The following is a 71,621-nucleotide window of genomic DNA, read 5'->3' as shown; positions in this document are numbered from 1 at the left end:
GATATTATGAGAGCCTGTACCAGTAAAATAGCCGTTTGGATGGAAGGGGCGTATCTTGGCGATATTGTAAAGCTGAGACCGGCAGGCATTGTGACGGATTGGATGTGTGGGGTGAATGAGAGAGCTGAGTCAAGGATGACACCAAGGTTGCGGGCTTGAGAGACGGGAAGGATGGTTGTGCCATCCACAGTGACAGGGAAATCAGAAGGAGGACAGGGCTTGGGAGGGAAGATAAGGAGCTCAGTTTTGGACATGTTGAGTTTTAAGTGGTGGCAGACATCCAGGTGGAGACGTCCTGGAGGCAGGAGAGATAAGAGCCTGAAGAGAGGGGAGAGAACAGGGGAGGAGATGAAGATGTGGGTATCATCTGCATAGAGATGATAGTTGCAGCCGTGGGAGCGAATGAGTTCACCAAGGGAGTGAGTGTAGATGGAGAACAAAAGAGGGCCAAGAACTGACCCTTGAGGAACCCCAACATTTAGAGGATGGAAGGGGGAGGAGGAGCCTGCGAAGGAGACGAGAATGAACGGCCAGAAAGATAAGAGGAGAACAGGAGAGGACGGAGTCTGTGAAGCCAAGGTGAGATAAGGTGTGGAGGAGAAGGGGATGGTCGACAGTGTCAAAGGTTGGGGGAGACATGGGCATGTTTGAAGGCATAGGGGAAGAAGCCATTGGAGAGTGAGCGGTTAAAGATAGAAGTTAAGGAAGGGGGGAGGGAAGGGGTGATGGTTTTTATAAGGTGAGTGGAATGGGGTCCGAGGCACAGGTGGAGGGAGTGGCACTTGCGAGGAGGGAGGAGATCTCTTCGGAGGATACTACAGGGAAGGATGGGAAAGTAGGGAGAAGGTTGGGATGAGGGGGATGCAGAAGGGGAGGGGTGACTTCGGGGAGCTCAGTCCTGATTGTGTTAATTTTCCCCTAGCCTAACCTTTTCCCTAGCCTATTTCCCCAGGCCAAACACTTCCCTGACCTAAACCTTTCCCCAGACCTAAGTTTCCCCCCTGGCCTAAGCATTTACCCGGCTGAACCTTTTCCACTACCCTAACCTTCTCCACTAGCTCAATGTTTCCCCTTACCTAACCTTTCCCCTAGCCTAATCTTTCCCGTAGCCTAACCTTTTCCCCTAGCCTAAGCTTTTCTCCTAAAGCTAATCTTTCCCCTACCCTACCGTTTCCCCGAGCTTAACCTTTTCTCCTGGCCTAACCTTTTCCCCTGGCCTAACCTTTTCCCTAGCCTAACCTTTTCCCCTGGCCTAACATTTTATCGTAGCCAACCTTTCCCTAGCCTAACCTTTCCCCTAGCCTAACGTTTTTTCCTAGCACAACCTTTTCCCTAGGCCTATCATTTTCCCTGGCCTAACCTTTTCCCCTGGCCTAAAGTTTTCCCCTGGCCTTACCTTTCCCTTTAGACTAACCGTTTCCTCTAGCCTTACATTTTACCTGCCCTAACCTTCTCCCAGGCCTAACTTTTCCCTAGCCTAAACCTTTCCCCTTGACTATTGTTTTCCCCTAGCCTAATCATTCTCCTAGCCTAACCTTTTCCCTTAGCCTTACCTTTTCCCCTGGTCTAACCTTTTCCCCCAGGCTACACATTTCCCCTAGCCTTAACTTTTCTCCTGGCCTAAGCTTTTCCCCAGCCTAACCTTTCCCCCTGACCTAACGTTTTCCCCTGGCCTAACCCTTACCCCTGGCCTAACCTTTTCCACTAGTCTAACCATTTCTCCTAGTCTAACCTTTTCCTCTACCCTAATCTTCTCCACTTACCTAATGTTTTCCCCAGCCTAATCTTTCCTCTAGCCTATCCTTTTCCCCTAGCCCAATCTTTTTCCCTAGCCTAACCTTTTTTCCCCAGCTTAACCCTTTCCCCTAACCTAACCTTTTTCTCCAGGAGTAACCTTTCCCCTAGCCTAACCTTTCTCCACCCTAACCTTTTCTCTTAGCCTAATCTTTTCCGCTATCCTAAGCTTTTCCCTGGCCTAACCTTTTCTCTGACCTAACCAGGTCTGCTGGCCTAATCTTTTCGCTTAGCCTAACCTTTTCCCCTAGCCTAAACTTTTCTCCTAGCCTAGCCTTTTCACCTAGCCTAAACTTTACACCCACCCTAAGCTTTTTCCGTAGCCTAACCTTTCCCCTGGCTTAACCTTTCCCCTGGCCTTAACTTTTCCCCTAGTATAACACTTTCCCCTGGCTTAATCGTTTCTCCTGCCCTAACCTTTTCCCCTATCCTAACCTTCTCCCCTAGCCTAATGTTTCCCCCTTACCTAACCTTCCCCTAGCCTAAGGTTTTCCTCTAGCCTAACCTTTTTCCTAACCTTTTTCCCTAGCCTAACCTTTTTCCCTAGCCTAACCTTTTCCCCTAGGCTAACGTTTCCTATAACCTAACTTTTCCCCCTACCCTAAACTTTTCCCCTGGCCAAACCTTTCCTTTTCCCATAGCCTAAACCTTTCCCCTAGCCTAACCTTCTCCCTAGCCTAACCTTTTCCCCTGCCTAAACTCTTTCCCCCAGCATAAACCCTTTCCCCCTGCCTACCTCTTCCCCTAGCCTAATCTTTTCCCCCTAACCTACATTTACCCCCAAGGCTAACCTTTCCCCTAGCCTAACCTGTTGCCCTGGCCAAACCTTTCCCCTTGGCCCTAAGCTTTCCCCTGGCCTACCTTTTTCTCCCTCCTAACCTTTTCCCCTACCGTTACCTTCTGCCCTGGGCTTGATGTTTTCCCTTGCCAAACTGGTTGCCTAGCCTAATCTTTCCCCTAGCCTAACCTCCTTCCCCAGGGCCAAACCTTTTCCCGGCCTAACCTTTTCCCCCTGGCCTCCCGCTTTTCCCCCAAACGCTACCTAATACACCCTAGCCTAAACCTTTAGAGCCTAACCTTTCCCCTGCCCAAACCTTTTCCCATACAATAACCTTTACCCACGGTTTAATCTTTTCCCCTTGCTTAACCTTTCACCTAGCCTTAACCTTTTCCTTATTCTAAACTTTTCTCCTAGGCAACCCTTCTGCTAGCCTGTTGCTTTTCCCCTGACCTAACTATTTCCCCACCCTAAATCTTTAAACGTTGCCTAAACTTTTTCCCGCAGCCTAACCTTTTCTCCTTCCCTAACTTTTCCCCTAACCTAACCAGTTTCCATAGCCTAACGTTTTCCCCTGACCTAACCTTTTTACCTTGCCTAAACCTTTTCCCCTGGCCTAACCTTTTCCAGTAGCCTCAAACTTTTCCCCTAACTCAACCTTTTCCCCTACCCTAACCTTTCCCCTGGCCAAACCTTTACCCCTTACCCTAACTTTCCCCTGGCCAAACCTTTTCCCATACAATAACCTGTACCCCAGTTTAACCTTTTCCCCTTTGCCCTAATTTTTTTCCTATATCCTAAACATTTCGCCCTACGCCAAACCTTTCCCCTCCCATAACCTTTAAATGTTGCCTACCTTTTCCCCTAGGCTAAACCCTTTCCCCTAGCCTAACCTTTCCCCTGGCCTAACCTTTTCCCCTGGTCTAACCTTTTCCGCTATCTTACACTTTTCCGCTGGCCTAACCTTTTCCCTGACCTAAGCTTTTCTGCTGGCCTAACCTTTTCCCTTAGCCTAAATATTTCCCCTAGCCTTATCTTTTTCACCTTCCCTAAAATTTATACCCACCCTAACTTTTTCTGTAGCCTAACCTTTCCCCTGGTCTAAACCTTTTCCCCTAGCATAACTTTTTCCCTGGCTTAATCTTTTCTCCTGGCTAACCTTTTTCCATAGCTTAACCTTTTCCCCTAGTCTAGCCTTTTCGCCTAGCCTAACGTTTTCCCCTAGATGTAACTTTTCCCTATTCTAACCTTTTCCCTGGCCTAGCTTTTTGCCTAGCCTAACATTTTCCCCTACCCTAATCATTCCCCTAGCCTAACTTTTTCGCCGGCCTAACTGTTTCCCTAGCTTAAGCCTTATCTTCTAACCTAATATTTATGCCTAGCCTAACCTTTTCCAATAGCCTAAACCTTTATCCTAACCTAACCATTTACGATTTACTTTTCCCCTACTCTAACCCATTTCCCCTAGCCTAACCTTCTCTCTGGCCTAACCTTCTCCCTGGCCTAACCTTCTCCCTGGCCTAACCTTTCCCTGGCCTAACCTCTTGACCATGCCTAACCTTTTCCTCTAGCCTAACCTTTTACCTTAACCTAACCATTTACCATAGCCTAACCTTTCCCCTAGCCTACCCTATTCCCCTAAAGTAACCTTTTCCCCTGGCCTAAACCTTTCTCTTGGTCTAACTTTTTCCCATATCCTAAACTTTTCCCCTAGCCTACCCTTCTCGCCCAGTCTAACCTATTCCTCTAGCCTTAACGTTTCCCCTATTCTAATCTTTTCCTGTAGGGTAAGCTTTTCCCGGCCTTAACATTTTCCCTGGCCTAACCTTTTGCCGTATCCTAACCTTTTCCCCTGGCCTATCACGTTTTTCCCCTAACCTGATTCAGCTTAAGCTTTTCCCCTGGCCTATCCTTTTCCCTACGCCTAAGTTTTCCCCTCTAGGCCTAAACTTTTCCCCTAGCCTAACCTGTTCCCTTTCCTAACCTTTTCCCCTAGCCTAACCTTTACCCCTGGCCTAACCTTTACCACTGGCCTAACCTTTACCCCTGGCCTAATCTTTACCCCTGGCCTAACCTTTTCCCCTCATTCTAACCTTTTCCCCTGGCCTAACCTTTTTCCATACCCTAACCTTTCCCCTAGCATGGCCTTTTTGGCCTAGCCTACCCATTTCCTCTAACCTTAACTATCCCCTATTCTAAACTTTTCCCCTAGCCTAACCTTTCCTCTGGCTCAAACCTTTTCCTAGCCTAAGCTTTTCCCCTGGCCTATGCTTTTCCCCAGCCTAAACTTTTCCTCTAGCGTAACCTTTTCCCTTGGCCTATCCTTTTGCCTGACCTAACCTTTTCCACTATCCTAATCTTTCTCCAGGCCTCAGCCTTTTCCACTATCCTAATCTTTTCCCCTAGCCTAACCATTTCCCCTAGCCTAACCTTCTCTCTGGCCTAACCTTTTCACCTTGCCTAAACGTTTCCCTTAGCCTAATGTTTTCCCCCAGCCTAACCCTTTCCACTGGCCTAATTTTTAACCCTAACCTAGCATTTACAACCTAGCCTAACTTCCCCCTAGCCTAAGCTTTCCCCCCAGCCTAAACGGTTGCCCTATCCGGATCTTTTCCCATTGCCTAGGTTTTCCCCTTTCCTAATATTCCCCTGGCCTAACCTTTCCCAAAGCCTAACCTTTTCCCTAGCCTAAACTTTTTCTCTAGCCTTGCCTTTTTTTCCTAGACCAAACGTTACACTACCCTAGACCTTTCCCCTGGCCTTAATGTTTGCCCCTAGCATAACCCTTTTCCCCTGACTTAATCTTTCCCCCTGGCCTAGACTTTTTACCACAGCTTAAACCTTTTCTCCCTACCCCTAGCTTTTCTCCTAGTCTAACCGTTTTCCCCTAGCCTTAACTTTTCCCCTATTCTAACCTTTTCCTCCTAGCCTAACCTTTCCTCTAGCCTAACTTGTCCCTTAGCCTAACCTTTTCCTCTGGCCTACCTTTTTTCTGGTATGACATTTTCCCCTGGCCTAACCCTTTCTCCTACCCTAAGCTTTCCCCTAACCTTACCTTTTCCCCTGGTCTAGTCTTTTCCCCTAGCCTAAACCATTTCCCTGGGCCTAACCTTGTACCCCAGCCTAACCTTTCCCCCGGCTTCTAACCCTTACCCCGGCCTACCGTTTCCCTAGTCTAAACCATTTCCCCTAGCCTAACCTTTTCATCTGCCCTGACCTTCTCCCCTAGCCTAATGTTTTCCCCTAGTCTAATGTTTCCCCTAGCCTAATCTTTCATCTAGCCTATCCTTTTTCCCTAGCCTAACCTTTTTCCCTAGCCTAAGCTTTTCCCCTAGCCTAATCCTTTCCCCCAGCTTAACCCTTTCCCCTAACCTAGCCTTTTCTCCATAGCTAACGTTTTCCCGTGACCTAACCTTTCCCCTAGCCTAACCTTTTCCCTAGCCTAACCTTTTATTCAAGCCTAACCTTCTCTGCTATCCTAACCTTTCCTGCTGGCCTAATCTTTTCCCTGACCTAAACCTTTTCCACTGGCCTAAAACGTTTTCCCTTAGCCTACCTTTTTCCCTTAGCCTAAACTTTTCCCTAGACTAGCCTTTTCACCTAGCCTAAGACTTTATACCCATCCTAACCTTTTTCCAGCAGCCTAACCTTTCCCCTGGCCTAAACCTTTCCGCCTAGCATAACCTTTTCCCCTGGCTTGAATCTTATTTCCTGGCTTCTCCTTTCCCCATAGCTTAACCTTTTCTCTCCTAGCCTAGCCTTTTCACCTAACCTAACATTTTCACCTGGCATAACCTTCTCCGCTATCATAAACTTTAACCCTGAACAAAGTTTTTCCCCCAGCCTAATCTTTCCCCTAGCCTAATCTTTTTTCCTAGAGTAACCTTTCCCCCTGTCCTAACCATTCCTCTGGCCTAAGCTTTCTATCTACCTGACCTTTTCCCCTTGCCTAACCCTTTCCACTGGCCTAAGCTTTTCTCCTAGCCTAACCTTGGTACCTAACCTAACCTTTTCCCATAGCCTAACCTTTCCTTTCACCAAACCTTTCCTCTAGTCCAACCTTTTCCCCCCAGGCAAACCTTTCCCATCTAACCTTTTCCTCTAGTATAACCATTTCTGCCCCTTAAACCTTTCCTCTGACCTAATCTTTCACCATTGCCTAATTATTTCCCCTAGCCCAACCTTTTCCCCAGGCCTAACCTTTTCCCTAGCCAAACTTTTCCCCTAGCCAAACCTTTCCCTCAACCTAAACTTTTCCCATAGCCTAACCTTTTCCCCTTGCCTAACCTTTTCCCCTAGCTTAATCTTTTTCGTTACCTAACATTTCCCCCTAGCCTAACCTTATCTCATAGCCTAACCTTTCACCTCGCCTAACCTTTTCCCTAGCTCAAACCTTTCCCTGGGCCTAACCTTTTCCCCTGGCCTAACTGTTTTCCCCTAGCCTAACCCTTTCCCAAAAACCTTACCTTTTCCCTTAGCCAGACGCTTTCCACTAGAATAATCATTTCCCCTGGCCTAACCTTTTTCCCTGGCCCAACGTTTTCCCCTGGCCTAATCTTTCCCCTAGCCTAACCGTTTTCCCATAGTCTAACCTTTTTCCTTAGCCAAACCTTTTCCACTACCGTAACCTTGTCCCCTGGCCTAATGTTTTCCCTTTACCGACCTTTCACTAGCCTATTATTTCCCCTAACCTCACCTTTTCCCCTTGCCTAACCTTTCCCCCGGTCTAACTTTCTCCCCTAGCCTAGCCATTTACCATAGACTAACCTTTTCCCCAGCAAAACCTTTTCCCTGACCTAACCATTTCCCCCAGCCTAACCTTTTCCCATGCAGTAATCTTTACCCCGATTTAAACTATTCCCTAGCCAACCTTTCCCCTACCATAACCTTCTCCTAACTTTCTCCCTACCTAACCTTTCCCCTTGCCTAACCTTTTCCCTGGTCTAATCTTTTCCTCTGGGCCGTACACCTTTTCCTATAGTCTAACCTTTTCCCCTACCCTACCATTTCCCCAGGCCAAACCTTTTCCCCTAGCCTAACCTTTTCCCTAAGCCCAACCTTTTCCCCAGGCCAAACATTCCCCTGACCTAACCCTTTTCCCCTGGCCTAAGCTTTTACCGCGGCTAACCTTTTCCCCTATGCTAACCTTCTCCCCTAGCCTAATGTTTTCCCCTTACCTAACCTTTCCCCTAGCCTAATCTTGCCATAGCCTAACCTTTCCTCTAGCCTAACCTTTTTCCCTGGTCTAACCTTTTCCTCTAGCCTAACCTTCTCACAGGCCCAGCCTTCTCCCTACCCTAATCTTTTCCCTGGCCTAACCTTTTCCCATCCAATGACCTTTTACCCGGTTTAAATTTTAACTGTAGCCAAACCTTTTCCGCCTACTGCACACCAACTCCCCTAGTCTGTTTTCCCCTTGCCCCAACCTTTCCCCTAGCCTAACGTTTTCCCCTAACCTAATCTTCTCCGCCTAACCTAACTTCTCACCTAGCCTAAGTTTCCCTAGTCTAGATCTTTCCCCTAGCCTAATCTTTTCCCATAACCTAACATTTACCCCAAGCTTAACCTTTTCCCCTAGCCCAGCCCTTCTGCTAGCCTAAGGCTTTGCCCTAACTAACCTTTTCCCCATCCTAATCTTTAAACGTTGCCTAAACCTCTCCTGTAGCCAAACATTTGCCCATGCCTAACCTTTCCCCCCTAGGTAACTTTCCCCTAACCTAACCCTATCGCCATAGCCTAACCTTTTCTCTGGGCTAACCATTTTCCCTGGCCTAACATTTCCCCTGGCCTAATCTTTTCCCCTTGCCTAACCTTTTCCACTGGCCTTACCTTTGCCGTAGCCTCAGCTTTTCCCCTAACCTAATCTTTACACCTAGCCTAACCTTCCCTATAGCCTAACTTTTTCTCCTACCCTAACCTTTCCCCTGGCCAAACCTTTTCCCATACCTAACCTTTACCCTGGTTTAAAATTTTCCTCTTGCCTAACCTTTTCCCATGTCCTAAACTTTTCACCTAGCCAAACCATTTTCCCCACCATAACCTTCTTCCCTAGCCTAATGTTTCCTCTTACCTAACCTTTCCCCTAGCCTAATCTTTCCCCTAGCCTAACCTTTTCCCCTGGTCTAACCTTTCCCTACCCTAACCTTCTCCCCTAGCCTAACCTTTTACCCTAGCCTAACCATTTGACATAGCCTAACCTTTCCCCAGGCCAAACCTTTTCCCCTGAGCTAACTTTTTCCCCTAGCCTCAGCTTTTCCCCAGACCTAACCTTTACACGTAGCCTAACCTTTCTTAGAGCATAACCTTTTCCCCTAGTCTAACCTATTCCCCTGGTCAAACCTTTTCCCATAGAGAAGCAGCGTGGCTCAGTGGAAAGAGCACGGGCTTTGGAGTCAGAGATCATGGGTTCGAATCCCGGCTCTGCCACTTGTCAGCTGTGTGGCTGTGGGCAAGTCACTTAACTTCTCTGTGCCTCAGTTACCTCATCTGTAAAATGGGGATGAAGACTGTGAGCCCCACGTGGGACAACCTGATTCCCCTGTGTCTACCCCAGCGCTTAGAACAGTGCTCGGCACATAGTAAGCGCTTAACAAATACCAACATTATTATTATTATTACAATAACCTTTACCCCGGTTTAAACTTTTCCCCTTGCCTAACCTTTTCCCATAGCCTAACCTTTACCCCTAGCCTTAACTTTTCCCCTATTCTAACCTTTTTCCCTAGTCCAACCTTTTCCGCTAGCCTAATGCTTTCCCCTAACCTAACCTTTTCCCCTAATCTATTCGTTAAACATTTCCTAAACTTTTCCCATAGCCTAACCTTTGCCCATGCCTAATCTTTCCCCTAGCCTAACCTTTTCCCCTAGCCTGAACTTTTCCCCTAGCCAAACCTTTTGCCCTACCATAACTTTCTCCCCTAGCTTAATGTTTACTGCTTGCCTAACCTTTCCCCTGGACCAATTATTCCCCTAGCCTAACCTTTTCCCCTTGCCTAACCTTTTCCCCTGGTCTAACCTTTTCCCCTAGCCAAACCTTTGCCCCAGGCCAAACCTTTTCCCTGACCTAACCTTTTCCCCTGCCCTAAGCTTTTACCAGGCCTAACCTTTTCCCCTACCCTAACCTTTTCCCCTAGCCTAACGTTTTTCTCTAGCCTATCCTTTTCCCCTGGTCTAACCTTTGCCCCTAACCTAAACTTTTCCCCTAGCTTAACCTTTTCCAGTAGCCTATCCTTCTCCCTGGCCTAACCTTCTCCCTGGCTTAACCTTTTCCCCTACCCTTATGTTTTCCCCTAGCTTAACCTTTTCACCTAGCCTAACCTATCCCCTATCCTCATCTTTCGCCAAGCCTAACCATTCCCCATAGCCCAACCTTTTCTCCTAGCCTAATTTATTCCCCAGGCCAAACCCTTCCCTGACCTAACCTTTTCCCATGGCCTAAGCTTTTACTCAGCCTAAGCTTTTCCCCTACCCTAACCTTCTCCCCTAGCCCAGTGTTTCCCCCTTACCCAACCTTACCCCTAGCCTAATTTTTCCGGGAGCCTAACCTTTTCCCCTAGCCTAACCAATTCCCCTATCTTAACCTTTTTCTCCACCCTAACCTTCTCCCCTAGACTAATGTTTCCCCCTAGCCTAACATTTCTCCTAGCCTAATCTTTCATCTAGCCTATCCTTTTCCCCTAGCCTAACCTTTTTCCCTACCCTAACCTTTTCCCCCAGCTTAACCCTTTCCCCTAACCTAACCTTTTCTCCAAGGGTAACCTTTTCGTGACCTAACCTTTCCCCTAGCCTAACCTTTCTTCTAGCCTAACCTTTTCCACTTTCTGTTGGCCTAACTTTTTCCCTGACCTAACCTTTTCCGCTGGCCTAACCTTTTCGCTTAGCCTAACCTTTTCCCCTAGCCTAATATTTTCCCCTAGCATAGCCTTTTCCCCTAGCCTAGCCTTTTTCCCTGCCTAACCTTTTTCCATAGCCTAACCTTTCCCCTCACCTAACCTTTCCCCTGGGCTTACCTTTTCCCCTAGTATAACCTTTTCCCCTGGCTTAATCATTTCTCCTGGCCTAACCTTTTCCCATAGCTAAACCTTTACCCCAACCTAGCCTTTTCGCCTTGCATAACGTTTTCTCCTAGCCTTAACTATATCCCTATTCTAACCTTTTCCCCTAGCCTAACCTTTCCCTTGGCCTAACATTTTCCCCTAGCCTAACCATTTCCCCTAGACTAAGCTTTTCCCCTAGCCTAAACCTGTCCCCTGATCTAACCTTTTCCCATACCCTAACCTTTTCCACCTGCCTAGCCTAACCTTTTCCTCTAGCCTTAACTTTTCACCTAGCGTAACCTATCCCCTCGCCTAAGCTTTTCCCCTGGCCTTACCTTTCACTGGCCTAACGTTTCCCCCTGCCTTACCTTTTACCTCACCCTAACCTTTTCCCCTAGCAGGGCCTTTTCGCCTAGCCTGCCCATTTCCCCAACCTTAACTTTTCCCCTATTCTAATCTTTTCTCATAGCCTAACATTTCTGCTAGCCTAACCTTTCCTCTGGCCTAAACCTTTATCCTAGTCTAAGCTTTTCCCCGGTCTTACCTTTTTCCTGGCCTAACCTTTTCCCCTGGCCTATGCGTTTCCCCAGCCTAACCTTTTCCACTAGCCTAAACTTTTCCTCTAGCATAACCTTTTCCCTTGGCCTATCATTTTCCCTGACCTAACCTTTTCCCCTCTCCTAACCTAACCTTTTCCCCTCTCCTAACCTTTTCTCCTTTTCCACTATCCTAAACCTTTCCACTAGCCTACCCTTTTCCCATAGTCTAACCTTCTCCTTGGCCTAACCTTTTCACCTTAGCTAAACTTTTCCCCTAGCCTAACTGTGTCCCCCAGCCTAACCCTTTCCACTGGCCTAAGCTTTTCCCTAACCTAACCTTTATACCTAACCTAACCTCTTCCCCTAACCTAACCTTTCCCCCTAGGCTAAACTTTCCCCCCAGCCTGGCCTTTTCCCATAACCTAAGTTTTCCCCAACCTAACCTTTCCCCTTGGCCTAACATTTTTCCCCAGCCTAACCTTTTCCCGTATCCTAAACATTTCCCCTGGCCTAACCTTTTCCCCTGACCTAACATTTACCCTGACATAACTTTTTTCCCTGGCCTAATCTGTCCCCTAGCCTAATCTTTTCCCCTAGCATAACCTTTTCTCTGGCCTAAGCTTTCCATCCACCTGACCTTTTGCCCTAGCTTAACCCTTTCCACTGGCCTAAACTTTTCCCCTAACCTAACCTTTACACCTAGTCTAACCTTCTCCCATAGCCTAACCTTTCCCTTTGCCAAACCTTTCCTCTAGCCGAAACTTTTCCCCTGGAAAGAGCCTGGGCTTGGGAGTCAGAGGTCATGGGTTCGAATCCCGGCCCTGCCACTTGTCAGCTGTGTGACTGTGAGCAAGTCACTTCACGTCTCTGTGCCCCAGTTACCTCATCTGTAAAATGGGGATGAAGACTGTGAGCCTCACGTGGGACAACCTGATTACCCTGTATCTACCCCAGTGCTTAGAACAGTGCTCTGCACATAGTAAGCGCTTAACAAATACCAACATATTATAAACTTTTCTGCTCCTTGAACTTTTACTCTGATATAAACTTTTCCCATAGCATTTTCGCCGAGCCTAACCTCTTCCCCTAGACTTAACCTTTACCCTAGGCTTAACCTTTCCCCAAGCCTAACCTTTTCCCCTAGCCTAACCATTTCCAATACCCTAACCTTTTCCCCCGGTCTGATCTTTTACCCTAAACTAACCTTTCCCCCTAGACTAACCTTTTCCCCTACACTAACCTTTTCCCACTGGCCTAATGTTTTCCCCTGGACTAACCTTTTCTGCTAGCCTAACCTTATACCTTACCCTAACCTTTCCCCTAGCCTAACCTTTTCCCCCTAGCATGACCCTTTCCACTAGCCTACATTTTTCACATGCTTAACCTTTTCCCCTGGCCTAACCTTTTCCACTGGCTTAACCTTATCCCCATCCTAACCTTTTCCCCTAGCATAACCTTTTCCCCAAGCCTTAACATTTCCTCTATTCTAACCTTTCCCCCGGCCAAACCTTTTCCCTGGCCTAACCTTTCCCCTTGGCCTAAACTTTTCCCTAGCCTAACCTTTTCCCCAGCCTAAACATTTCCCCTTGCCTATCGTTTTCCCATAGCCTAACCTTTCCCCTTGCCTAATCATTCCCCTAGCTTTACCTTTTCCCCCAGTTTAATCATTTCCCTGGGCCTAAACCTTTTCCCTGGCCTAACCTTTCCCCCTGGCCTAAACCTTTCCCCGGGCCTAATCCTTACCACTGGCCTAACCTTTTCCCCTAGTCTTACCATTTCCCCTAGCCTAACCTTTTCCTCTTCCCTAACCTTCTCTCCTAGCCTAATGTTTTCCTTTAGCCTAATGTTTCCCCTAGCCTAATCTTTCATCTAGCTTATCCTTTTCCCCTAGCCTAACCTTTTCTCCTAGCCTAACCTTTTCCACTATTCTAAACTTTTCTGCTGGCTTAACCTTTTCCCTTAGCCTAACCTTTCCCCCTAAGCTAAACATTTCCCCTAGCCTAGACTTTTCACCTAGCTTAAACTTTATACCCACCCTAACCTTTTCCCCATAGCCTAACCTTTCCCCTGGCCTAACCTTTTCCCCAATATAACCTTTTCGCCTGGCTTCATCTTTCCTCCTGGCCTAACCTTTTCTCATAGCTTAACCTCTTCCCCTAGCCTAGCATTTTCTCCTAGACTAACCTTTTCCCCTAGCCAACCCCTTTCCACTGGCCTAAGCTTTTCCCCTAACCTAACCTTTACACCTAGCCTAACCCTTTCCCATAGCCTAACGTTTCCCTTTGCCAAAACTTTCCTCTACCCCAACCATTTCCCCTAGCTGAACCTTTTCCCCTGGCCTAATGTTTTCCCCTAGCATAACCTTTTCCCGCCCCTTGAACTTTTACTCTGATATAACCTTTTCCCGTAGCCTAATCTTTTCCCCTAGCCTAAACTATTCCCCTAAACTAACCTTTTCCCCTGGCCTAAACCTTTCCCCTGGTCTAACCTTTTTCCATACCCTAACCCTATCCCCCAGCCTAGCCTTTTCCTCTAGCCTTAACTTTTCCCCTATTCTAACCTTTCCCCCTAGAGTAACCTTTCCCCTCTCCTAAGCTTTTTCACTGGCCTTCCTTTTTCCCTAGCCTAACCTTTTCCCCTATTCTAAACTTTTCCCCTGGCCTAACCTTTTCCCCTATTCTAACCTTTACCCCTGGCCTAACCTTTTCCCTGACCTATCCGTTTCCACTTGCTTAAGCTTTTCCCTTGCCTAAACCTTTTCCCTTAGCCTAACCTTTTCCCCTGGCCTAACCTTTTCCCCTGGCCTAACCTTTTTCCCTGGCCTAACCTTTTCCCCTGGCCTGACCTTTCCCTGGCCTAACCATTTCCCTGACCTAACCTTTTCCCCTAATCTAACCTTTTCCCTTGGCCTAACCTTTCCCTGGCCTAACCTTTTCCCCTAGCCTAACCCTTTCCCACAAGTTAAGCTTTTCCTCTAACCTAACATTTATGCCTAGCCTAACCTTTTCCCGTAGCCTAAGCTTTTTCCGGGGCTAACCATCTCCCCTCGCATAACCATCTCTCCTCGCCTAACCATTTCCCCTCGCCTAACCATTTCCTCTCGCCTAACCTTTTCCCCTAGCCTAACATTTTCCCCGGGCCTAACCTTTTCCCATGGAATGGCCTTTTCCCCATGCCTAACCATTTCCTCTCGCCTAACCATCTCCCCTCGCCTAACCATTTCCCCTCGCCTAACCATTTCCCCTCACCTAGCCATTTCCCCTTGCCTAACCTTTTCCCCAAGCCTAACATTTTCCCCGGGCCTAACCTTTTCCCATAGCATGGCCTTTTCCCCAGCCTAATCTTTTCCTCTGGCCTAACATTTACCCCTGGCCTAGCCTTTTCTCCTGGCCTAAGTGTTTCCCCAGGCTAACCTTTACCCATAGCCTAAACTTTTTGCCAACCTAACCTTCTCCCTGGCCTAAACTTTTGGCCTTGCCTAACCTTTTCCCCTGACCTAACCTTTTCCCCTGACCTAACCTTTTCCCCTGGCCTAACCTTTTCCCTGACCTAACCTTTTCCCCTAGCCTATCTCTTTCCACTGGCCTAAGATATTCCCCTAACCTAAACTTTACACCTAGCCTAACCCTTTCCCACACCATAACCTTTTCTCCAAGCATGGCCTTTTCGCCTAGCCTACCCATTTCCCCTAACTTTAACTTTTCCCCTATTCTAATCTTTTCCCCTAGCCTAACCCTTCCTCTGGCCTAAACCTTTATCCTAGTTTAAGCTTTTTCCTGGGCCTTACCTTTTTCCTGGCCTTACCTTTTCCCCTGGCCTAATCTTTTACCATGGCCTAACCCCCTTTTCCCTTTGCCTGACCTTTTTCCCTAGCTTAACCTTTTCACCTAACCTAATCATTTCCCCTAGCCTAATCTTTTCCTCTGGCCTAAACCTTTCCCCTGGCCTAACCTTTTTCCAGGCCTAACCTTTTCCCTGACCTAACTTTTTCCCCTAATCTAACCTTTTCCCCTAATCTAACCTTTCCCTGGCCTAACCTTTTCACCTAGTCTACCATTTTCCTCGAGCCTTAACCTTTTCCCTATTCTAACCTTTTCCGCTAATCTTACCTTTCCTCTAGCCTAACTTATCCCCTAGCCTAACCTTTTCCTCTCACCTTACTTTTTCCTGGTATAACATTTTCCCCTGGCCTAACCCTTTCCCCTAGCCTATCCCTTTCCCCTGGCCTAACTTTTCCCTTGGTTTAAACTTTTCCCCTGGCCTAACCTTTTCCCCTGGCCTAACCTTTTTCCCTGGCTTAACCTCTTCCCCTGGCCTAACTTTTCCCCTGGCCTAACCTTTTCCTCTGGCCTAACCTTTTCCTCTGGCCTAACCTTTTCCCCTGGCCTAACCTTTTCCCCTGGCCTAACTTTTCCCCGGCCTAACCTTTTCCTCTGGCCTAACCTTTTCCCCTGGCCTAACGTTTTCCACTATCCTAATCTTTTTCCCTAGCGTAACCTTTTCCCCTGGCCTAAGCTTTCCATCCGCCTAAACTTTTCCCCTAGCCTTACCCTTTCCAGTGGCCTAAGCTTTTCCCCTAACCTAACCTTTACACCTAGCCTTTTCCTCTAGCCTTAACTTTTCCCCTATTCTAACCTTTCCCCCTAAAGTAACCTTTCCCCTCTCCTAAGCTTTTTCACTGGCCTTCCTTTTTCCCTGGCCTAACCTTTTCCCCTATTCTAAACTTTTCCCTGGCCTAACCTTTTCCCCTATTCTAACCTTTACCCCTGGCCTAACCTTTTCCCTGACCTATCCGTTTCCACTTGCTTAAGCTTTTCCCTTGCCTAAACCTTTTCCCTTAGCCTAACCTTTTCCCCTCGCCTAACCTTTTCCCCTGGCTTAACCTTTTACCCTGGCCTAACCTTTTCCCAGACCCTAACCTTTTCTCCAAGCATGGCCTTTTCGCCTAGCCTACCCATTTCCCCTAACCTTAACCATTTCCCTATTCTAATTTTTTCCCCTAGCCTAACCTTTCCTCTGGCCTAAACCTTTATCCTAGTTGAAGCTTTTCCCAGGGCCTTACCTTTTTCCTGGCCTTACCTTTTCCCCTGGCCTAAACTTTTGCCCTGGCCTAACCTTTGCCCTTTGTCTGACCTTTTTCCCTAGCTTAACCTTTTCACTTAACCTAATCGTTTCCCCTAGCCTAATCTTTTCCTCTGGCCTAAACTTTTCCCCTGGCCTAACCTTCTCCCCTAGCCTAAACTTTTCCCCTAGCCTAAGCGTTTCCCCGGACTAACCTTTTCCCCAGCCTAAACTTTTCCGCCAACCTAACCTTCTCCCTGGCCTAACCTTTTGGCCTTGCCTAACCTTTTCCCTTAGCCTAACCTTTCCCCTGGCCTAACCTTTTCCTCTGGCCTAAACTTTCTCTGGCCTAACCTTTTCCCTGACCTAACCTTTTCCCCTAATCTAACCTTTTCCCCTGGCCTAACCTTTCCCTGGCCTAACCTTTTCCCCAACCTAACCCTTTCCCGCAAGTTAAGCTTTTCCTCTAACCTAACATTTATGCCTAGCCTAACCTTTTCCCGTAGCCTAAGCTTTTTCCTGGGCTAACCATCTCCCCTCGTCTAACCATGTCCCCTTGCCTAACCTTTTCCCCAAGCCTAACATTTTCCCCGGCCCTAACCTTTTCCCATAGCATAGCCTTTTCCCCCAGCCTAATCCTTTTCCTCTGGCCTAACATTTTCCCCTGGCCTAGCCTTTTCTCCTGGCCTAAGTGTTTCCCCGGGCTAACCTTTACCCATAGCCTAAACCTTTTGCCAACCTAACCTTCTCCCTGGCCTAAACCTTTGGCCTTGCCTAACCCTTTCCCCTGGCCTAACCTTTTCCCCTGGCCTAACCTTTTCCCTGACCTAACCTTTTCCCCTAGCCTATCTCTTTCCACTGGCCTAAGATTTTCCCCTAACCTAAACTTTACACCTAGCCTAACCCTTTCCCATACCATAACCTTTTCTCCAAGCATGGCCTTTTTGCCTAGCCTACCTATTTCCCCTAACTTTAACTTTTCCCCTATTCTAATCTTTTCCCTAACCTGGCCTAATCTTTTCCTCTGGCCTAACCTTTTCCCCTTGCCTAACCTTTTCCCCTAGCCTAATCTTTTTCCCTAGCGTAACCTTTTCCCCTGGCCTAAGCTTTCCATCCGCCTAAACCTTTCCCCTAGCCTTACCCTGTCCAGTGGCCTAAGCTTTTCCCCTAACCTAACCATTACACCTTGCCTAACATTTTCACATAATCTAACTTTTCTCCTCGCCAAACCTTTCCTCTAGCCCAACCTCTTCCCCTAGCCTAACCTTTTCCCCAGCATAACGTTTTTCCCTAGCATAACCTTTTCCGCCCCTTAAAAATTTTCCTTTGACCTAACCTTTTCCCATGGCCTAATATTTTCCCCTAGCCTAGACTTTTCCTCAAGCCTAACCTTTTTCCCTAGCCTTAACCTTTCTCCTATTCCAACTTTTTCCCCTAACCCAACCTTTTCCCTAGCCTAACTGTTCCCCTAGCCCAACCTTTCCCCTAGCCTAACCTTTCCCTTAACCTAACCTTTTCCCATAGCCTACCCTTTTCCCCTAGCTTAACTTTTTCATGACCTAACATTTTCCCCTAGCCTAAACCTTTCCCCTAGCCTAACTTTTTCTCATAGTCTAACGTTTCCCCCTAGCTTAACCTTTCCCCCTAGCCTAAACTTTTCCCTGGCCTGACATTTTACCTGATATAACCTTTTCCCCTCACCTAACCTTTTCTCGTGGCCTGTTTCCTCGGGCTAACGTTCTCCCCTAGCCTAAACTTTTCCACCAACCTAACCTTATCCCCTAGCCTAACTTTCACCCTGGCCTAACCTTTTGGCCTTGCCTATCCTTTTCCCCTAGCCTAATCTTTTCCCCAGCCTAAACTTTTACCATAGCATCACCTTTTCCTCTGACCTAACCGTCCTCTGGCCTAACCTTTTCCCGTAGCCTAACCTTTTCTTCTGGCATAAGCTTTTCCCTTAGCCTAAGCTTTTCCCTTAGCCTAACCTTTTCCCCTAGCCTGTCCTTTTCCCCCAGCCTAGTCCTTTCCCCTAAGTTAAGCTTTTCCTCTAACCTAACATTTATGCCTAGCCTAACCTTTTCCCCTAGCCTAACCTTTTCGCCTGGCCTAAACTTTTCCCCTGACCAACCTTTTCCAATAGCTATCCTTTTCACCTAGCCTAGCCTTTTCTCTTACCCCAACCTTTTCCCCTGGCCTAACCTTTTTTCCTGGCCTAATCTTTTCCCCTGGCCTAAGCTTTTCTCCAGCCTACGCTTTTCCCCAGCCTAACCTTTTCCCCAGCCTAACCCTTTCCCCTAGCTTAAGCTTTTCCTCTAACTTACCATTTATGCCTAGCCTAACCTTTTCCTGTAGCCAAAACTTTTCCCCTAGCCTAACCATTTCCCCTGACCTAATCTTTGCCACTGGCCTAACATTTCCCCTGGCCTAAGCTTTTCCCCGGCCTACTGCTTCCCGTAGCCTAAACTTTTCTCCTAGCCTAAGCTTTTCCCCTGACCTAACCTTTTCCCCGGCCTAATCTTTTACCCTGTCCTAAGCTTTTCTCTTGCCTTACTTTTTCCCGTAGCCTAACCTTTTCCCCTGACCTAACCTTTTCCCCGGCCTAATCTTTTCTCCTGTCCTAAGCTTTTCCCTTGCCTAACCTTTTCCCCTAGAGAAACATTTCCCCTCGCCTAACCTTTTCCCCTCGCTGGACCGTCTCCCTGGCCTAACCTTCCCCCTGGTCTAACCCTTTAGCCTTGCCTAACCTTTTCCCCTTGCCCAACCTTCTTTTCTAGCCTAACCGTTTACCCATGCCTAACCATTTACCATAGCCTTTCCTCCAGGTCAAACCTTTTCCCTGACCTAACCTTTTCCCCTGGCCTAACCTTCTCCTCTAGCCTAACCTTCTCCTCTAGCCTAACCTTCTCCTCTAGCCTAACCTTTTCCCCTAGCCTAACCTTTGCCCCTAGCTTAACCGTTTCCCCTGGCCTAACCTTTTCCCTTGGCCTAACATTTTCCCCTAGCCTATCCTATTCCCCTGGCTTAACCTTTTCCCATACCCTAACCTTTTCCCCCAGCCTATCCTTTTCGCCTAGCCTAACCTTTTCCTCTAGCCTTAATTTTTCCCTTATTCTAATCTTTTCCCCTGCATAACCTTTCCCCTAGCCTAACCTTTCCCCTCGCCTAGGTTTTTCACCAGCCTTTTTCCACTATCCTACCCTTTTCCTCTAGCGTAACCTTTTCCCTCAGCCTAACCTTTTCCCCTTTCCTAACCTTTTCTGCTGGCCTAACCTTTTCCACTAACATAAACTTTTCCACTAGCCTAACATTTTCCCCTAGCTTAATCGTCTCCCTCACCTAAACCTCTCCCTGGCCTAATCTTTTTGCCTATCCTAACCTTTTCCCTTGACCTAACCTTTTCCACTGGCCTAACAATTTCCCCTGGCCTAAGCCTTTTCTCGGCCATAACTTTTCCCCTAGCCTAACCTTTCCCCCCCAGCCTTACCCTTTCCACTTGCCTAAGCTTTTCCCCTAAAGTAACCTTTTCCCCTCTCCTAACCTTTTTCCCTGACTTATCTTTTCCCCCTAGCCTAACCTTTTCCCTGGCCTAACCTTTTCCCTGGCCTAACCTTTTCCCCTAGCCTAACCTTTTCCCCTTGCCCAACCTTTTCCTCTAGCCTAACCTTTTCCCCTAGCCTAATGTTTTCCCCTAGCCTAACCCTTTCCCCTTCCCTAAGCTTTCCTTTAACCTTATCTTTACACCTTTCATTCAATAGTATTTATTGAGCGCTTACTATGTGCAGAGCACTGTACTAAGCGCTTGGAATGAACAGGTCGGCAACAGATAGAGACAGTCCCTGCCGTTTGACGGGCTTACAGTCTAATCGGGGGAGACAGACAGACAAGAACAATGGCAATAAATAGAGTCAAGGGGAAGAACATCTCGTAAAAACAATGGCAATTAAATAGAATCAAGGCGATGTACATTTCATTAACAAAATTAATAGGGTAATGAAATTATATACAGTTGAACAGACGAGTACAGTGCTGAGGGGATGGGAAGGGAGAGGGGGAGGAGCAGACGGAGATGGGGGGAAAGAGGGTTAAGCTGCGGAGAGGTGAAGGGGGGTGGTAGAAGGAGTAGAGGGAGAAGGGGAGCTCAGTCTGGGAAGGCCTCTTGGAGGTGGTGAGTTTTAAGTAGGGTTTTGAAGAGGGGAAGAGAATTAGTTTGGCGGAGGTGAGGAGGGAGGGCGTCCAGGATAAGAGGAGAACCAGGAGAGGACGGAGTCCATGAAGCCAAGGTGAGATAAGGTATGGAGGAGGAGGGGAACCTTTTCTCCTGGCCTAACCTTTTCCCTCATATAACTCAGTGCATAACTGAGTGCAGCATAGCTCAGTGGAAAGAGCCCGGGCTTGGGAGTCAGAAGTCATGGGTTTGAATCCCGGCTCTGCCACTTGTCAGCTGTGTGACTGTGGGCAAGTCACTTAACGTCTCTGTGCCTCAGTTACCTCATCTGTAAAATGGGGATGAAGACTGTGAGCCTCACGTGGGACAAACTGATTACCCTGTATCTACCCCACCACTTAGAACAGTGCTCTGCTCATAGTAAGCGCTTAACAAATACCAACATTATTATTATTATAACATTTTTCCCTGGCCTAACATTTTCCCTTAGCCTAACGTTTTCCCTTAGCCTATCCTTTTCCCATATCCTCACTTTTTCTCCTAACCTATTTCCCATAGCCTAATCTTTTCCCCTAGCGTACCCTTTTCCACTGGCCTAACCTTTTCTCCTGGCCTAACCTTTTCCCCTGGCCTAACCTATTCCCTTGGCCTGACCTTTCACACTGGCCTGACCTTTTGCACTGGCCTAACCTTTTCCCGTAGTCCAAGTTTTTCCTCTAACCTAAACTTTACACCTAGCCTCACCTTTTCCCATAACCTAACCTTTCCCCTGGCCTAACCTTTTCCTTAGCCTAACCTTTTCTCTTAGCCTAAACTGTTCCCCTGGCCCAACCTTTTCCCTGACGTAAACTTTTCCCCTGCCCTAACCTTTTCCCTGGAGTATCCTTTTCCCCTAGTCTAACCTTTTCTAAAATCTCAGGTTTTCCCCTAGCCTAACCTTGTCCCTGGCTTAACGTTGTCACCTGGCCTAACCTTTTCCTCTAGTGTAACCTTTTCCCCTACGCTAACCATTTCCCCTAGCCTAACCTTTCCCTTGCCTAATCTTTTCCCTGGCCTAACCTTTTCCCCTAGCTTATCCATTTCCCATAGTCTAACCTTTTCCCTGGCCTAACCTTTTCCCCTAGCCTAACCATTTCCGCTAGCCTAACCGTTTCCCCTAACCTAAGCTTTTCGCTTTGCCTAAACTTTTCCCCTAGCTTAAACTTTCCCCCTGACCTAAGCTTTACACCTAGCCTAACCTTTTCCCCTAGCCTAAATCCTCACCTTTTCCCCTAGCGTAACCATTTCCCCTGGCCTAAACATTTTGCCTAGCCTAACCTTTTCCCCTGGCCTAAATATTTCTCCTAGCCTAACCTTATCCCCATGGCCTAACCTTTTCCCCATGCTTAACCTTTTCCCTTATCATAAACTTTTCCTCTAGCCTAAACCATTTAACATAGCTTAACCTTTTCCCCTGGCCTAAACTTTTCCCTGGCCTAACCATTTTCCCTAACCTAAACCTTTCCTTTTGTTTAACCTTTTTGCCTATCCTAACCTTTTCCCTTGGCCTAACCTTTTCCCCTAGCCTAACCTTTTGCCTTAGGCTACCTTTTCCCCTAGCCTAACCCCTTCCCTTACCCTAAGCTTTCCCCCTAACCTAACCTTTACACCTAACCTAAACCTTTCCCCTAGCCTAACCATTTCCCCTAGCCTAACCATTTCCCATAGCCTAACCTTTACCACTAACCTAACGTTTACCCCTAGCCTAACCTTTTCCCCTGGCCTAACGTTTACCCCTAGACTAACCTTTTCCCTTGGCCTAACCCTTTCCTCTGGCCTAACCTTTTCCCCTGCCCTAATCTTTTCTCTTGTCCTAAACTTTGTGCTGGCCTTTTTCCCCTATCCCAAATTTTTCCATGCCTTAAATTTTTCCCCTGGCCTAACCTTTTCCCATATCCTAACCTTTTACCCTAGCCTAACCTTTTCGCCTAGCTTAACCTTTTCCCTTAGCCTTAACCTTTCTCCTATTCTAACCTTTTCCCCTAGCCTAACACTTTACCCTAATTTAACCTTTTTCCCTAGCCCAAACCTTCCCCTAGCCTAACCATTTCCCATAGCCTAGGCTTTTCCCATAGCCTAACCTTTTCCCCTAGCCTAATGTTTTCCCCTAACTTAGCCTTTTCGCCTAGCCGAACCTACTCCCTGGCCTAACCTTTTCCCCTTGCCTAACCCTTACTCCTGGCCTAACCTTTTCCCTGACCTAACCTTTTCCCTTGCCCTAATCTTTTCAGCCGGCCTAAGCTTTTTCCCTGGCCTAACCATTTCCCCTACCCTAAAGGTTTCTCCAGCCTAACCTTTTCCCCTAACCTAACCTTTTCCCCTAACCTAACCTTTTCCCCTAGCCTAACCTTTTCCCTGGCCTAACCCTCTCCCTGGCCTAAACCTGTCCTCAGGCCTAATCTTTTCCCTTAGCCTGATGTTTTCCCACAGCCTTACCCTATTCTTTAGCCTATGCTTTTCCCCTAACCTAACCTTTACACCTATCCTAACCTTTTCCCATAACCTAACGTTTCCCCTCACCTAACATTTCCTCTAGCCTATCCTTTTCCCCTAGCCTAACCTTTTCCCCTGGCCAGACCTTTCCCCCTAGCCTAACCTTTTCCCCTAGTTTAACCTTTACCCTGTTCTAACCTTTTCTCCTAGCCTAACCTTTTTCCCTAATCTAATGTTTTCCCCTAGCCTAATCTTTCCTCTGGCCTAACCTTTTCCCATGGCCTCTCCTTTTTCCCTGGCCTAACTGTTTCCCCTAGCCTAACCTTTTCCCCTAGCCTAACCTTTTCCCCAACCTAACCTGTTCCCCTGGCCTTACCTTTTCTCCTGGCCTAACCTTTTGTCATTGCCTAACCTTTTACCCTAGCCTCTAACCCTTTACCCTAATTTAACATTTTCCCCTAACCCAAACTTTACACCTTGCCTAACCTTTTCCTGTATCCTAACCTTTCCCCTAGCCTTAACTTTTTCCCCTGGACTAACCTTTTCCCCTAGCCAAATATTTTTTGCTGGGCTACACTTTTCCCCAGCTTAACCTTTTCCCTTGGCCTAATCTTTTCCCTGACCTAACCATTTCCCCTGGATCCACCTTTTCCCCAGGCCTAACCTTTTTCCCTAGCCTAAATGTTTCCTCTAGCCTAACCTTTTCCCTTAGCATAACCTATTCCCCGGCTTAAACGTTTCACATGGCCTAATCTTTTCCCCTAGCCTAATATTTTCCCCAAGCCTTACCTTTTCCCCTAGCCTAAACTTTTCCCAAAGTCTTACCTTTTCCCTGTTCTAATCTTTTCTCCTAGCCTAACTATTTACCATCACCTAAACCTTTCCCTGACCTAACATTTTCCCCTACCCTAACCATTTCCCATAGCCTAACCTTTTCCCATGGCCTATCCTTTTCCCCTGGCCTAACCGTTTCCCCCAGCCTAACCCTTTCCCCTAGACTTACCCTTTCCACTAGCCTAAGCTTTTCCCCTCAATTAACCTTTACAGCTAGCCTAGCCTTTCCCCTCGCCTAACCTTTTCCCCTCACGGAAACTTTTCCCCTCACCTAACCTTTGCCTCTCGCTTAGGCTTTGCCCCTGGCTTAACATTTTCCCTGACCTAACCTTTTCTCCTGGCCTAACATTTTCCTCTGGCCTAACCTTTTTCCCTGGCCTAAGCTTTTCCATTAGCCTTACCATTTCCCATAGCCTAAACTTTTCCTGTGGCTTAAACTTTCCCCCGACCTAACCTTTTCCCCTTACCTAACCCTTTCCCCTATACTAACCCTTTCCACTAGCCTAAGTTTTCCCCTAACCCTAACCTTTACACCTAGCCTAACCTTTCCCCTCACCTAACGTTTGCCTCTCACTTAAACCTTGCCTCTCACTTAAACTTTGCCCCTAGCTTAACCTTTTCCCCTAGCCTAACCTTTTCCCCTAGCCTAACCTTTTCCCCTAGCCTAACCTTTTTCCTTGGCCTAACCTTTTCCTCCAGCCTAACCTTTTCCCCTGGCATAAACCTTTGCCCTGAACTAACCTTTTCCCATGGCCTAAGCTTTTCCTGTAGCCTAACCCTTTCTCCTGGCCTAACCGTTTCCCCTCACCTAAGGCTTTCCCCTAACCTAACATTTGCATCTAGCCTAACCTTTTCCCTTAGCCTAACCTTTTCCCTCCCCGATCTTTTCCTCTAGCCTAACCTTTTCCCCTAGACTAACCTTTGCCCCTAGCCTTAACTTTTCCCCTATTCTCACCTTTTCCCCTACCCAACCTTTCCCCTCGCTTAACCTTTCCCCTAACCTGTTTCCCATAGCCTAGGCTTTTCCCCTAGCCTAACCTTCTCCCCAGCCTAACCTTTTCCCCTAGCTTAATGTTTTCCCCTAACTTAAACGTTGCCTAGCCTAATCTTTCCCTTGGCCTAAACTTTTCCCCAAACTGAATGTTTATACCTTGTCTAACCTTTTCCCATAGCCTGATCTTTCCCCTCGCCTAACCATTTCCCCTAGCCTCACCTTTTGCCCTCGCCTAACCTTTTCCCCTAGCTTAACCTTTTCTCCTGGCCTAAAGTTTCTCCTTAGCCTAATCTTTCCCTAGCCTAATCTTTCCCCTGGCCTAACCTTTTCCCCTATCCTAACCTTTTCCCCGGCCTAACCTTTTCCCTGAGCCTAACCTTTTCCCTTGGCCTAAACTTTTCCCCTGGCCTAACCTTTTCCCAGGGCCTAGCCTTTTCCCCTAGGCTAGCCTATACTCCTAGCCTAACCCTTTCCCCTAGCCTAATGTTTATCCCTAGCCTAACCTTTCCCTTGCCTAATCTTTCTTCTGGCCTAACCTTTCCCCCTATCTTATCCATTTCCCATAGCCTAAACTTTTCCCTGGCCTAACCTTTTTCCCTGGCCTAAACATCTCCCCTAGACTAACCTTTTCCCCTAGCCTAACCTTTTCCCCTAGCATAACTTTTTACTGGGCTTAAACTTTTCCCTTGGCCTATCCTTTTCCCTTAGCTTTAGCCTTTCCCCAATTCTAAACGTTTCCCCTAGCCTAACCTCTGCGCGAGCCTAACCTTTCCCCTAACGTAAACATTTCCCATAGCCGAACCTTCTCTCTAACATAAACATTGCCAATATCCTAACCTTTTCCCCTAGCCTAACCTATTCCCCTCGCCTTACCTTTTCACATGGACTATACTTTTCCCCTGGCCTAACCTTTTACCCTAGTCTTAACTTTTCCCCTATTCTCACCTTTCCCCCTAGCCCAAACTTTCCCCTAGCCTAATCTTTCCCCTAACATAACCATTTCCCCTAGCCTAGGCTTTTCCCCTAGCCTAACCTTTTCCCCTAGCCTAATGTTTTTCCCTAGCCTAATCTTTGCATAGCCTAATCTTTCCCCAGCCTAACCATTTCCCCTGGATTATGCTTTTCCCCAAACAATGTTTATACCTCACCTAAACTTTTCCCCTAGCCTCACCTTTTCCCATAGTCTCACCTTTTCCCCTAGCCTCACTTTTTCCCCTAGCCTCTCCTTTTCTCCTAGCTTAACATTTTCCCTGGCCTAACCTTTTCCCCTAGCCTAATTCTTTCCCCTAGCCTAATGTTTGTCCCTAGCCTAACCTTTCCCTTGCCTAATCTTTCCCTGGCCTAAACCTTTCCCCTAGCTTATCCATTTCTCATAGCCTAACCTTTTCCCCTGCCTAAACATTTCTCCTAGACTAACCTTTTTCCCTAGCATAACTATTTACCCGGCTTAAACCTTTCCCCTGGCCTATCCTTTTCCCCTACGCTTAACCTTTCCCCTATTCCAACCTTATCCCCTAGCCCAACCCCTCCATGAGCCTAACCTTTCCCCTAACGTAACCATTACATATAGCCAAACCTTTTCCCTAATGTAACCATTGCCCATAGCCTAACCTCTTCCCCTACCCTAACCGTTTTCCCTGCCTACCCTTTTTCCATAGGCTGTTCTTTTCTCCTAGCCTAACCTTTCCCCTCTTCTAAACTTTTCCCCTAGCCTAACCTATTCCCCTAGCCTAACCTATTCCCATGGCCTATACTTTTCCCCTGACTTTACCTTTTCCCCTAGCCTAACCCTTTACCCTAGCCAAACCTTTCCCCTAACCTAAACTTTTCACCTTGCCTAACTTTACCCTTTGCCTAACCTTTCCCCCTCACCTAACCTTTTCCCGTAGCCTAACGTTTCTCCCTAGCCTAATCTTTCCCTAGCCTAATCCTTCCCCTAGCTGAAACTTTTCCCCTGGCCTAAGCTTTTCCCCTAAGCTAACCTATACTCCTGACTACCATTTTCCCCTATCCTAACCCCTTCCCCTAGCCTAACCTTTTCCCCAGCCTAGCCTTTCCCTTGCCTAACCTTTTCCCCTAGATTACCCATTTCCCATAGCCTAACCTTTTCTCCTAACCTAAACATTTCCCCTAGACTAAACATTTCCTCAGCCTAACCTTTTCCCCTAGCATAACTTTTTACCCATCTTAAACTTTTCCCCTGGCCTATCCTTATCCCCTAGCCTTAACCTTTCTCCAATTCTAACCTTTTCCCCTAGCCTAACCTTTTCTCCTTGCCTAACCTTTTCGCCCACCTAAACATTTCACCTAGCCTAAACATTTTCCCTAGACTAACCTATTCCCCTAGCCTAAAATTTTCCCATGGCCTGTACCTTTCCACTGGCCTTACCTTTTCCCCTAGCCTCAACTTTTACACTAGCCTAACCCTTTACCCTAGCTAAACCTTTCCCCCTAACCTAAATTTACATATTGCCTAACCATTTCCCATAGCCTAACTTTTCCCCTCGACTAACCTTTTTCCCTCGCCTAACCTTTTCCCCTGGCCTAACCTTTTCCCCTAGGTTATCCATTTCCCATAGCCTAATCTTTTCCCTAGCCTAACCTGTTCCCCTAGTCTAAACATTTCCCCTAGCCTAACGTTTCTCCTTACCCTAACCTTTCCCTTGCCTAATCTTTACCCTGGCCTAACCTTTTCCCCTAGCTTATCCATTTCCCATAGCCTAACCTTTTCCCTGGCCTAACCTGTTCCCCTAGTCTAAACATTTCCCCTAGCCTAAAGTTTTCCTCTACCCCAAACCTTCCGCGAGCCTAACCTTTCCCCTAATGTAACCATTGCCTGTAGCCTAATCATTTCCCCTAGCCTAACCTTTTCTCCTTGCCTCACCTTTTCCCCTAGCCTAACCTTTCCCTGTTTTAAACTTTTCCCCTAGCCTAACCTATTCCCCTAACCTAACATTTTCCCATAGCCTATACCTTTCCACTGGCCTTACCTTTTCCCCTAGCCTCAACTTTTACACTAGCCTAACCCTTTACCCTAGCCAAACCTTTTCCCCTAACCTAAACTTTACACATTGCCTAACCACTTCCTGTGGCCTAACTTTTCCCCTCGACTAACCTTTTTCCCTCGCCTAAGCTTTTCCCCTGGCCTAACCTTTTCCCCTGGCCTAACCTTTTCCCCTAGCTTAACCTTTTCCCCTAGCCCAACGTTTCTCCCTAGCCTAATCTTTCCCTAGCCAAATCCTTCCCCTAGCCTAATCCTTCCCCTGGCCTAACCTTTTCCCCTAGCCTAAACTTTTCCCCAGGCCTAACCTTTTCACAGGGCCTAATTTTTTCCTCTAGGCTAACCTATACTCCTAGCCTACGAATTTCCCCTGTCCTAACCCCTTCCCCTAGCCGAACCTTTTCCCCTATAGCCTAACCTTTTCCTCTAGCCTAATGTTTTCCCCTAGTCTAACCTTTCCCTTGACTAATCTTTACGCTGGCCTAACCTTTTCCCTTAGCTTATCCATTTCCTATAGACTAACCTTTTCCCTGGCCTAACCTGTTCCCCTAGTCTGAACATTTCCACTAGCCTAACTTTTTCCCCTAGCCCAACCCCTCCGCGAGCCTAACCTTTCCCCTAATATAACCATTGCCTATAGCCTAACCATTTCCCCTAGCCTAACCTTTTCCTCTAGCCTAATGTTTTCCCCTAGGCTAATCTTTCCCTTGCCTAATCTTTACCCTGGCCTAACCTTTCCCCCTAGCTTATCCATTTCCCATAGCCTAACCTTTTCCCCTCGCCTAACCTTTTCCCCAAGCCTAACGTTTCTCCCTAGCCTAATCTTTCCCTACCCTAATCCTTCCCCAGGCCTAACCTTTTCCCCTAGGCTAACCTATACTCCTGCCTACCATTTTCCCTTATCTTAACCATTTCTCCTAGCCGAACCTTTTCCCCTAGCCTAACCTTTTCCTCTAGCCTAATGTTTTCCCCTAGCCTAATCTTTCCCTTGCCTAATCTTTACCCTGGCCTAACCTTTTCCCCTAGCTTAATCTTTACACTTTGCCTAACCATTTCCTGTAGCCTAACTTTTCCCTTCGACTAACCTTACTTTTCCCGTAACCTAACTTTTCCCCTCGACTAACCTTTTCCCCTTGCCTAACATTTTCCCCTAGCCTAACCTTTTTCACCTGGCCTAAACTTTACCCGGGCCAAACCTTTGTCCATTTTCTAACCTTTTCCTCTAGCCTAATATTTTCCCTAGCCTGTTTACCCTAGCCTAACCTTTTCCCATTGCCTAACCTTTTCTCCTGGCCTAACCTTTTCCCTGACCTAACCTTTCGCCTTGGACTAACATTTTCCCCTAGCCTAACATTATCCCCTAGCCTAACCATTTCCCATAGCCTAAACTTTTACCCTGGCCTAATCTTTACTCCTAGCCTAACCATTTCCCCTAGCTTAACCTTTTCCCCTAAGCTAAACTTTTCACCCCGTCTAATCTTTTCCCCTAAACTAAACTTTTCACCCTGCCTAACCTTTTCCCCTAGCCTAAACTTTCCCTTCACCTAATCTTGTCCCCTAGCCTAACCATTTCCCATAGCCTAAGCTTTTTGCTAACCTAACCTTTACACCTAGCCTAACCTTTCCCCTCGCCTAATGTTTTCCCCTAGCCCAATCTTTCCCCTAGCCTATCCTTTACCCCTAGCTTAACTTTTTTTCTTGGCCTAACCGTTTCCCCTAGCCTAACCTGTTCCCCTAGGCTAACCAATTCGCCTAGCCTAACGTTTATCCCCTAGTCTAACCTTTCCCTTGCCTAATCTTTCCCCTGGCCTAAACTTTTCCCTTAGGTTATCCATTTTCCGTAGTCTAAACTTTTCCCTGGCCTAACCTTTTCCCCTAGCCTAAACATTTCCCCAAGAATAGCATTTTCTCTTAGCCTAAACTTTTCCCTTAGCCTAACTTCCCCTCACCTAAAATTTTCACCTTGCATAACCTTTTCCCCTTGCTTAACCTTTTCCCTTGGCCTATGCTTTTCCCGGATCTAACCTCTTCCCCTAGCCTAACCTTTTCCCTCACTCTAACCTTTTCCCTTGGCCTACCCTTTTCCCCTGGTCTAACCTTTTCCCTTAGCCTAATCTTTTCCCCTAACCTAGCCTATTCCCCTGGTCTAACCTTTTCCCTCAGCCTAACCTTTCCCCCAGTCTAACTTTTTCCCCCTAGCCTAACCTTTTCCCCCTAGCCCAACCTTTCCCTTGCCTAACCATTTCCCCTAGCTTATCCATTTCCCATAGCCTAACCTCTTCTCTGACCCAACCTTTTCTCCTAGCCTAAACATTTCCCCAAGACTAACCTTTTGCCCTAGCCTAACCTTTTCCCATAGCCAACCTTTTCCCCTAACCTAAAATTTTCACCTTGTATAACCTTTTCCCCTAGCCTAAACTTTACCCATAGCCTAACCTTTTCACTTGCCTATACTTTTCCCTGACCTAACCTCTTCCCAAGGCCTAACCTTTTCCCTTAGCCTAATCTTTTCCCCTAGGCTAACCTTTTCCTGTAGCCTAACCTTTCCCAAGGCCTAAACCTTTCCCCTACCATGACCTTTTTCCATGGCCTAAGCTTTTCCCTGTCCCAACATTTTTCCCTGGCCTAACCTTTTCCCATTGCCTAACCTTTTCCTCTAGCCTAAACCTTTCCCTAGCCTTAACCTTTCCCCAGCCTAACATTTTCACATAGACTAACCTTCTCCCAGTGCTATCATTCTCTCTAGCCTAACCTTTTCCTCTTGCCTAACCTTTTCCTCTAGCCTAGACTTTTCCCCTAGCTTAATCATTTCTCATGTACTAACCTTTCCTGTGGCCTAATCCTTTCCCCTCACCTAACCTTTTCCTCTGTCCTAACCTTTTCCCCTGGACTAAGCTTTTCCCCGGCCTAAATTTTCCACCTAGCCAAACCTTTTCCCCTAGCCTTACCTTTTCCCTTAGCCTAGCGGTTTCCCCTAATGTAACCTTTTGCCCTGGCCTAACCCTTTCCCCTAGCCTAAGGTTTTCCCCTAAAGGTTTTCTAACCTTTACACCTAGCCTTACCTATCCCCTGGCCTAACCTTTCCCCTAGCCTAACCCTTTCCTCTAGCCTATCCTTCTCCCCTGACATAAACTTTTTCCTGGCTTAAACTTTTCCCATGACCTAATCTTTTCCCCTAGCTTAATCTTTTCCCCTAACCTAGCCTTTTCACCTGCCCTAACCTTTTCCCTTAGCCTTAACTTTTCCCCTAACCCAATCTTTACACCTAGCCTAACCTTTTCCCATAGTCTAAACTTTCCCTTGCTTAATCTTTCCCCTAGCCTAACCTTTTTCCCGAGTTTATTTATTTCCCATTCCCTTTTCCCCTGGCCTAACCCTTTCCTGTGGCCTAACCTTTTCCCCTAGCCTAGCCTTTTTGCCTAGCCTAACATTTTCCCCTAGACTTAACTTTTCCCTCTTCTAACCTTTTCCCCTAGCCTAACCTTTCACCTTGCCTAACCCTTGCCCTAGCCTAACCTTTTCCCCTAGCCTAACCTTTTCCCTGGCCTAAGCTTTTCCCCTAGCCTAACCTTTTCCCCAAGCCTAACCTAGTCTTTGCCTTGCAGGCTTGGCCCCAAACCCTTCTCGTTCCAGTTTTGGCCCCCCGGCCTTTTCCTTCCAGGCCTTTCCCTGAACCCTTCTCTTTCCAGTTTTGGCCCCCCCAGTCTTTGCCTTCCTGGCCTGGCCCCCCAGCCTTTTCCTTCCAGGCCTTTCCCTGAACCCTTCTCGTTCCAGTTTTGGCCCCGCAGCTTTTGCCTTTCATGCAGGGCCACAAACCCTTCTAGTACCAGTTTTATTACCCAGCCTTTGTCTTCCATGCCAAGCCCCGAACCCTTCTCGTTCCAGGCCTGGCCCCCAGCTTTTGTGTTCCAGGCCTGACCTCGAACCCTTCTCATTCCAGTTATGGCCCCCCAGCTTTTGCCTTCCAGGCCTGGCCCCAAGCCAGAGAGGACAGGGTTTGGGAGGGAAGATAAGGAGCTCAGCCTTAGACATGTTGAGTTTCAGGTGGTGGGCAGATATCCAGGTGGAGATGTACTGAAGGAAGGAGGATGTGCAAGCCTGGAGGGAGGAAGAGAGAACGGGGAGGAGATGTAGATTTGGGTTTCATCCGTGTAGATGTATGTCCTCAATTTAAATTCTTTATGCTTAGTGTAACCTGTCGTCACACAGGTGCATTTTGCTCTCCTTTTATGGATCAGATTCCGTGTTTCAAAGACTGATAAAGTCAATTTCAATCGATCTTCTTAAAATGCCATTTTGTGTGTAAACAAAATGAATTTGGTTCCCAAATATTGATCTTTAACTCTGCCTAATTAGAAAATGCAGTTGGGAACTATTTTAACCATAAATTTATGTTTTTAAATAACCCTGAATTAATAGTGTGCTGTATCTTTCCATTGAAAGGAATAAGTAAAGTAAGCTCATTGTGAGCAAGGAATGTGTCTGTTCTTTGTTGTGTTGTTCTCTCCCAAGCACACTAAGTGCTGTGCTCTGCATCCAGTCATAGGTCAATAAATATGATTGACTGAATGAACGAAAACCTGATCCTCTGCTTCGAACATGGGACAGGTACAACTTTTCTGTGACCTTTCATTCTTTCTCAGTGGAATTGGATTCAACTGCTTTAATGCCATCATTAAGGATGATATGATTAAGAGTCTGCAGTTTTGGCATTCAACAAATTATATTCTCCCTTTCTGGTGTGGGAAAACACACTCACCCTCCTAAACTGCAGAGAAGTGCCCGTCGTCCTTCTGGAACCAGAGATCATGCCTAATTCTCATCCATATTGTACTTTTCCCCCGGGCTTTGCCCACAGTATGCCCTTAACACATGCTCTTACTACTACCATTTCTCTCCCTTCCTGGCTGCCTCCCCTCCTGTCTGTGCTTACTTGTTGAAATTCACCTGTCCGCGCTTACTTGTTCAACCTGACAGCCAAGCTCCTCTGAGCAGCATATCGTCCAGAGCCGGGGAGAACTCCAACTGACTCACAAAGAGACCCCCCCCACACACACTCTTTTCCTTTCCTGTCCCATCTCACGCCACTTTCTGAGGTTACCCACTAAGAACAAATTTCACAGGCTGCAACAGAATGGGTGAGTAGGGGTCTCGGGGAGAGGGGTGGGAGAGAACCCTTTCTCTTAACTGTGTACATCCAGGGGGGCTGTAAGATCGATCTGTTTTCTCTCATCTTCTTAGATGGTGAGCTCCTTGGGGGCCAGAGACCCTATCTCTATTCACAGTACGCTACACAGTAGATGCTTAAAAAATACTACCACTGCAGACCATTTGTGGCAACTCATGCTCTTCCACACAGTGACTGGACTGAGAGAATCTGCCGGCATTGTTGCAGCATCAAAAGCAATGAAAATGAGGGTTTTTTTTATTTTTCAGCTTAGTTTTTTTGCAGTTGAACTGATGTTTCTTTCATTTTTTTCCACAGCTAAGGAATATCTTCTTGCTGGTCTTCAGGATCCATACGAACAGACCTTCTGCAGTATTAATCTTGCATTCATGAAACTATACTTTGAAAAAGGCTCAAGTTTTCCTTGTGGGCCTTACTGAATTTACTAGTATATTGAGATTGTCTTTACTAAAACTGTCTCTAGCACAGCTTCTTAGTTTTTGTTTCTGGTAGTATTTTAAAACTGTGCTTTAGCAAGATATCAAACACTGATGTGAGTCGCCAAGCTTAATGATTAATGTAATAAAAATGAATCTGTGCAAGATGCTCCCCGAAGGTGTTTCTGCTTAACTCCTGCATGCTGAGAGACAAGGAGGCAAAAGAGACGACAGCACCTTCATTTGCAAATATGAAGTACAGCAACCAAACAAGAGGTCACCTTTTTGTGTGTCCAATGTGGCTGGGACTGTGGATCCCACATTGTCCTTTTCAGCCACATGCACGCTTACAGATGGACTTCAAGTAGTGTCTTTTTGGACTACGGAGGACAGGTCCACATACCTATAGTACCCTACTAGGCAGAAGGATTCCTTAAGTACCTCCTCAAGCTTCCACAAGGTTTAATAGTTGCTATACCACTGGGGCTACTGGGCAAAGATGTGTGCTGACTTGTTACAGTGACCTCTAGCCACAACGATTTGCTTCCCCTCTCCTCCCGTCACTTCTGTGATTCTTTTACCATCTTCTCCTTCCTTCCCCTCCCATCCTTTCCCCTTCCCTCTCCCTTGTGCCATCCCTGCTGACAGCAATGGCTGTTGCTAAGAAGCAGCCACACAGTGCAGTGATGCCATCGCTCTGCCTCTTCTATGGTGGCATTTGTCACGTGGAGGGATGGCACTAAATTATATGTCTTTTTGTGTACCAACTGCTCAGATGTTTCATTTGGTTTGACTCTTCTGCACAAAAGACATTCCTACCCCTATTCTGCCTATTGAATATTTGGCCATGTGCCCATTTTTCTCCATTAGATTTTAAATGTCTCAATTGCAAGAACCGAGTCTCTTTTAAACACCCTCCAGGCGGCTGGTACAGTACAACGCTCTGGACATCATAAACACTTCATCATTGGTATTTATTGAGCAGCTGCTGTATGTAGAACACTGTATCGGGTGCTTACTCGATCCTAGTAATCATCCTGGGTAATGAGCAGATTAGTCCCTTCTGGTTTGGGAGAAAGAACTCACCCTCCTGGACTCCAGTAGTGAGAACTGGTGACTCTTTCTAGTCTCACGCCAATAGTGTACCCTTGTCCTCGGTTGAAGAGGAGAAAGAATTACGCACTACCCAGAAGACAACCACCTCAACAACCACTGGAATTAGAGAAGCAGCGTGGCCTAGTAGATAGAGCTTGGGAGTCAGAAGGGCCCAGGCTCTAATGTTGGCTCTGCTGCTTGTCTACTGTGTGATCTTGGACAAGTCACTTAATTTCCCTGAGTCTCAATTACCTCATCTGTAAAATGAGGATTAAGGCTGTGAGTCCCATGTGGGATAGGGACTGTGTCCAACTTGATTAGCTTGTATCTACCCCAGGGCTTAGTATACAGTGCCTGCCACATAGTAAGCACTTAACAAATGTCCTAAAAAAAACTAGCTCCCCTGCAAGTCTCAGATAGGCACTCAGGGAAGCTGCTCAAGAGAAATGAGAGGACAGCCTGAGCCCCTGACTGAGTGCCCATCGATGGGAAACACCGATCAATCAGCACTAAGATTTACTGGTTTAACTGCCCTATGGGCCAGTAGAGGGGGCATAGATATTCTCCGTCCTCCAGACTTAAAGCATACTGGCCTAACACACAGTTTTATAGAAGTCTTTGCAAGTGAATATTTGTTCTTAAAAATGAATAAACCCATTCAAAACGGAGCAACTATAGATAGTTTAGCATCCATTTTGAATACGAGTAGTTGGGTCAATAAATAGGTTAAGGAAGGGAATGAATGAGAGAGGGGAAAGAAGAGGTTTGGAGGGTGCAGAAGAGAAGGGTAGGGGAAGAGAGAGAGAAGGGGATCCATGGGTTGGCACTAGTCCCTGCTCCTGCCTACAGCTCGCTGGAGCCATAAGTGAAGCAGAGAGGCAAGAGTCTGTGGGAGGGCTTTGGTGTCAGCTCCTTCCCCTGCTCTTCCTCCTCCTCCTCCTCCTCCACTGCTGCTCAACTCCTCCAGGAACTGGCATGCCTGGGAGTCCATGGCAAGGGCTTGTGGCACCGAGCACGAGGCTTGAACTCACTCTCTACCCTGACACTTTGCTGCCTAGAGGGCACCCACCCGCAGTCACTGTCACTGGGCCTGGTGCCTTAGCACGGGATCTACTGCTGGGCTCTGTACACAGAAGAGGTAAGTTGTCTCCTCCTACTTGGCTTGGCTGATCTGCCTCGGGACGAGTGCTGCTTGCTGTGGCTGGGTAGGTGGCATGATGGGGGATGGATGGTGGTGTAGGGTTTACCTTGCTGTTTGGTGAAGTGTGGAGCCACCGTCTTTAATAGTAGTAAATGTATTTACGGTTGTGGTATCAGGCTTAATGTTTTCAGGATCTGGTACTATTATCTGCTTGTGTCTCTCTTTTCTTCTGAAGCTCTTGCTCAAAATCAGCCACTCCCTTCTTGAAGGCAGGGCGCCATGCAGGTCTGTCCTCAGTAGTGGGCTCCCAGTTTGCAGCTGGGGTACAGCGTTGTCTGAGGGTTTGTTTTACTGCGACCTCACAACGTTTCCTCTGACCGCCTCGCTTTTGGTTTCCTACTTCCGTAGCCAAGGGAAGTATCTTGGAGGAAGTCTCGTGATCTGTCCAGGTTGTTCTTTTGGGGGTACTTTAAGGTACTGACCTCAGTTGGAAGCTGCCACACCTAAATTCTGCATCCCCCAACTGGCTCATACCAAGCCGCCTAGGCCAAATTGCTTGAATTGGGTTTGGGGCAGGCTCCTGGTAAGGGACCATGAAAGGATAGGTGGTTTCCTCCCAATCACTCCGTCTTCCTAGCCTGCTGCTAGGCTTCCAGTGGACAAATGAACAAGATGAATGAGAAGCAATGTGGCCTAATAGAAGGAGCATGGGCCAAGGGGTCAGAGGACCTCGGTTCTAATCCCGCTCCACCACTTGTGTGCTGTGTGATCTTGGGCAAGTCACTTAACTTCTCTATGCCTCAATGACATCATCTGTAAAATTGGAATTGATTCATTGATTCACTCATATTTATTGAGCATTTACTGTGTGCAAAGCACTGTATTAAACGCTTGGGAAAGCACAGTATAACAATAAGCAGACTCATTCCCTGTCCACAATGAGTTTACAGTCTAGAAGGGGAGGCAGACATTGATACAAATAAATGAATACATAAATTGTAGATATGTACATAAGTGCTGGGGGGCTGGGAGGGAGATGAATAAAGGCAGCAAGGCAGGGCTATGCAGAAGGGAGTGGAGGAAAGGAGGGCTTAATCAGGGAAGGCCTCTTGGAGGAGACAGACCCTCATTATGGCTTTGAAGGGGGAGTGTAATCGTCTGTCGGATACGAGAAAGGAGGACATTCCAGGCCAGAGGCAGGACATGGGTGAGAGGTCATCGGCGAGATAGACAAGGTCGAGAAGTTTAGCATTGGAGGACTTGAACGTTCGGGAGTTGAATGTTCGGGCTGGGTTGTAGTAGGAGAGTAGGGAGGTGAAGTAGGAGAGGTCCAGGTAATTGAGTGCTTTAAAGCCAATGGTGAGGAGTTTTTGTTCGATGCGGAGGTGGATGGGCAACCACTGGAAATTCTTGAAGAGTGGGGAAACATGGTCTGAATGTTTTTGTAGGAAAATGATCTGGGCAGCAGAGTGAAGTATGGACTGGAGTGGGAAGAGATAGGAAGCACGGAGTTCAGCAAGGAGGCTGATACAGAAATCAAGGTGGGGTAGGGTAAGTGCTTGGATTAAAGTGTGGCTCAGTGGAAAGAGCCCGGGCTTTGGAGTCAGAGGTCATGAGTTCGAATCCCAGCTCTGCCACTTGTCAGCTGTGTGACCGTGGGCAAGTCACTTCACTTCTCTGTGCCTCAGTTACCTCATCTGTAAAATGGGGATTAAGACTGTGAGCCCCATGTGAGACAACCTGATGACCCTGTGTCTACCCCAGCGCTTAGAACAGTGCTCTGCACATAGTAAGCGCTTAACAAATACCAACATTATTAAAGTGGTAGCAGTTTGGGTGGAGAGGAAAGGGCCAATTTTAGCGATGTTGTGAAGGTCGAATCGACAGGATTCATTGATGGATTGAATATGTGGGTTGAATGAAAGGGGTCAAGGATAACACCAAGATTACAGGCTTGTGAGAAGGATGGTGGTGCCATCCACAGAGATGGGAAAGTCAGGGGGAGGACAGGGTATGGATGGGAAGATAAGGAGTTCTGCTTTGGACATGTTAAACTTGAGATGACTGGAAGACATCCAAGTAGAGATGTCTAGAAGGCAGGAGGAAATGTGAGACTGCAGAGAGGGAGAGAGATCAGGGCTGGAGATGAAGATTTGGATATCATCTGCATAGGAGTCGTAGTTGAAGCCATGGGAGCAAATGAGTTCTCCAAGGAAGTGGGTGTAGAGGGAGAATAGAAGGGGACCCAGAACTGAACCTTGAGGGACCCCCACAATTAGGGGGTGGGAGGCAGAGGAGGAGCCCGTGAAAGAGACTGAGAATGAACAGCCAGAGAGAAAGGAGGAGAACCAGGAGAAGACAGTGTCAGTGAAGCTGAGTTCAATCCTGTCCTGTCCCTGACTTCCTTGTCACTGTGGACAGTACTACGACCCTTCCCGTCTCACAGGCCTGCAACCTTGGTGTCATTCTTGCCTCAGCTCTCTCATTCACCCCACACATCCAATCTGTCACCAACACCTGCCGATCTCACCTTTGATCTGCCCTTTCCTCTCCATGCAAACTGCTGTCGTGCTGGTACAATCTCTCATAATATCCCGACTGGATTATTGTGTCAGCCTGCTCTCTGATCTCCCTTCCTCCCATCTCTCCCCACTCCAGTCTATTCTTCATTCCGCTGCCCGGATCATCTTCTTGGGCATGCCACTCCCCTCCTCAAAAACCTCCAGTGGTTGCCTATCAACTTTCATACGAAACAAAAACTCCTCACTCTTGGCTTCAAAACTCCTCACTCATCACCTTGCCCCTTCCTACCTCACTTCCCTTCTTTCTACTGCCCACCTCGTACACTCCGCTCTTCTGCCGCTCACCACCTCATGGTTCCCCATTTGCAACTGTCCCACCTTCGATCCCTGGCCCACGCCCTACCGCTCTCCTGGAATGCCCTCCTTCCTCACATCCAGCAAACTCTCTTCCCCTCTTCAAAGCCCTACTAAGAGCTCACCTTCTCCAGGAGGCCTGCCCAGACTGAGCCCCGCTTTCCCTCTGCTCCTCCTCCCTGCCCCTTCCCCTGACCGCCCTCTGCTCTTACCCCTTCCCCTCCCCTCAGCACTGTCCTTATTTGTATATATTATTTATTACCCTGTTTATTTTGTTAATGAGGTGTATATCTCCATGATTCTATTTATCTTGATGATTTTGTTTTGTTTTGTTCTGTTTTGCTTTGTTGTCTGTCTCCCGCTTTTAGACTATGAGCTCGTCATTAGGCAGGGATTGTCTCTATCTATGGCCAAATTGTACATTCCAAGCGGTTAGAACAGTGCTCTGCACATAGTAAGAGCTCAATAAATACTATTGAATGAATGAATGAGTTTCCAGGAGAAGGGGGTGGTCGAAGCGAAGCTTCGCCATGGTAGAGTGGGGATTCCACAGGCCACACTTGGCTGAGTCTGTAGTGAAGATGCGTTGAGTGGAGTTGGTGCGAAGAGTAGGAAGAGGTTGAATGGGGTCGAGCTGGTGGGGGCCAGTGCGGGAGGAGGGGGATGAGGAGCAGTGCTGGGACAGGATGACAGGGATGGGGTTGGGGAGACGGGTGGGAAGGAGTTGGAAGGGAGCACACTGAGGAGGGCCGGCCTGTGGGGAGGGGAATGAAAGGGGGTCTGGATGCAGGGTGCAGGAGAGGAGAGCCCAGAAGGAGGGGCCTAAAGGCACACTGTGGATCCGGAGTGTAAGAGAAAGAAATTCCTAAGCTGCAGCAGCTGATCTGTAGAGCCAGTGGGCTGTGGAAAATTCCTCCATTAGGGAGCTAATCAGCAGCTCCCACCTGGAGAGGGTGCTGGGATGGTCAGTGGGTCTTCTCGCTGGTGCGATTTTTAGGCCTCTGGCGTGAGTGGAGGGGACTGAGGGCTCAGCATCCCTTCTCTCTTCGGTGATCCCAGGGTAGACCGTAAGCCCCGTGGAGGATGTGGACTGGGTACAACCTGACTACTTTGTATCTGCCACAGCACTTAGTACAGTGCTTGGCACAGAGTAAGCACTTAACGAATACCATTAACCCTCCCGCCCCCAAATCCCTACAAGATGCCAAGTGAACTAGCAGCGAATCCTCTTCCAAGTCCAGAGCTCTAATCTCCCACGTGACCCCCAAAGTGACTCTTCAGCCTCCTCCTGCCCCAGAATCGGTGTAGCCTCCTCCTGAGGGGAATGGGAGGGAATGGGAAATACCATCCCATCGGGAATGTCCCCAGAAACCCGACCTCTGCCCCGCCCCCGGCCAGTAGAGTTGGGAGCTAGATTTATCTAGATTAATGTCTCTCTCCTTGCTAGACTGTAAGCTCTCTGTGGGCAGGGAATATGTCTACCAACTCTGTTATATTGTACTCCCCCAAGCGTTTAGTACAATGTTCTGTGCATAGTAAGTGTTCAAGGAATACGATTCATCGATTCATTCATTCGGTCATCTTTAATTTAGGGCGGGTTTAGCATTTTGGTGGCAACATATTGCCAAGTGATTATCAATACACCATCATAACTTGTAATGGGGAATACCGTTTGGGGGAATAGGTGCAGGTCAGCCTCTCTCTCAAGGCCTAGTCTTGAATCCTATCAAATGATTACTTTTTTCCCTCTTATTTTCTTCACCTATAGCGTATTGCCTTGACTCAGCCACTCCTCCGTTTCACTTGTCAACTGGGCCACAGGTTCTTTGGTCCAGGCTTGGGAGTTTGGTTCAATTTTTGGCCTTTAGCTCAGGCTCTTGCACTTCTCTGTACCATTTTGCTGGAAAATAGGGGAACTGAACACAACTTTCACCTAATTATTTCTAATACCTAGAGTGACTACCCCATACTAACAATCAGGTACCAAGAGTAATTGTCAATTCCAAGGGCAGTGGGGTGGTAGTATTTGTCACCATACCTAATTATCCACCAGGGAGGGGAGGGCTAGGCCCGCTAATCCCAAGGAGCATATGAATGAATGTAAACAAGTGTGTGTGTGGTGGGGGGGGGGGGGGGGAGCATGTGTGTCTCCTTTCCCCATCCTGTCCTCCCTTGAGTTCATCTGTCCCTTCTGCTCATGCCCCATCTCGCATGTCCCCAATATCCCTCGCCTAGGGAGGTAGTGTCTTGCTTGTCCTGTCTTCCCCCAATCACATTCCCAGTGACTGAGGAAACAGGATCCCTTCCCCCGTTCTCCCGCCTTACCTCCCACCAACCTCCATGGCCTGCTCTGCTTCAGATGTGCCACCTGGTGGTCGATCTAGCTCATTTTACCATGTATTGTAACCCTTCACCACATCCTCTGCTCTACAATCCCTATTCTCTCTCACCTTGGATGCACATAACCCCCCTGTAGCGTCTTGCCGCCCTCTCACCCCATCCAATGGAATCTCCGGCCTCTGTGGGCAAACTCCCTTTCAACCCGGATCTGTTTCCTCCTTGCTTTACCTCCTTTCTATTACTGAAATCTGGCTCTCCCTTCTCTCTCTCTCTCCCCATGACGAACAAGGAAAGGGGAGGAGGTAGTCTATTTATCAGTCCCCACTGCCGAGTCCCTAACAGGTCACCATCTCCTTCAGTCACCTTTACATCCAGAACTGACAGCAGAAGCTATGAAGGGGGCCCAGATGCTCCTGCACAGGCAGAAGCCCCCAGCTCTTGCAGCTGAGAGCGTGTGCTCATTCTTAGGACTGACTCTGCACCCTTCCGCCCTGAGCCTTAATGCTGCTGCTGCCATTGCGGGACAGTGACCACAGGCTCGTGCCTGTCACTGGCTGGGACACTTCACTACACCCTGGACCCTCGGCCGTCCCATAGCTGTAGCTTTGGCCATACTCTGGCTGAGCGAGATCCCTCACGTCGTTCCGTTGCCTTCTCTGTGAGGCAGCCACTATGAAGAAGAGAAGAAAGGCGGTGGGGTATTGGTCAGGTAGCATGATGTGGCGAAGGTATGATTAATTTCATCATTAGTCACAGGGGTTAAGGTTGGCCAGTATCCTCTGATTGGCCCTGTGCGTGCACAGCTGCCATCTTAGAAATATTTGTTGTGTCCTGGGTCATGTACTTCGGGAGGGGGTGGGGGTGGACACTAAAGGCTTAGGCCTTAGGGTGAAAGACCATGCTAAGATCAGCCCTAGATGTAAAGGTGAGATGGAGCTGGTGAGATGATAGGGACTTGGCAAGTGGGGAACAGACTCAAGTGCTTAGGAGATGCAGTAGGGAGGGGAAATAGCCTGGGGAGATGAAAGGTTAGTCAGGGAGGTGGCTGTAAAACTGGCGAGGGGAAGGCAACTGATTCAGTCTCCGTCCTCAGGCTGTCTGGGGGCGGTGGTAGATGGTGTGGCCAGATGCCCGGGACAGAGCAAAGTCCGGGAGGAGGAGTGCATCTCTGCTGGGGGGAGGCCACCTCATAGTCTAGAGAGAGGGTGTGCCCAGGTGGTGGACTGCCTCTGAGGAGTGGTCGTCAGGGAGGTGGCTGAAAACCTGAAGTAGATCAGTGACCAAGGGAAGGCATGTGCCACAGTCCCTGTCCTGGGGTGCCTGGAGCCACCCACCTGCATCCCACAGGCCCATGCACCCCTGCTATTTGTGAGACATTACACTTTCCTGCCTGGCTGTCTAGGAGCTTAAATAAATGAATAAATAAAACGGACAAACAAATAAAAACACCTTGCCAGATATTGGGGGGGGGGGGAGTTGGTCAGGGGAGGGGACCGGGATGAAGGAAGGAGTGGAGAATAGTTCATGAAGTGGAAAATGGCTTCGACACATGCTCAATGTCAGAGTAAGTTGGAGGGTGAGGACTGGAAGCCAACTTCAGCGCTACTCTTCTGTTCTCCATTTACACTCACTCCCTCGGTGAACTCATCCGCTCTCATGGCTTTGACTACCATCTCTACGCAGATGACACGCAGATCTACATCTCCGCCCCTGTCCTCTCCCCCTCCCTTCAGGCTCGCATCTCCTCCTGCCTCCGGGACGTCTCCACCTGGATGTCGGCCCGCCACCTAAAACTCAACATGAGCAAGACTGAGCTCCTCATCTTCCCTCCCAAACCCGGTCCGCTCCCAGACTTCTCTATCACCGTGGATGGCACGACCATCCTTCCCGTCCCGCAGGCCCGCAATCTCGGTGTCATCCTTGACTCGTCCCTCTCGTTCACCCCACACATCCTATCCGTTACCAAGACCTGCCGGTTTCACCTCTACAATATCGCCAAGATCCGCCCTTTCCTCTCCACCCAAACGGCTACCTTACTATTACGGGCTCTCGTTATATCCCGGCTAGACTACTGTGTCAGCCTTCTCTCTGACCTCCCTTCCTCCTCTCTCGCCCCGCTCCGGTCTATTCTTCACTCTGCTGCCCGGCTCATCTTCCCGCAGAAACGATCTGGGCATGTCACTCCCCTTCTTAAACAACTCCAGTGGTTGCCTATCGACCTCCGCTCCAAACAAAAACTCCTCACTCTAGGCTTCAAGGCTCTCCATCACCTTGCCCCTTCCTACCTCTCCTCCCTTCTCTCTTTCTACTGCCTACCCCGCACGCTCCGCTCCTCTGCCGCCCACCTCCTCACCGTCCCTCGGTCTCGCCTATCCCGCCGTCGACCCCTGGGCCATGTCCTCCCGCGGTCCTGGAACGCCCTCCCTCCTCACCTCCGCCAAACTGATTCTCTTCCCCTCTTCAAAACCCTACTTAAAACTCACCTCCTCCAAGAGGCCTTCCCAGATTGAGCTCCCCTTCTCCCTCTACTCCCTCTACCACCCCCCTTCACCTCTCCGCAGCTTAACCCTCTTTTCCCCCCATTTCCCTCTGCTCCTCCCCCTCTCCCTTCCCATCCCCTCAGCACTGTACTCGTCTGCTCAACTGTATATATTTTCATTACCCTATTTATTTTGTTAATGAAATGTACATCGTCTTGATTCTATTTAGTTGCCATTGTTTTTACGAGATGTCCTTCCCCTTGACTCTATTTATTGCCATTGTTCATGTCTGTCCGTCTCCCCCGATTAGACTGTAAGCCCGTCAAACGGCAGGGACTGTCTCTATCTGTTGCCGACTTGTTCATCCCAAGCGCTTAGTACAGTGCTCTGCACCTAGTAAGCGCTCAATAAATACTATTGAATGAATAAATACTATTGAATGAATGAATTAATATTAATCTCCATTTTACAGATGAGGTATCTGAGGCCCTGAAAAGTGAAGTGACATGTCCAAGGTCACACAGCAGACATGTGGTGCAGCCAAGATTAGAACCCAGGACCTTCTGACTCCCAGGCCCATGCTCTATCCACTAAGCGACACTGCCTCTCCTTTTTTTTGTGTTGGGAGCTGGGTATGGGACCCCAGGCCCAACTCCCGTCCTGAGAGATCTAACTGGAACCATCACATATGGTTAGTTATTTCTCTCCACGTTACCCCAGGGTTAGCGAGCTTAGCGAGGATTAGTTTGTCATGCACATCATCTGTGTATCAGTTCAGCCTTCACCCGGTTTCTCATAGTTCCCCAGTCAAATTTGGACACTTCAAGGCTTGTTTTTCAAACTGACCTCCAGGTGGGTGGTCTGTTAATCTCCCTTAAAACCCTTCAAGAGCTGTGCATAGTTACCTCACAAACCTCTCCTTCAATAAATAGTCAGAGCTGCAGTCTTTCTAGTTGTATTACTCAGGGGGCGTAGTGGATAGACTACGGGCCTGGGAGTCAGAAGGACCTGGGTCCTAATCCCAGCTCCTCCACTTGTCTGCTCTGAGACCTTGGACAAGTCACTTAAGTTCTCTGTGCCTCAGTTACCCCCTCTGTAAAATTGGGATTGAGACTGCGAGCCCCATATGGGACAGGGACTGTGTCCAACCCCATTTACTTGTATCCACCTGAGCACTTATTACAGTGCCTGGCACATAGCAAACACTTAACAAATACCACAATTATTATTATGAATAAATCCTGATTCTTTATGTTGTTTGTTTATGGGTGTAGTGCCAGCTTTCTTTCCAGGAGAGAAATGGGCCAGAACTTTAAAAATTGCACTTGAGTAAGGGAAAGAGAGTACATGGGAAGCAAACACTTGCTATCTGGCTCATTAATGTTCCAACATACCTGCAGATCTAATAGGTGGCACTGTTATCCGGGGGGTGGGGGTAAAGCCTAGGACTCTGCGATCTTTAGGTTACTTCAGATCACAATTCCAACGGAAAAGTCTGTAATTTCTCTCCGTGTGACATTAATGAGTAGGCCTAACCGGGTTAAACGGGGAGGAACTGATGACCTCCACAGACTTCTCTTTCACTCAGAACTTAAGACGTTGAAGTTTAGTTTAATGTGCAGGGAAAGAAAAGGAGGAAAACAGCCAGTTCCAAAGGAATACACCCCCTTAGATAGGCAAGCTTTTAAATGCACACAGTCTACCAGAGTCAAGCCAATTTCCTTAACTAGTCAAGATTCTGAGCATGTATACTCACAAATCAACCCTGGACCAGGACTTTCTGAGAGGCTGCCAGAGTGTATCCCAGGAAGAGGCTACACCTGCTAAAGGTCCCCTTCCTGAAGTGAAAGGCTCTTTCCAGCTTGCTGAATGTCTCTCCTTCCAATCAATCAATCAATCAATCATAATTAGTAAGTGCTCACTATGTTCAGGGCACTGTATTAAGCACTTGGGAGAAGTCAATATAACAGAGCTGGTAGACACGTCCCCACCCACAACGAGTTTACAGTTTAAAGGGGGAAACAGATGATACTGTAAATAAATGTTACGGATATGTCCATAAGTGCTGTGGGGCTGAGGTTGGGTGGTGAGTGAAATGTACAAATTCAAGTGCAAGGGCAATGCAGAAGGGAGTGAGAGAAGAGGAAATTAGGGATTAGCCAGGGAAGGCTTCTTGGAGGAGATGTGCTTTTTAATAAGGTTTTGAAGGTGGGGAGAGGTATCGTCCATCGGATACAAAGACAGAGGACGTTCCAGGCCAGAGGCAGGATGTGGGCGAGAGGTCGACGGTGAGGTAGACGAGATTGAGGTACAGTTCGTAGGTTGGCATTAGAGGAACAAAGTGTGTGGGCTGGATTATGGTAGGAAAGCAGCGAGGTCAGGTAGGAGGGGGCAAGGTGATTGAGTGCTTTAAGGCTAATGATAGGGAGTTTCTGTTTGTTGCAGAGATGGATGGACAACTACTGGATTTTCTTGAGGAGAGGGGCAACATGGACTGAATGGGTCTGCAGAAAAATGATCCGGGCAGCGAAACACAGTGTGGAGTGGAGTGGGGAGAGACAGGAGGCAGGGAGGTCAGTAAGGAGGCTGATGCAGGAATCATCCATTCATTCATTCAATTGTATTTATTGAGCACTTACTGTGTGCAGAGCCCACAGTAATCAAGGAGGGATGGGATAAAAGCTGGGTTGATGGGATGGCAGTTTGAATGGAGAGGAAAGGGCAGGTTTTAGCGATGTTGTGAAGGTTGAACTGTTAGGATTTGGTGACAGATTGAATACCTGGGTTGAATGAGAGTGATCAGTCAAGGATAATGCCAAGGTTACAGGCTTGTGAGGCGTGGAAGATGGTGGTGTTGTCTACAGGAATGGGAAAGTCAGGGGAGGCCATGGTTTGGATGGGAATATAAGAAGTTCTATTTTGGACACCTTAAATTTGAAGCATCAGCAGGATATCTGAGTAGAGCTGTCTTGAAGGCAGAAGGAAATATGTGACTGCAGAGAAGGAGCGAGAACAGGGCTGGAGATGTAAATTTGGGAATCACCCGCTTAAAGGTGGTAGTCAAAGCTATGGAAGCAGATCAGTTCTCCACACAATATCTCCAAGATCCGCCCTTTCCTTTCCATACATACTGCTACCGTGCTTGTACAAGTTCTCATAATATCCCGAGTGGATTATTGTGTCAGCCTCCTCTCTGATCTCCCTTCCGCCTGTCTCTCCCCACTCCAGTCTATTCTTCATTCCGCTACCCGGATCAACTTCCTACAGAAACGCTCTGGGCATGTCACTCCCCTCCTCAAAAACCTCCAGTGGTTGCCCTATCAACCTTCGCATGAAACAAAAACTCCTCACTCTTGGCTTCAAAGCTCTCCATCACTTTGTCCCCTCCTACCTCACCTCCCTTCTCTCCTTCTACAGCCCAGCCCGCACACTCTGCTCCACTGCTGCTCACCTCCTGTTCCAGGAGAGGACAGTGTCAGCGAATCCAAGGTTGGATCACATTTCCAGGGGAAGGGGGTGGTTGACAGGGTCTACGGCAGCCGAGAAGTCGAGGAGGATCAGGATGGAGTAAAGGCCCCTTGGATTTGGCAGGAGGAAGATCACTGGTGACCTTTCAGAGGACAATTTCCGTGGGGCGAAGGGGAAGGAAGCCAGATTGGAGGGAGTCAGGAGAGCATTGGAAGAGAGGAACTGGAGACAGAGAGTGGAGGCAACTCGCTCAAGCAGTTTGGAGAGGAATGGTAGGAGGGAGATGGGAGAAACCTCTGGCTCCAGGCAGTGAGCAGTTGATGGCGGCGCCTGATTCTTTAGGCTTTGCGCACCTGAGGCAGCCCACTCCCAGGTGCCACCCTTAGGCAAAAGTGAACACTTTGGGAAAGTTTACACTCTTCAAGTGACTCGCCTTTGGAGGGGAAAAAAGGCGGTTATGTCATTTATTTTCAGTTTGGTACCATACTGGTAGCAAGCCCGCATAAATGGCTACTGCAACCGGGAAGAGAAGGAAGGGCAGGAAGGAAAAGAGTGTGTAAGAGAGAGAGGAGGAGGAGGAGGAGAAGGAGAGGACGGAGGGTGCGGCGGGGTCCCCGCCCGCAGGGCAGGGAGTCTCCCGAAAAGGCTCCCGTGGAAGGGGGAGGCTCCGCCCGCCCAGACCGGACCGTCCCACCCCGCAGCCCGAGCCCGGCCGCTCCCCCCCGCCCCCGCCCAGGGTGCCGTCATCGCCGCCCCCGTCTCCTAGCAACCAGCGGCCACCGCGATGCCCCTCGGAGACCGCGGCTGCGGTTGGCCTCTCTGCCGGCTCCGCTCCGCCTTGGTAAATTCGGCCGGCGGCGGCCGCCCCCCAGCCTCGCCGGACCCCCAGCCTGTCTGGGAAGGAGGGGAGAGGGGAGAGGAGGAGGGGCCCGGGATGGGGGCGGGCGGTGGCGCCGGGCGGCTCGGCTGGCCGTTCTGACAGTGATAATAGTGATGCTAAAGACCTCAGTTAAGCGCTTACTCTGCGCCAAGCACTCTTCTAAGCCTTGGAGGTGGGGGGGGGGGTGGAATACAGGGTGATGATGTTGTCCCCCATGGGGCTCACGGGCTTCATCCCCGTTTTCCAGATGAGGTCACTGAGGCCCAGAGAAGTGAAATGACTCGCCCCAAGTCACGCAGCTGACGAGTGACGGTGTGGGGATTAGAACCCATGACCTCTGGCTCCCAAGCCTGCGCCCTTTCCACTGAGCCACGCTGCTTCTCCGGGGTATTTCTCAAACACTGACGGCGAGCCCAACCCTGCTCTAAGCGCCTCGGTAGATCCGAGGGAATGAGGTTGTCCCACGTGGGGCTCACAGTCATTATCCCCATCTCCCAGATGAGGCCACTGAGGGCACAGAGAAGTCAGGTGGCTCGCCTGAGGTCACCCAGCAGACGAGTGGCGGAGCGGGGAGGAGAACCCGCGTCCTCCGACTCCCGAGCCCGGCCGGGCTCTTGCCACTGAGCCACCGCAGCCGAGCCCAGAGAAACCCCGCAACCGCGCCGCACCGCTCATCGTCTCCAACGGGCCCCGCGTAACCACACCGGCTAAAACGTCGACTCCAGGTCCCCGAGCTTTAAGCATCCCCCTTTCACAAGATCTCATTTCTTCTCTTTCTGGGCTTTCCTCTGCTCATTCTCTATCGCTGTTAAATCAAGGCGGAATTTGATCTGACCTAGGAAGCTTTCGCGCTAAACTGTGGTTAACTCCCCAAGTCCGTGGTAGACCGGGAAGGAAAGACTAACTAACCCAACCCCACCGGCGCACAGAAACGAGATACTATGCGTAGAGAAACACTGAAAGATATGATGATGATTAGGTGCGCGTGCAAACCTATACCCACATTGATTTGCAAGGTGTACGGTCCTAAATAGCTGTCAAAATATTCTTCTTTAAATGATAGAAAATCTGCTTCCCCCAGAGCCGAATTCCCTATTTCCCATCAGCGACCCGATGACTTGTAGGATCTGATTGATCGATGCGCGGTCTCTTCCAAAATCGTGACTACAACGTTCTAGGAGGGTTTCCTCAACCCGGAAGACACCGAGGCTCCGGATAACTCCTCGACTAAAGTTAAACCATGTTTTCATGAGAATCGGACTGAGATCCTGAGATCCAAATCCAAGAACGAGTCGTCTACACTTGCTGCTAAGAATTCCCTAACTCCCATTCTCTCCTGGACCCCTTCCAATCTGGCTTCCATCCCCTCCACTCTACCGAGACTGCTCTCTCTAAGGTCACCCATGACCTCCTTCTTACCAAATCCAATGGCTCCTACTCCATTCTAATCCTCCTTGACCTCTCTGTTGCCTTTGACACTGTCGACCATCCCCTCCTCCTCCATACCTTATCTCACCCTGGCTTCACGGACTCCGTCCTCTCCTGGTTCTCCTCTTATCTTTCTGGCCGGTCATTCTCGGTCTCCTTCGCTGGCGCCTCCTCCCCCTCCCATCCTTTAATTGTTGGAGTTCCTCAGGGCTCAGTTCTTGGCCCTCTTCTGTTCTCCATTTACACTCACTCCCTTGGTGAACTCATTCGCTCTCACGGCTTTGACTACCATCTCTACGCAGATGACACGCAGATCTACATCTCTGCCCCTGTCCTCTCCCCCTTCAGGCTCGCATCTCCTGCCTCCAGGACGTTTCCACCTGGTGGTCTGCCCGCCACCTAAAACTCAACATGAGCAAGACTGAGCTCCTCATCTTCCCTCCCAAGCCCAGTCCTCTCCCAGACTTCCCTATCACCGTGGATGGTACGACCATCCTTCCCGTCTCTCAGACCCGCAACCTCGGTGTCATCTTTGACTCGTTTCTCTCATTCACCCCACACATCCGATCCGTTACCAAGACCTGCTGGTCTCACCTTTACAATATCGCCAAGATCAGCCCTTTCCTCTCCACTCAAATGGCTACCTTACTGCTACAGGGTCTCGTTATATTCCGGCTAGACTACTATGTCAGCCTTATCTCTGATCTCCCTTCCTACTGTCTCTCCCCACTTCAGTCTATTCTTCACTCTGCTGCCCGGCTCATCTTTCTGCAAAAACGTTCTGGGCATGTCACTCCCCTTCTTAAACACCTCCAGTGGTTGCCTATCAACCTCCGCTCAAAACAAAAACTCCTCACTCTAGGCTTTCAAGGCTCTACATCACCTTGCCCCTTCCTACCTCTCCTCCCTTCTCTCTTTCTACCGCCCAACCCGCACGCTCCGCTCCTCTGCCACCCACCTCCTCACCGTCCCTCGGTCTCGCCTATCCCACCGTCGACCCCTGGGCCACGTCCTCCCCCGATCCTGGAATGCCCTCCCTCCTCACCTCCGTCAATCTAATTCTCTTCCCCTCTTCAAATCCCTACTTAAAGCTCACCTTCTCCAAGAGGCCTTCCCAGACTGAGCTCCCCCCTTTTTCCCTCTGCTCCCTCTACCGCCCCCTTCACCTCTCCGCAGCTAAACCCTCTTCTCCCCATTTCCCTCTCCTCCTCCCCCTGTCCCGTCCCACCCCCTCAGCACTGTACTCGTCTGTTCATCTGTACATATCTTCATCACCATATTTATTTTGTTTAATGAGATGTACATCACCCTGATTCTATTTATTTGCCATTGTTTTTTATGAGATGTTCTTCCCCTTGACTCTATTTATTGCCATTGTTCTTGTCTGCCTGTCTCCCCCGATTAGACTGTAAGCCCATCAAACGGCAGGGACTGTCTCTATCTGTTGCCGACTTGTACATTCCAAGCGCTTAGTACAGTGCTCTGCACATAGTAAGTGCTCAATAAATACTATAGAATGAATGAATTAATATAGTAAGCTCTTGGGAGAGTACAATGCAATGATAAACAGACACATTCAATCAGGAGTATTTGTTTAATACAGGGCAGGGAACGTTTCTGCGATTTCTGCTGCGTTGAACTGTCCCAAGCTCCTAGTACAGTGCTCTGCCCTTAGGGAAAGAAGCAACATGCCCTAGTGAATAGAGCACCAGCCTGGGAGTCAGAAGGTTCTAATCTCGACTCTGCCAATTGTCTGCTCTTTGACTATGAGCAAGTCACTTCACATTTCTGGGCCTCAGCTACCTCATCTGTAAAATGGGGATGAAGACTGTGAGCCCCATGTGGGACATGGATTGGGTCCACCCTGATGACTTTGTATCTACCCCAGTGCTTAGAACAGTGCCTGTCACATTGTAAACATTTAATAAATACCATAAAAAAGGATATGATTTTCTTCATAGCAGCTTAAAAAATGGAAAAAAATGCTACAGTCAAATTGGTACCTCCCAGCTAAGAAAACAACAACACACTTTCGAAAAAAAAGAGTGCATTCCAAGGCAACCATGAAACATCACCCAGCATCAGGCGATGGTGAAGCAGCGTGGCTCAGTGAAAAGAGCATGGGCTTTGGAGTCAGAGGTCATGGGTTCGAATCCCAGCTCTGCCACTTGTCAGCTGTGTGACTGTGGGCAAGTCACTTAACTTCTCTGGGCCTCAGTTACCTCATCTGTAAAATGGGGATTAAAACTGTGAGCCCCATGTGGGACAACCTGATTCCCCTATGTCTACCCCAGCGCTTAGAACAGTGCTCTGCACATAGTAAGTGCTTAATAAAATACCAACATTAAATCTTTGTTCCATATTTACTAATGCAGAGAACCACTGGTTACATTATCAACCACTCTAAATTTCAAAAGTTAAAAATCAAACAATATATCGGTTACTCAATAGTATTAACTGAGTACTTTGCTCTGAGCAGAGAGGAAAGCAGCATGGCCTAGTGGTTAGAGCACAGGCCTGGGAGTCAGAAGGACCTTAGTTCTAATCCCAGGTCCACTATTTTTCTGCTGTGTGTGACCTTGGGCAAGTCACTTCATTTCTCTGGGCCTCAGTTCCCTCTTCTGTCAAATGAGGATGAAGACTGTGAGCTCCATGTGGGAGGTGGAGTGTGCCCTAACTGTTTAGCTTATACCTACCCCAGAGTTTAGTACAGAGGCAGGCCAAGGGAAGAACTGGTCACAGAAACCAAGAATGAGCAGCCAGAGAACTAGGAGGAGAACCAGGGGAGGATGGTGTCAGAAAAACCAAGCTTAGACAGTGTTTCCGGGGCCTTTAAACAGCGTGTCCTCAGTGGAAAGAACACGGGCCTGGAAATTAGAGGATATGGGTTCTAAACCCAGTTTTGCCAATTGCTTGCTGTGTGACCTTGGACTAGTCACTTCACTTCTCTGTGCCTCAGTTTCCTCGACTGCAAAATAGGGATTTGATACCTGTTCTCCCTCCCACTTAGACTGTGAGCCCCATGCAGAACAAGGAATGTGTCCGATCTAATTAACTTGTACCTTCTCTAGTGCCTAGAATAGTGTTTGACACATAGTAAGTGCTTAACAAATACTATGAAAAATAAAAAAAAGTGGTACACAAGTGTCTGAAGGAAGAACAAGTAATAGACTGTTTTCAAGCCAGTAATATTACCTGGGTTTGAAGAATAATAATAATAATGATGGCATTTGTTATGCGCTTACTATGTGCAAAGCACTCTTCTAAGCACTGGAGAGGATACAAGGTGATCAGGTCCCACATGGGGCTCACAGTTTTAATCCCCATTTTACAGATGAGGTAACTGAGGCACAGAGAAGTTAAGTGACTTGCCCAAAGTCACACAGCTGACAAGCAGCTGAATTGGGATTTGAACCCATGACCTCTGACTCCCACACCCATGCTGAGCCACGCTGCTTCTCTACTGGATACGTTAATCTTTGTCTTCCAAAGAAGAATCCATCTCATCCTGGAGGTGTTTTTTAGCTTGTTGGCCAATTTGGATTTCCTAAAAGACAACCTCAAGTTTACAGGCCTTCCAAGCAAAACCCAAAATAGCACTCTGTGACATTTCAATACTCCCATTCAATTTCCTTCCAGGCAAGTAGAAGGCCTTGTAGGTGAGTAACCGAAATCAGTCTCGGTCAAACTATTGCAAGAGTGAAACGTAGGTGTCTCAAAGTTAAACTTTTGTCTACAAGGCGTGGGAAACGAAAAGAGGGGCAAATAGGCCATTATTGCTGGCCTAAAATTTTCAGAATGGTAAGAAGTGAGGTGAAGCCTAGTGATGGAACAAAGAATTTCATGGGTGCAATCTCATAGGAGGTGGAGATCATTTGAAACAGTGTGGCCTGGTGGATACAACATGGGCCTGGGATTCAGAAGGACCTGGGTTCTAATCCTGACTCTACCACCCTTCTGCTGTGTAACCTTTGGCAAGTCACTCCACTTCTCTGTGCCTCAGTGACCTCATTTGTAAAATGGATATTAAGACAGCTTCATGTGGGATATGGACTATGTCCAATCCAATTAGCTTGTACCTACCCTAGTGCTTAGTCCAGTGTCTGGCACATAGTAAGTGCTTAACAAATACCAAACAAACAAAAAAAATCTGACCATCCCTTCTCCTTGGGAAAAGCCGGTCAATGTGGCCTAGATTATATCAGGCTTAATTAACTGGTAGCTACTCCAGCACTTAAAAGTGCTTGACACATAGTAAGCACTTAAACAAATACCAAAAAATAAAACATACACAAAACCTGGCAATATTGCACTACGTGATCAGCAGGTGGTGGAGAGTGGAATATCCGCAACGTATGGACTATGTGAAACCAAGAGAGATGACCACGACCAAGAGAGATTCGGGGACAGGAAGGGTCATATAAGGGTGACAAATTGGGTTTTGGAAATTTAGTTTTTGTCCTAAATCCCATTCAGGAAACAGAACTGCATCTCAGCTACCTCATTGTAAAATGGTAATTAAATCTTCCTCCCTCAGAGTTAGTCAGGGACCCTGTGTGACACCCAGAACTTAGTATAGTGCTTGGCACAATAAGTGCTTAACAGACACCATAAAAAAACCCTAATTAGTGTGTATCTATCCCAGTGCTTAGTTCAGTGCCTGGTGCATAGTCAGCAGTTAACAAGTACCATAAAAATAGTGGGGTGGGGGGCGGTGGGGGGAAGAAAGCTAAATTCATTCCATTTTACTAATCTTGTATTACATGGAGGAACTAACAATTTTGTTAGTTGTTGTTTGTGTTAGTGACACCAGGTCAAATGGAGTGTACTACACAATGGCATTAGATCTCTGATGGGCTCTAGTTTATAGAGTTTGGACCAGCCTCGGAAACTTACCTCCTGCAGTTCTCCAATTCTCTTAAGTGCTTTATCCTGACTGGCTTAAAATGCTCTTAAAATCAAAATAACACTTAAAATCCTTGTTCCAACAATTAGCATCTCATACTGATTACAAAGCAAGCAAACAAAGTAACAAGAACTCTTCTTCAAACACCCAAAAGAGACTCTGACCCTGCTGAGGTCTGCTGACTAATTCAGATGTACAATCCTTCACATTCATTTCCTGAGAATTCACTGAGATTGATTACAAAAGCAACAATGAAAGATAAGTAAAATCTTGGAACATGTGGAACATTTGTTTGTGCTCATTCTCTGATTAAAAATATTATATCCCTGCCCCAACTCTGAGGTGCTGAGGAGGTAGAGGTAACTCTTGAGACCCTCTTCTGGAAAACTCCTAGAAGGAGTGTGGCCTTGTGGGTAAAGCAAGGGCCTGGGAGTCAGAAAGACCTGAGTTCTAATCCCAGGTCTGCCACTTGTCTGTTGTGTGACCCTGGGCAAGTCACTTCACTTCTCTGTGCCTCAGGTAGCTCATTTCATTCATTCATTCAATTGTATTTATTGAGCGCTTACTGTGTGCAAAGCACTGTACTAAACTCTTGGAAAGTACAATTCGGCAACAGATAGCGACAATCTCTACCCAACAATGGGTTTGCAGTCTAGAAGGGGGAGACAGACAACAAAACAAAACCTCATCTGTACAGTGGGGATTAAGACTGTGAGCCCCAAGTGGGACATGGACTGTGACCAGATTGGCATGCATCTAATCCTGGTTCCATCATTTATCTGCTGGGTTTGACCTTGGGCAAGTCACTTATTTTCTCTGTGCCTAGGTTACCTTATCTGTAAAATGAGGACGAAGACTGTGAGCCCCGCATGGAACAGGGACTGTGACCAACCTGATTAGCTTCTATCTACCCCAGCGCTTAGTACAGTGCCTGGTACATAGTACATACTGAACAAATACCATGAAAAAATTAAAAATTCCATTTACTCATTCAATTGTATTTGAGTGCTTACTGTGTGCAGAGCACTGTACTAAGCGCTTGGAAAGTTCAATTCGGCAACAGATAGAGACAATCCCTCCCCAACAATGGGCTCACAGTCTAGCATCCCACCCTCCCAGTTCCCAACAAGAGAGACAATATGGTCTCCTGGAAAAAGCATGGGCCTGGGAGTCAGAGGACCAGAGTTCTAATCCTGGCTCTGCCATTCATCTGCTTGGGACCTTGAGCAAATCATTTAACTTCTCTGTGCCTCAGTTACCTCATCTGTAAAATGAGGATTAAATCCCCCTCCCTCCAACTTAGACTTTGAGCCCCATGAGGGACAGGAACTGTGTCCAATCTGATAAATTTGCATCTACCCCAGCACTTGGAACAGTTCTCCTCCTGCCTCCAGGATGCCTCCACCTGGATGTCTGCCTGCCACCTAAAACTCAACATGAGCAAGACTGAGCTCCTCATCTTCCCTCCCAAGCCCGGTCCTCTCCCAGACTTCCCTATCACCGTGGATGGCACGACCATCCTTCCCGTCTCTCGGGCTCACAACCTCGGTGTCATCTTTGATTCGTCTCTCTCGTTCACCCCACACATCCGATCTGTTACCAAGACCTGCCGGTCTCACCTTTACAATATCGCCAAGATCCGCCCTTTCCTCTCCACCCAAACGGCTACCTTACTGCTACAGGCTCTTGTTATATCCTGGCTAGACTACTGTGTCAGCCTTCTCTCTGATCTCCCTTCCTCCTCTCTCGCCCCGCTCCAGTCTATTCTTCACTCCGCTACCCGGCTCATCTTCCTGCAGAAACGATCTGGGCATATCGCTCCCCTTCTTAAACACCTCCAGTGGTTGCCTATCAGCCTCCGCTCAAAACAAAAACTCCTCATTCTAGGCTTCAAGGCTCTACATCACCTTGCCCCTTCCTACTTCTCCTCCCTTCTCTCTTTCTACTGCCTACCCCGCACGCTCCGCTCCTCTGCCGCCCACCTCCTCACCGTCCCTCGGTCTCATCTATCCCGCCATCGACCCCTGAGCCACGTCCTCCCGCGGTCCTGGAACGCCCTCCCTCCTCACCTCCGCCAAACTAATTCTCTTCCCCTCTTCAAAACCCTACTTAAAATTCACCTCCTCCAAGAGGCCTTCCCAGACTGAGCTCCCTTCTCCCTCTACTCCCTCTACCACTCCCCCACGTCACCTCTCTGCAGCTTAACCCTCTTTTCCCCCCTTTTCCCTCTGATCCTCCCCCTCTCCCTTCCCATCCCCTCAGCACTGTACTCGTCTGCTCAACTGTATATATTTTCATTACCCTATTTATTTTGTTAATGAAATGTACATCGCCTTGATTCTATTTAGTTGTCATTGTTTTATGAGATGTTCTTCCCCTTGACTCTATTTATTGCCATTCTTCTTGTCTGTCTGTCTCCCCCGATTAGACTGTAAGCCCGTCAAACGGCAGGGACTGTCTCTATCTGTTGCCGACTTGTTCATTCCAAGCACTTAGTACAGCGCTCTGCACATAGTAAGCGCTCAATAAATACTATTGAATGAATGAATGAACATAATAAGGGCTTGACAAATACCATTAAAAAATGATCAAGGAATAAGTTTTTCTCACTTACCTTCTCTCTTCCTTTCTCCCTCTCCCTCTTCCTCATTTTCCACCTCTTCCCCTCCCATTTTTAACTTCATTATTAGGATTTCACAATTACAGTTCCACAATGAAGTAAAGTACTTCATATGTACTACTAGCTCATAGCCTAGTGGAAAGAGCATGACACAAGAGTCAAGGAGACCCTCCATTCTAGAACTGAATCTGCCATTTGCCTGCTGTATGACCTTGGGCAATTGACTAGGCATGTTTCCTCATCTGTAAAATGGAGATAAAAATGTCAGTTTTCCCTCCATCCTATTTGGGACAGGGACTTTGTCCCAACTCATTCATTTGTACCTATCCACCCAGCACTTAGCACAATACTCAGCCAACAAAAAGGGCTTAATAGCAACATTATCATCATCATTATGGTTGTCTGAACATCAGCAGCTCAAAAGCTTCATTTGATTTAGCTCTTCTGCACAAAAAAAGTGAGAAGTAGTGTGGCCTAGTGGAAAGAGCTCAGGCCTGGGAGTCAGAGGACCCGGGTTCTAATCCCGGCTCTGCCACATGTCTGTGTGACCTTAGGCAAGTCACTTCATTTCTCCAGGTCTCGGTTGCCTCATCTATAAAATGGGTACTAAGACTGTGAGCCCCATGTGGGACAGGGATTGTGTCCAACCTGATTAGCTTGTGTCTTTCCCAGCACTTAGGGCAGTGACTGACACAGAGTGAGCTCTTAACCAATACCATTAAAAAAAGAGTTGCCAACCTATGCAATCAAGGATACTTTGATCACTAAGAAGCTGGATGGGCACCGTACATGCCCCAATCATTTCCTCCCTAAATCTTCCTTCTATTCTCCAGGCAACACACAACAGGAAACAGATGCTGGCCCCTCAGCTATAAGTGGTGGATTCTAGATCCTGCTTTTTTCTCTAGAAGGGAAGCTCCTTGTGGACAGGGAACGTAACTATCGACTCTTATATTTTCCTCTCCCAAGCACTTAGTACAGTGCTTTGCACAGCGAAAGCACACAGTAAGTACCATGGATTGATTACTGGTCAAAATATTACATATGGTCAATATATTACGAAGTAGAGAAGCAGTGTTACCTAGTGGAAAGAGCAGGGGCCTTGAAGGAAGAGGACCTAGGTTCTAATCCAGGTTCTGCCAACTGCCAGCTGTGTGACCCTGGGCAAGTCACCTTACCTCTCTATGCCTCCGTTTCCTCATCTGTAAAACAGGTATTAAATACCTGCTCTCTCTCTTTCTTAGACTGTGAACCCCATGTGGGACAGGGACTGATTCCAACCCAATTAATTTGGATCTACCTCAGTGCTCAGAACAGTGCTTTGACACACACTAAGCGCCTAACAAATATCATAATAATAATAAAATACAATAATGTATATGTGTTTAGATGGCAAAAGGAATCAGTTACTCCACCTCAAAAGAGGCGCAATCAATACTTCCCCAGTAATCTGCGGGACAAATGAATTTCCCCAAGTTCCTTAGGGCTCAAAATAAAGTCAACCTAAAGTGACAATCATTTCCGAATTGAGATTTCCTTCACAGGCAGCTTCGACTGGATGGGAATTGCAGACCATTCCAAGAGGTGACACGATTCCATTTGTTGTCGAGTAGTTCTCTACAATCACAGAATCTTGCTCCTACCTCTGAATATTTCTCTCTGTAGGTAGCTATACAGTGCTCACTCTTATTCAAACGCCAAAGCAGCTGGTCTTCCGTAAGGCTGGCCAAGTTTCCCATGGTATCCTCCGCCTCACTCTCAATGTCAGATGGTGGATCAAACGCAGACGTGGAGGTGTCCAAATCCAGCTGGTTTAAAGAATCTCTACAGGAGGCTCATGCCAGAAAATCTTTTGAAGATGACATGAACAGCAACCATTTGACTGGACTTCAAAACTGGGATTCCAGCGACGGAACCCAGAGTTGGAGCTTCTGGGCAAAGGTCTGTGTTTCAGCTAGCTGCAGACAGAGAGACACTACAATTTCCCTACATTTTAGAGCATCTGTTGCATCAGGTTCTCTCCATCTCATCACGGTGCCCATGTTTTGAATCTCATTCATTCAGTCATATTTACTGAGTGCTTATTGTGTGCAGAGCATTGTACTAAGCACTTGGGAGAGCACAATGCAACAATTATCTCAGCAATATCTCGGTGAAAGCTAGGGCCTCCCCTAGTTATGGGGAAAAAACTGAGCTGGGGGATGGAGGATAGAAAACATATATTCGTAAGTGGGAGAGGCAGGAGGAAAACTATAAGAGTGGAATAGGGGAAGATGAAAGGAGAAGCAACGTTAAATGGAAAGAAAAACCCGAAGTGTTGTCAGAGGTAGAGACAGTCACAGGATTCCCAATTTAGCCTTGGGCTGAGCTTCTCAAACTTAACATGTCCAAAATGAAACTCCTCATCTTCTGGCACAAAATGTCCTCCCCCTGGCTTTCCCATCACTGTAGACAATACCACTATCCTCCCTTTCTCACAAGCCTTGGTGTTATCCTTGATTCATCTGTTTTTAGTAGGTTTAGTATGAAATAAAGCTTTCTGCTGTACACAGTGGTGATTTAGTTTCACTTTTGGAATTTGTCATTGAGTGCCAGAATTTAGAGGGGAGACAAATCCCTGATGATGGGCTCATGACATAAGTTGTTGGGAGGTCCATGTACTTGCCGCTAAGGCCATTCTGCTTACACACACACACACACACACACACAATTTTTGTGGTATAGAAGAACTCAGGTCATTTGAGAATGAGTTTTTCTCAATTCCAGTTTTCCCCTCAGAAGACTAGCTTGTCTTAATTCACATTTCAAGTCCAACCGCCAATTCACTACGCAAACACACACATAGGTCCCTATGAGTAGACCTGTACGCTCGTTGTAGGCAGGGAATGCATCTGTTTATTGTTGTATTGCACTCTCCCGAGTACTTAGTACAGTGCTCTGCACTTAGTCAGAGCTCAATAAATACTACTGAATGAATGAATGAATAAATATCACTGATTGGTTGAATGATTGAAGAAAGATGAGAAGCGCTCTTGGCTGAGAAACAGAAATTTCTGACAACAGGAAGTTACAAATAAAAGGGGCTTGGAGTGTGGAATGAGGCCAGGGTCCTTGCCCAAATAAACACAAAAAGACTAAGAAGGGGATGTTAATTCCTTTACCATAAAAGCAGTTTGGAGGAAGACATCTCTTAAAAGGAATCTCACTCCCTATCATAAAATCCCTCTTCTGAAAAATGCAGCTTTGTATCTCGTTATACCAGCTTCCAAGCTCTCCTACAACACTGTCAACCTGCTGCAGATGCACCGCCGATGATTTTTCCCAGGGGGCTCGACTGTCCAAAAATTGGGGGACAGTTTGAAAAGCCGAGTTAAGACTGGTGGTGTCCAAAAGGCCTGCAAAAATACTGCAAGAGCATACGGGGGAGAGGCGGGAGGGCAATGTGAATGGATTTACTGATGGCTGGTCTATTTGTAGCCCAGAAGCTTGTTGTGGGCAGGGAATGTGTCTGTTCATTGTTCTATTGTACTCTCCCAAGCTCTTAGTATGATACTCTGCCCACAATAAGTGCTCAATAAATATGACCGATTTACTGACTCCTTGTCTCCTATTGGAGCTCACATAATAATAATAATAATGGCATTTGTTCAGAGCTTACTATGTGCCAAGCACTGTACTAAGGGGAATACAAGGTTATCAGGTTGTCCTACGTGGGGCTCACAGTCTTAATCCCCATTTTCCCGATAAGGTAACTGAGGCACAGAGTAGTTAAGTGACTTGCCCAAAGTCACACAGCTGACACGTGGCATAGACGGGATTAGAACCCATGACCTCTGACTCCCAAGCCTGTGCTCTTTCCACTGAGTCACGCTGCATCTCTAAGTGCTTTGAAAGGGTATCTGATGGATGACAGCATCTCTGATAGACTACTCCAGCTTGGCAAGGAACTGACTTTGTGCATGAGATAGGCTGGGGCAAGTTCAAGTTGGCCTTTTCAACCACACTCACGCCCCAATGGTGAGGTTTGCCCTCGGGAGGGAGACCTGAGTAAGACAGACACCTACCTTATTGACTCTTCCTTCAAAAAGTTGCAGGCTTGGCTTAGCATGGACAGTACGTTTGGGAGTTAAACGTTCTCTGTTTCAGAAGCTTGTCTGCCTTGACTATTTGGAAAAGAACTCCTCGACAGCTTCTGAATGTTGTTCTGCATTACTGAAGTTTGGCAGGACAACATAAACGCAAGTTTTGTGGGACAAGAAAAACAAAACCCTGTCTTTAGGCTACCTATGATATAAGGAAGACAACAGAGAGTAGACACACACACACACAACACCTACCTATAACACACAACCATAAGACACACCCACATACACTTGTGCATATAACACATGTGCACACATATAATACATGGCCACAGACACACAATCACACCTACCTACCCTCCCTCCCTCCACCAGGTTAACATTTATTTCCAAACTCTGAGAGTCTCACCCTCATTGTCTGGAGACGGGATGGGTTTAAGAAAGAAAGACAGCCTTGATAAATCGAGGGTCCTGCAATTTCTCATACTCTCCATGTGCAAACTCTGCATTCAGAGGGGAGGGAAAACAACTCAGTAGGAAAAAAAAACGGAAAGGATTGTCAAGAACTAACTTATGATAGTCTTCTAGTTCCTACAGTGGCCCAAGCAGATTTCTTTGCAGAATTTCATCTCTATTAGAGAAGGTGGTCTGGGAGGAGAATAAACTCAGCAAAGGAATTTTGCCTTTTGCTTTTCACAGTTCTGATGAGACAGGCCACAGTGAAAGAGCTGAGATGGACAGGAGAGCAGTGTGGCCTGGTGGAAACAACATGTTAATGAGCATCAGAGGACCCGGGTTCTAATTCTGGCTCTGCCACTTGCCTGCTGTATGGCCCTGGGCAAGTCGTTTCCCTGCTCTGTGCCTCAGTTTCCCCCTCTGTAAAATGGGGACACAATACCCATTCTCCCTCCCACTTAGACTCTGAGCCTTATATGGGATGAGGGACTGTGTTTAATCTGAACATCTATTTCTACCCCCTGAGCTTGGCATGTAGTAAGGGCTTAAATACAACTGATTGATTGATACCACAAATAGTAGTAATAGAGTAATAATAATAATTAGGGTACTTGTTAAGCGCTATGTGCCAAGCACTGTTCTAAGCACTGGGATAGATAAAAGGAGGTGAACACAGTCCCTGTCCCACACTGGGCTCACAAAGTACAAGGGAATAGGATTTAATCCACATTCTACGGATGGGGTAACAGAGGCCCAGAAAAGTGAAGTGACTTGCCCAAGGTCACATAGCAGTCATGCAGCAGAGCCGGCATTAGAACCCAGGTACCCTGATTCCCAGGCCCGTGCTCTATCCACTACGCCATGCTGCTTCTTTCTAGCAGTAGTAGAACCCCTTCCAGCCCATGCCCACGAATGTCTTATGTGACTGTCGAGGCTTTTGACTTTGGTGGATCTAGAAGTACCCTCGAGCCAGAAAGGTCCGAATAAGGGTCAGTTTGGCCACTGGACAGAGGCCCACGTGTGACTGGCTGGGGAAAACTGGCTCCGAAGACCAGCAGGCCTCTTGCTCTATTGGATTCGTCCTGGATTCGGAACCATACCTCAGCGGGACTTGGCCCGTTGAACGTGAACACCATCGGCCACTTTAGGTGATGACAACGTAACCGCATTCTGTGAAGAGGAAAAAAGAAAGGGAACAGAAGTGGTCATGGTCGGCCTCCAAAAAAGTGCTCCACTCTGCCTGTTAGAAGCATTTACTAAGTGCCTGGTAGCATTCACCTAGAACACATGTCTGTGTAGTAAACACAGATTAGTATCGCTTTCACTCCGGCACGACACTGTCATGCCAGTTTCAAGTTGTGTGTTAAAAGTTGGAAGAGCTCAGCTTGCTGTGCAGGTTGAGGACTGAAGGGGAGAGGTTAGTGTAGCAGTCTTGAATCACACACAGAGGGTGTTTCCCTCCTTCCAGAAAAGTCTAGGAACAAAACAGGGCTTAAGTCTCTCCTACTCTCTGAGGGGGAAAATTGCCAAGAACAAGTAAAATTAAACCCAAATAAAGCTTTCTTTGAGCTACTACGTTCAAGAGAAGCAAGGAAATAAAAGACACACTTGAGTACCAACAAATCTCTGGAAACTGAGAGCCTGCAAGGCATGCTTTCAACAATAATAATAATCGTGGTACCTTAAAAAAATGGCATTTCTTAAGCGCTTACTATGCATCAGGCACTGTTCTAAGCACCGGGGTAGATGCCAGCTAATCATTTGGGACACCGTCCAGGTCCCACATGGGCCTCCCAGTCAAATCTCCATTTTACAGAAGTAGGAACTGAGGCCCAGTGAAGTGACTTGCCCAAGGTCACACACAGCAGACAAGTGGCAGAGTCAGGATAAGAATCCGGGCCCTTCCCACTCCCAGGCCTGTGTTCCATCCACTAGGCCATGCTGCTTCTCTATTTGTTAAGCCCTTACTGTGTACCAAGGACTAAACAAAATAGATGCAAGATAACCAGGATGGACATTGTATTTCCCTACAGCAGGACCTTCTGACAGCACTTTTCAACACCTGAGAGGGTTTTTTTTTTTCCTTAGGTTCCATCTTGCATTTGAAGTCACCTGCTCCTGATGGGTATCGGGTTTGGGCCAATAATGTGAAACGGGCCTTAGCGACAGAAATGGTTGTCGTGACCATCTGCAAGAGGCTCAGGAAAGGAGGCAGGTTGAGGACCAGGCCGAGCTGACTCCGACACGAGGTAGCTCTCCGCCAGCGCAGGAAAGGAATAATCCTCCAAGATTTCAGGGTGGTGGCTGGGAACAATGGAATCAGCGTGGCCTAGTGGAGAGAGCCTGGGCCTGAGAGTCTCGGAGTTCTAATCCCAGCTCTACTACTTGTCTGCTGTGAGACCTTGGGCAAGTCACTTTGCTTCTCTGGGCCTCAGTTACCTCAAGTGGAAAATGGAGATTAAGACTGTGAGCCCCACATGGGACACTGTGTCCAAACTGACTACCTTGTATCTACTCCAGCGCTTAAAACAATGCCTGGCACATAGTAAGCGTTTAACAAATACCATAAAAAAAAATGACAGAACTAGGCAAAGACGGGTACAGACCACAACCGTGGCCTAAAGAGGAAAATACCACTAATTAATAGCAAAAACTGACATGTGATCTAGGATGGCTTAGTCAGTCAGCCAATCACATTTATTGATTGCTTACTGTGTGCAGAGCACTGTACTAAGTGCTTGGGAAAATACAAATAACAATATAACATGCACATTCCCTGCCCACATTGGGCTTACAGTCTTAGTCTACACTGTGGAGATGTAGGGGCTAGATCTCAACAATACCCAATCTAATCTGGGGGGGAAAAGCAATCTAAATAGGATTCTGAGAGCCTGGTTTCCCCCATCATGTAATGATTTTTAATAACAGACCATTAAAATTCTTAAAATGTACATTTTAAAGCTTCTCTACCAAGTGATGCAAGATCATCATCATCCATAGTATTTACTGATCATTTTACTGTGTGCACAGCACTTTACTAAGTGCTTAGGAGAGTACATATATAAATTCAGCAATTGAGCCATTTGGCTTTGGTATCAATCAATCACAATGATTGGGCGCTTCCTGTGTGCAGTGTAATGTACTAAGCCCTTGGGAGAGGACAATACAATGGAGTTGGTATACACATTCCCTGCCTAGAACAAGCTTACAGTCTAGAGGGGGAGACAGACGTTAATAGAAAGAAATTACGCATATGGACATAAGTGCTGTGGGGCTGAGGGAGGGGTGAATAAATGGTGCAAATCCATGTGCAAAGGCAACACAGAAGTGAGTGGGGGAGGTGGAAAGGAGGGCCTAGTCAGGGAAGGCCTCTTGGAGGAAATGTGCCTTCAAGAAGACTTTGAAGGAGGGGAGAGTTATTGTCTGTCAGATATGAGGAGGGAGGGTGTTCCAGACCAGAGGCAGGATGGGGTCAAGAGCTCAGCAGTGAGATAGATGAAATTGAGGTTCAGTAAGTAGGTTGGCATTAGAGGGCTGAAGGGTGCGGGCTGAGTTGTAGTAGGAAATCAGGGAGGTGAGGTAGGAAGGGGCAAGGTAATTGAGTGCTTTAAAGCCGAGTGTAAGGAGGGAGGAGAGAGAGGAGGACTGGGAGGGATGGAAGAGCAAATGGATCTTGTAAAGGGAAAAATGCTCTCTGAAGATACTGTCACTGGAATATAACTACAGCAGCTTCCAAAGATGTTCAGGAAGTAATTGAAGAACCAGAGAAACCTTACTCAGTAAACCTACATGCCAATGTTTTCATTTCAAATCTAAATTTAAAGAATTATAAATGCTTGCCAAATGGTTAACCTCACCACTTGCCTGTTGCCAGGTGAGCCTTTATGGGTGTTGTCAATATATAACACCCACCCAGGTAGAGCTTTTCTTTGGCAATGAGTTCAAAATAAGAAATCTCACAGTTGAAAAGGCTCTTTAATTTCATCTCTCAAATCTGGTACAAACAGCACTCTACAGTTGCCACTGAGCCCAGGGGTTCTAGAATGAGCCTTTATTCAGTAAAAGTGATTCAAAAACAGAAATTTGCTGGTTTCATCAGCAATTATCAAGAAAATGGGCCAATCCCTCTTGAAGTGGAATATTACAGAGTGTTCTAAAATCCTCATCGTTTTAAACTACAAGTTGAATTATTTAAAGGAGTCAGTATTTTACAAAGGCAATGTTCTATCAAAGCCAATGTTATCTCTCCCATTGTTCAGAACTCAGAATTTTGCTACTCTTAATTCATAAGAAATTAAGTTTTCCCTAGTAAAATGACACAAACAAGTAACTTATGTGTGTGCATGCAATCAAATGAGAATTTGAAATGTTTAAAGTTTCCATTTTTAATTGGTTACTCTTTAAATATTTCATGTTTTAAACCCATAAAGCTGTTGGAAGCCAATTGTTACAACAATGGTTCACATACCTGCTCAAGACTGTGCAGAGTACTGATTGGCAACAAATACGGCATTTTCTTTTTAATGGCATTTGTTAAGTGCTTACTATGTGCCAAGTACTGTACTAAGTGCTGGAATAGATAGTTACAAGCTCATCAGATTGGACACAGTCCATGTCCCACATGGGGCTTACCGTTTTAATCCCCACTTTACAGATGAGGGAACTGTGGTCCAGAAAAGTGAAGCCACTTGCCCAAGGTCACAAGCAATAGAGCCAGGATTAGAACCCAGGTCCTCTCTCTCCCAGGCCCATGTGGCTTTTCTTCCTACACTACAGGCTACTCCTTTGAGTAAAAGAGTTCATTAGCTACCCTTGCCCCAAGCAAAAAGGCTTCTAGAAGTGCCCACTAATTTTAGGTTATAACGGTATTATTATTATAATAATTGTTATTATATTTGTTAAGAGCTTACTATGTTCCAGGCACTGTACTGTACTGAGCACTGGGGTGGATACAGGCAAATCAGGCTGGACACGATCCATGTACCACATGGGGCTCACAGTCTCAATCCCCATTTTACAGAGGAGGTAACTGAAGCCCAGAGAAGTGAAGTGACTCACCCGGGGTCACCCAGGAGACAAGTGGCAGAGCCGGGATTAGAACCCATAACCTTCTGACTCCCAGGCCCGGGCTCCCTCCACTCCACCAGGCTACTTGTGTAGGGATTCCTCAAGGGTCAGTTCTTGGCCTTCTTCTGTTCTCCATTTATACTCATTCCCTTGGTGAATTCATTTGCTCCCACAGCTTCAACTATCATCTCTATGCAGATGACACCCAAATCTACATCTTCTTCCCTGTTCTCTCCTCTTCTCTCCAGGCTCGTATCTCCTCCTGCCTCCAGGACTTCTCCACCTGGATGTCTGCCCGCCATCTAAAACTCAACATGTCTAAAACTGAGCTCCTTATCTTCCCTCCCAAACCCTTTCCTCTCCCTGACTTCCCTGTCATTGTGAACGGCATGAGCATCCTTCCAGTCTCACAGGCCCGCGACCTTGGTGTGATCCTTGACTCAGCTCTCTTCTTCACCCCACACATCCAATCCGTCACCAACACCTGCTGGTCTTACCAATATTGCCAAAATCCGCCCTTTCCTCTCCAACCAAATGGCTATTGTGCTGGTACAAGCTCCCATAATATCCCGACTGGATTATTGTGTCAGCCTTCTCTTTGACCTCCCTTCCTCCTGTCTCTCCCCACTCCAGTCTATTCTTCATTCTGCTGCCCGGATCATCTTCCTACAGAAACGCCCTGGGCATGCCACTCTCCTCCTTAAAAACCTCCAGTGGTTGCCTACCAAACTCCGCACGAAACAAAAACTCCTCACTCTGGGCTTCAAGGCTCTCCATCACCTTGCCCCCTTCTACCTCACCTCCCTTCTCCCTATCTACTACCCAGCCCGTACACTCCGCTCCTCTGCCGCTCACCTCCTCACTGTCCCCTGTTCACGCCCATCATGCCGTCGACCCCTGGCCCACGTCCTACTGCTGTCTTGGAATGCCCTCCCTCCTCACTTCTGCCAAACTAACTTTCTTTCCCTCTTCAAAGCCCTACTGAGAGCTCACCTCCTCCAAGAGGACTGTAAGCCCATCAAACGGCAGGAACTGTCTATCTGTTGCCGACTTGTTCATTCCAAGCGCTTAGTACAGTGCTCTGCACATAGTGAGCGCTCAATAAATACTATTGAATGAATGAAAAGAGGCCTTCCCAGACTGAGCTTCCCCTTTTCCCTCTGCTCCCTCTCTGCTCCCCCTTCACCTCCCCTCAGCTAAGCCCTCTTTCCCTCTGCTCCTCCCCCTCTTCGGTTTCTTGAACGTGGTGTGGTCGGGGGGTGAGGAATCCGAGCCTGCGCATGCGTCAGACCCTCCTGCTGCCTCTCCTCCAAGAGGGATGGTGTGGGTTCATTCATTCATTCAATCGTGTTTTTTAATAAGAATAATAGTAATGATGATAATGGTATTTCTTAAGCGCTTACTGTGTGCGAAGCACTGTTCTAAGCGCTAGGGGAGGATACTAGGTGATCGGGTTGCCCCACGTGGGGCTCACAGTCTTAATCCCCAGTTTGCAGATGAGGCCCAGAGAAGTGAAGTGATTCGTCCAAAATCACCCAGCTGACAAGTGGCAGAGTCGGGATTAGCACCCCTTACCTCTGACTTCCAAGCCCCTGCCCATTCCACGGAGCCACGCTGCTTCAAGAAGGAGGGATAAGGGTAATAATAACGTGAGCCCCGTTAAGCCGATGCACCTCTGCGCGCTGCCTGTGTTCCCCTGACAGCTGACAGACTGGGCCACGCCACGCCCGCGGGCAGAGGGGGCCTGGCGGGGCAAGCGAGTGATGGAAGTGGCATCCCCAGCTTGTAGCCTAGGCAACATTCATTCATTCAGTAGTATTTATTCAGCGCTTACTATGTGCAGAGCACTGTACTAAGCCCTTGGAATGACAATCCCTGCCCAATGACGGGCTCATCGAGCGCTTAGGCAGAGCACTGTAGTAAGGGCTTGGGAAATACAATTTGGCGACAGATAGAGACGGTCCCTGCCCACAACGGGCTCACAGTCTAGAAGGGGGGAGACAGGCATCAGTAGCATCATTTGAAATTGATAGAATAACAATAATAATAATAATAGTAATAATAATAATTATTATTATGTTGGTATTTGTTAAGCACTTATGTGGAGAGCACTGTTCTAAGCGCTGGGGTAGATACAGGGTAATGAGGTTGTCCCATGTGAGGCTCACAGTTAATCCCCATTTTACAGATGAGGGAACTGAGGCACAGAGAAGTGAAGTGACTTGCACACAGTTACACAGCTGACAAGTGGCAGAGCTGGGATTTGAACCCATGACCTCTGACTTCCACCAAACCCAGGCTCTTTCCACTGAGCCATGCTGCTTCACTAGATCTAGACACATCATGAATAAAAATAAATAGAATGAGAATTATAAATATGTCCACAGTTACACAAGTGCTGCGGGAGTGAGTCGGGGTGATGGGGAGGGGAGGGGGAGCAGAGGAAAAGGGGGACTTCATCTGGGAAGGCCTCCTGGAGGAGGTGAGCCTTCAGTAGGTCTTGGAAGGGGGCAAGTGTGCTAGGTTCAACGCTCACTCTGGGCCACGCACTGAATTCATTCATTCAATAGTATTTATTGAGCGCTTACTATGTGCAGAGCACTGTACTAAGCGCTTGGCATGTACAAATCGGCAACAGATAGAGACAGTCCCTGCCCATTGACGGGCTTACAGTCTAATCGGGGAAGACAGACAGACAAAAACAATAGCAATCAATAGAATCAAGGGGGTGTACATCTCACAGCGTGGCTTAGTGGAAAGAGCCCGGGCTTGGGAGTCAGAGGTCATGGGTTCGAATCCTGACTCTGCCATATGTCAGCTGTGTGACTGTGGGCAAGTCACTTAACTTCTCTGTGCCTCAGTTACCTCATCTGTAAAATGGGGATTGACTGTGAGCCTCACGTGGGACAATCTGATTATCCTGTATCTACCCCAGCGCTTAGAAGAGTGCTCTGCACATAGTAAGAGCTTAACAAATACCAACATTATTATAAAAACGATAGCAATAAATAGAATCAAGGTGATGTACATCTCATTAACAAAATAAATAGGGTAATAAAAATATATACAAATGAGCGGACAAGCACAGTGCTGAGGGGAGGCGAAGGGGGAGGGGGAGGGGGAGGAGCAGAGGAAAAGGGGGGGGAGGGGGGCTTAGCTGAGGGGAGGTGAAGGGGGGGTAGAGAGGCAGCAGAGGGAGCAGAGGGAAAAGGGGAAGCTCAGTCTGGGAAGGCCTCTTGGAGGAGGTGAGCTCTCAGTAGGGTTTTGAAGAGGGGAAGAGAATTAGCTTGGCGGAGGTGGGGGGGGGGGCATTCCAGGACAGTGGGAGGACGTGTACTGAGGACTGTACTGAGCACTGGGGTGGGTACAAGTGAATCAAGGTGGTCACAGACCCTGTCCCATGTGGGGCTCACGGTCTCGATCCCCATTTTACAGATGAGGTAATTGAGGTACCGTGAAGTGAAGTGACTTTTCCAAGGTCACACAGCAGACAAGCTGTGGAGCCGGGATTAGAACCCATGACGTTCATGGTGGAACCCGGGCTCTATCCATTAAGCCATGCTGCTTCTCACCATCATTTCCCAACCATGGGGCTCTCCTCCAGGACGGTCTGTTGGAGCACGGCAGATTTGCTCCCTTGATTCCTCCCCGCTCCCAGCCCCATATTTGTAACTTATTTGTCTGTATCGAGGTGTGTCTCCCCCGCTGTAGACTGTAAGCTCGTTGGGTGAAGGGAATGTATCTGTGTATTGTGGTGTTGTACTCTCCCAAGTGCTTAGTACAGTGCTCTGCACACAGTAAGTGCTCAATAAGTATGATTGAATGAATGAATGAGAGAGGAAGAGGGAAGAGACATGAATGAGGAGAGGAGCAGAAGAGTGTAGGAGCAAGAGAGAGAGAGAGAAAGAACTAGGGGAGAAGGGAAGAGCAGGAGAAGGGGGAAGAGAGGAGGCAAGGGGAGGAGCAGTCAGTCAACCGTATTTATTGAGCATTTACTATATGCAGAGCACTGTACTAAGCTCTTGGGAGAGTACAACGTAACAGACACATTCCCTGCCCACAACAAGTTTACAATCTAGAGGTTTGGGGGAGACAGACATTAATATAAATAAATAAAGAGACCTGGAAATAAGTGCTGTGGAGCTGGAAGAGGGGATGAATAAAGAGAATGAGTTAGGGTGACACAGAAGGGGGTGAAGAAAAGGAAAAGAGGGCTTAGTCAGGGAAGGGGGATTGAAGCAGGAGAGAGAGGGAGGAGTAGGGGAGTGGGGGAGGGCAGGAGAAAGGGGAGGAGATGGGCTTTCGATATGGCTTTGAAGATGGGGAGAGTCCAGGCCAGGCCCCAAAGCCTTCTTCTCCCAATTTTGGCCCCAAAATATTTGCCTTCCAGACCTTGCCCCTAACCCTTCTTACTCCAGTCTGCCTCCCCCTCCCCGCGCCCTACCTTGCCAGCCACGTCTGGCCTCGAACCCTGCTCTTTCCAGTTTTGGCTCCCAGGTTTTGCCTTCCAGGTCTGGACCAGAACCCTTCTCATTCCAGTTTTGCCACCCTAGCCTTTGCCTTCTAGGCCTGGCCCTGAAGCCTTTTCGTTCCAGTTTTAGCCCCTGAAACTTCTCATTCCTAGTTTGGCCCCCCAGCCTTTGTCTTCAAGGTGTGGCCCCTCAACCTTTGAATTCCAGGCCTGGCCCCCCAGCCTTTGCCTTCTAGTCCTGTCACCGAAAACTTTCACTGAACACGTCTTGTTCCTGTTTGGGCTCCCTAGCCTTTGCTTTCCAGTCCGGATCCCCGAGCGTTTGCCTTCCAGGTATGGCCCCGTACACTCCTCTTTCTAGTTTTGTCCCCCACCCCCACTCCAGCCTATGTCTTTCAGGCCTGCTCCCCAAACCCTTCTGTTTCCAGTTTTGGCCCCGAGCCTTTGCCTTCCAGACCTGGCCCCAACCCTTCTCATTCTATGCCTGGCTCCCCAGCCTTTGGCTTCCAGCTCTTTCCCCGAACGCTTCTCGTTCCAGTTTGCCTCCACAACACTTGCCTTCCAGGTCTGCCCCTGAAACCTACTCTTTTCTCTTTAACTCCCCAGCCTTTGCCTTCCAGGCCTTGTTCTCTTTCCAGTTTTGCCACACCCCCACCGCAGCCTTTGCCTTTCAGGCCTGTGCCCAAATCCTTCTCGTTCCAGTTTTGTCCCCCAGCCTTTGACCTCCAGGCCTGGTCCCGCAACCATTTCAGTTTGGGCCCTTCAGGCCTTTGCCTTCCAGGCTTGGCCCGAATGCTTCACGGTCCAGTTTTGGCCCCTCAGCGTTTGCCTTTCAGGCCTGGCCCCCCAGGCTTTGCCTTGGAGGTCTGGCCCCGAACCCGTCTGGTTCCAGTTTTAGACCCCCAACCTTTGCCATCTGGGACAAGTCCCGAACCCTTCTCCTGCCACTTTTGGCGCTCAGCCTTTTCCTTCGAGGCCTGGCCCCCCGGCCTTGGCCTTCCAGGCTTGTCCTCAAAGTCTTCTCGTTAAAATT

The sequence above is a fragment of the Ornithorhynchus anatinus genome, chromosome X2, assembly GCF_004115215.2.
Source record: "Ornithorhynchus anatinus isolate Pmale09 chromosome X2, mOrnAna1.pri.v4, whole genome shotgun sequence".
NCBI classification, from domain to species: Eukaryota; Metazoa; Chordata; class Mammalia; order Monotremata; family Ornithorhynchidae; genus Ornithorhynchus; species Ornithorhynchus anatinus.
This window is presented reverse-complemented; position numbering follows the sequence as displayed.